General features: G+C 34.4%; 2 protein-coding genes across 2 annotated transcripts; one reads left to right on the plus strand and one right to left on the minus strand.

Annotated features, from left to right (window-relative positions):
• Nucleotides 1-7,739: 7,739 nt before the first annotated feature.
• On the plus strand, nucleotides 7,740-37,659 carry LOC136988534 (cytochrome P450 3A8-like). Its single transcript, XM_067286404.1, has 15 exons — nucleotides 7,740-8,498; nucleotides 19,125-19,249; nucleotides 19,358-19,454; nucleotides 19,569-19,621; nucleotides 19,698-19,794; nucleotides 19,871-19,987; nucleotides 21,152-21,240; nucleotides 24,924-25,066; nucleotides 25,139-25,254; nucleotides 25,377-25,470; nucleotides 30,332-30,492; nucleotides 30,561-30,649; nucleotides 30,724-30,867; nucleotides 37,341-37,503; nucleotides 37,582-37,659. The coding sequence occupies exons 1-15, from the start codon at nucleotides 7,740-7,742 to the stop codon at nucleotides 37,657-37,659; spliced, it is 2,325 nt and encodes a 774-aa protein (XP_067142505.1).
• Nucleotides 37,660-45,153: 7,494 nt separating this feature from the next.
• On the minus strand, nucleotides 45,154-50,295 carry LOC136988535 (uncharacterized). The gene has a single exon (XM_067286405.1). It carries the CDS (start codon nucleotides 50,293-50,295, stop codon nucleotides 45,154-45,156), a length of 5,142 nt encoding a protein of 1,713 aa, XP_067142506.1.
• Between the last annotated feature and the right edge of the window lie 7,862 nt (nucleotides 50,296-58,157).

Below are 58,157 nucleotides of genomic sequence, written 5' to 3' on the forward strand. Positions count from 1 at the left end.
AATCCTCCAGGCTACGGATGAAAAAATACATAACATCCGTCTTCTCTTGAATGCATTAAAGAAGATTTCACCCACATCCATTGAATTGGAAAGGGCATTTTCAGTAGCGCGACTTTTCATTATTAAAATAATAACCAGATTGAGTAATCGGAGTATTGACCATCTTCGGTTTTCAAAATCTTCTAAAATTTACAATAATAATTTGTATTATATTTTATTTAAAAAACGAAAATTACCTTCTAAATTAGAAGTTTGATCTAAGTTCATTTTTTCTATAAATTTTCGACTCAATTCAAAGGCATTTTGTTGTAAGCAGTTTCCAACAAACTTTAATAAATTTTTTCTATTTGTGAAAATTTCTACGTAATTCAAAGGTAATTTTAATATATATTTTACACAGCATTATTAATATTATGATTTTGGAAGTTGCAGAACGTGTTAAATTGCTTTTAAAAATGAAAAATAATTATATCATTCGATTTCAAGATATTTTTTATATCCCAGGAAACAGTTCACTTTTTTCCCGAAATCCCGGGAGAAGCAAAAGACCGAGAAATCAGAAACCCTAGTGCATAATAAACATATGATGAAAACAAATGTTCCTATTATCGCGATTAAGTACGAAAACTAATCAAATTCACGATGACTACTTGTAATAACATGTAGTCATTATGACGTGTTATATTTAAATAAAAGTTACGAATATAACACTTGTGATTAGTACGAATTTGTCTTAAATAATAAAAAACATATTTATCTTCTTAATATCACTTTTTGTTTCCTGTGCTTTTACCAATAATAATAATAATAATAATAATAATAAATATGCTGACCAAAACGATGACGACGACGATGATGATCCAAACGGATACAATATAAGACATACTTATTTGTGATTTCAAATATTCTATGAATATTCTTAGATATTCCGTGGTACGTATTATACCATCCAAAACAAGAAAACTGGAATTCCTCCAAAAACTTTACAGTAAAATTTTATTTTATAATATCATTTTGTCTATGTTAATTTTAATACAATTCCAATAAAAACTGTTTTGTTTTACTTTGCAGAATCGATCCAAAAATCTAGCTAAAGATGAGACACCCCAGTAGATGTAATGATTCCTCCTCATAAATTTCAAGAGTGCAATCAAAGTTTTGTTGCCAAAGATATAGATTTTCTGTAGTTGTTGAAAACGTACACCAGTGAGTAAAAAATCATTGTAATTTTCAATAAAAGCTAGCTGTTACACACACACGCACATATATATATATATATGTATATATATATATATATGTGTGTGTGTGTGTTTGACGGTGTTTGTTTGTTTGTTATCCTAGGCCGTTCGACCAATTGCCACGAAACTCGGCACTTACGTTTACATATGTTTTACCTTAGATAATGCCGTACATCCCACCCCAAAATATCGATTGAAATTACTGTACAGTAATTTCTATCTACATTCGATTTGCTGATTTACACTTAGCGCCATCTGTTGCCAAAAACTTTAACGAATAAACTAAATATAATTCTTATTAAAATATATATATATATATATATATATACATATACAGTAGAGCATCGATTATCCGACTCAATTGGGGACTGGAGTTGGTCAGATAACTGAAAAAACGGATAACCGAAAAGTATGAAAAAATACATTATTAGTATAGTATATTAGTATTGGGTTAGTATATTAACCTACTTAGCATTGAATTTTCATCGATGTTAAGCCTAACAAATTTTTTTAAAAATAATAATCGTCGCTATTGTATCGTTAAAAATTATTTCTTTATTTTGCACAAAATAAATACAAAAATAAAGAAAAAATTGAAAATTAAGCCTGGTTTAAATACTGGCCTCCCTTTCATGGTCGAGTCAATGTTGCCAGCTAAAACATGCAAACATTTAACAAAAATAATATTAAAGTAGTCAAGACATAGCCAAATATTGTAGCGCCACATCACCGTCAGACACTTGAATTTGCCGACTAGAACGCGGTCGGTTAACCGATGTGACGGTTAATCGGGGTCGGATAATCGATGCTCTATTTTAGTTTTAAAATATATAATTATACTCACTTAAATTACTGCGACAATAATATAGCACAAAATAGACGCGCTATATCATTGCTGCGACAGATAGCACATAGAACTTGCTGGCATGGAATCGAAAGTGTTTAAGCCTGTGAAAAGTCTATAAGTATTTAATTTTCCACATTCAACCTACTCGGGTTTTTTCATTTCTGAAATGTACTTTCTTAATTCTAATAAGCGCCCTGCAGTAGCCGAGCGCATAAAATCACCAAACGCTGATAGTTAGTCGTGGGTTCAGACATGGCCAACGGGCTTGTCACGTGAAATTTTACGGATTTTATTTACGTTAGTAACACCTAAATAGGGTCCAGCTTTCCATAAAAGTCTTCCCGGGATGCATCCACCTCAGCAGATCGCTCACTTGTCACGTTGCCGTAACCCATAAACCAAACTAATTCTAACCAACGATTATTTATTGTGACGTCGTCATAATGCCGGGCTGCAATTTTTCCTCGCAATATTCTCAATTCTTTCAGCAGTGTCTTGCAATACACCATATTTCTCCTGATAGATAGGACAGACAGACAAAGGATGACAATCGGAATTCATAGGCTACAATTTTTTCAAATTGAAACTCAATAAATTTTCTATAAACGCGATAATATATTTCACCATGTAGTTTATACAGTCTGTTACCAAAATTTAAGCAGTTTATTATCACATAAAAGCAATTATTCTAGCATTTTTACAAGATTTTTTTTTTAATCTAAACAAGTCATACGAAGTCTTTCGGACTTTAAGGTTAGCAACTACAGTCACATGCAGGGGCCATCACAATCTATTCAGCACAAATCACTTTTCAAATATTAATAGTAGACAATATAGAACATATCTATATAAAAAGGCAAAACAATAGAATTAATAACAAGCAGATCCATCAATCATGGATCACAGGTTGAAGGGTATTTAATGGGAAAAAGTTCAACCGAGAATGTAATTGTGCATGCAATAAATGTATACAGAGTGGTAAATATGTAAGTAACGCTGATTTTACAACCTTTTTAAGCCGTTAAATTTTAAATGTGTGTTTATTTTTTAAATACAGGCATATTCATTTAAATAATAAAAACAAGATAAAAATTTTTCTAGGAGTAATTTTTATATATTTTGATGTAATAAAAATGTAAACCTGCTGAAGAGAAGCCTTGTGGCCCGAAACACAAATATTGTGTGTACAGGTTAAAAACCAGGTAAAAACTAAAGATTGCTTTTTCTGAATAAGACTTCCTCTTTTTGCAGAACGGAAACATCAGTGTAATAAGTCCTAATAATATGCTGTCCTAAGTAGACAATAATATAACAAAAATAGTATACAATAGAGACAGTTGAATTAATAAGTACAGTTCTTACTTTGGAACAGCGCGGGCCTTAGAAAAAGGGAATATTTTGATACAACGTGGCTTTGTTAATTATTGTCATAAATAGTTCACAAAGCGTTAATTTTATTCTACTGGTACATCTTAATAATGAGAAACGAACTCTTACCTATTTAGAAGTAAAATGATGATGCCACAAAGTTATCTTTCAACAATTTTGTAGATAGCAAAAACGAAAATTCTCATCTTTTTAACAGACGAGAGATAAGAACTGAGTAATAACAATTCCACAGGTTGATGACAAGATTGTGAGAAGTATTTACTCCACTAAACGCTGGTTTAAACGCTTCTTTTGCGAATTAAGCCGGGAGGTTTAACTTAGGAGTAGAGTCCTGACTTTGATACTATTTCTATCTCGAAATAGCATCAAAGTCGGAACTTATACATTAACCTCTATACTTAGGTTAATATATAAATACCGTTCCAATAGAGGTTGCGACTCTCACGTACTTCTTACACACGGCTTCTATCGTGACAAGGTTTGAACACCCCTGGTATAGATTTCAAGTGCAAGTTCTATAATTTCTTACTCAAATTTTCACACTATTCTACTCAATAAGCATTTAATTATAGAATACAGTAGAGTGCCGTGACATTTGATGACAGGGAAGCTGTGTTTCTGTAAGAAGCCGACTTCCAGGGGCAATCAGTTAATTGCGCGTCAGTGATGATCTAGGGTACATTCGTACGTGCGTGGTGGCAGAGGAGACAAAGACGACAAGTATCTGACAACAACCGTTTATTTTAACCTGAAATAAACATACACTATATAAAAAATAGTTTGATTTAGGACAAACAGCCGTTCGGACGTCCTGGGCGTCGATATGGTTCTATGATCGTCGATCGAAGATGGCCCCGGACAGTGGTGTTGACAAGACTAAGGCACGGGAAGACAGGTTGGCACAATAGATGAGAAACTGCTTTTTTTTTGCTCGTTGACACACGGCGTTTTGGGAAACGTTAACCGAGTGCCAGGTGTCCTCGATTGTCGGGGATTATATCAATCTCCGTTCTTTCTTTTGTCCATTTTGATTGGTCGTTCTCCCTCAATCACGCTTACCGAATGGCTGGTCTACGTTACTAAGCGTAACGAGACTCCTAACTGGAGCGCGAGGAAGGTCAAAATCGAAGATGAATTCGATCTTCCACCGATCATAAGACGACTTCCTTCCGTGATTTATAATTTCTGCGTCGCAGTTTGATATAAACAATGGGTTTCTGACTACAAATGATTTTTCCTATTTTTTTAAAAATTATGTTTTTTTTTTTTTTTTTTTTGTCTAACGGGTCTCGTGATGCAAACAAAAAATTTAACTCATGGCTGGGATTCCCCAATCTCTCCTAAATGATATAAGAAAACTTATTTTACTTCTATTTTATTGTACAAATTTCGAAGGTACTTTAGTTCCCTTTCATTGGATGGTATGATACGAACTACAGAGTATCTGAAAAATTTTAATTATTATATTAGTTTATTTTAAAATCAAGAATAAGAAATAAGAAAAAATAGTTATGAAGGTGAAGAAAGACATATTGAAAATATGTCTTTCTTCACCTTCTTCACTTTCTTCACCTGAAAACAGTTATGAAGGTGAAGAAAGACATATTTTCAATATGTCTTTCTTCACCTTCATAACTGTTTTCAGGTGTTGAATAATGGACATTAAACTTTTTTCATTCCTCAATACTAAATTTAAATGCAACATACAAAGAACAAGTTAAAGGTAAGAATTTACAACAGAAAGCGCTTTTCAAACACAAGGAATATTCTAGCACATGGGGGTATCGATTACAAGAATTGGGCAATGAATCTTACAGAGAATCACAGATATATTTCAATTATTTTTTCGTAATTTGAGAAACGAGAGGTGGGTATTTTACTCTTTCGACAATTATAAGGTTTTATAAGGCTCAATCCGAAAAATTTTCATTTTATAAATTAACCCCGCTCTACAACTTTAAAATGAGTTTTGTTTAGTAGTAAAAATTAAAAGCTATTAGATCTAAAGAGATACGTGAAAATACCTTTCCATATTATCTTTTACAAACAGGGAAAAAACATTGTCTAATCAATGAAGTAACATTATCAACATCCTAGAAAAAACAAAAGCAAGTGGGCCAAATTGTTTTATGAAAAAGAGATCTTATATTTTTCTGTTGTATAGTAACAAATATTGATAACACAATTCCGCTTGTATTTATTTTCTTCGTGCGTATTTTAAAGAGCATTTCTTGAATAGCTCGCCTGAAGGTAGCTTACGTCTATCAGAAGTGGCTGGATGAATACTGATCTTTACTTAGAAATCCTGAAACATATTCAGAAACACATGTGCATCTCAAAACACAATCTAGTAGTGTTATGTGATGATTATGAATCGCAAAATTAAAGTTGCAGTAATTATTGAAGAGACAATGGAATACTTTATTTCTTTCTTCCACCCCGTACTTTCCACAAACTACAACACCTGGATGTAAGAGTATGGTCTCTTTCAAAAAAAATTAAAGATCGTTTTTAAATTATTCAAAGAAATTTATAACAATTTATTGTACTTACATCTCCAATTTCCAAGATTGCATTTTTTAAAGTTTTTACTAGAAAAAAAAAACATTTGCAATTCTGAATAAACTTGCTTTGCTCCACGTATTGTTTATAGCTGTACCATATCATCAATCAGATCATTTAACCCAGCTGCTTCTTATTAATCGACTGAAACAATGTCATTAGTACATATTCAATTGCAACCAAGATCATCCTATTCACTATCTCAAATCATATGCCATAACATCACAAAGTGTAGAAATATGGAATAAAGGGAACGTGAAAAATGAAGAATTTATATAGACACGTCAGAAAAAGAACGTCTTCGAACGTCACACAACATAAAAATACAAAGGCGAGGTTTATAAGAACGGAAACAGTGTATGAAAAACTTGAAACCGCTTTTTAAAAAATCTTTAGCTTTCATTGGCAATAATAAAAACAAGATAAGATTTTTCACTCTGGTGTTTGATGGGAAATATTCTTCACAGTATAGAATGGATTCGGCTTATAAGACGCATTCTAATTTTCAGACAAGTTTTGTGCGAGAAAAAAATGCGTTTTATAAGGCGAAAAATACAGTCAATTAAAAGATTTTTATCGCTTGTTTATTTCGTAAAATATGTCTGAATTACAGAATAAAGACTATTCTGACAAAATTACATTCGAAGGTTGTAATGAAACAAAAAATTCTCAAATATCTTTATTTTTTTGTTTCGATTTAAACTTTGTTTTATTTATATTTTTTATACAATCAAATAAAAATCATAATTAATATATATTATAAAAATAAGTGTACAATGTGCGTGCCGCTAAAACTCAAAAACGAGTCCCGGTACGATATGGTGTGGTAGCCCTCTATCCCCATCCATGAAGAAGGTTCCCGTTTTTACCTGAAGGGCGTGCTGTTGAAGATATAAGGGCTGGAAGTTTCGCCCACTAGAAATTTCCCACCGACCAGTTTTCCAGTAGTCCTAAGCGTTGGGAAGCATGCCAACGCTTACGACTACTGGAAAACGACAACCACTGGAAATTAACACTACAAGAAGCCTCAGCTGAACAAATCAGAGACTTATTCGCCATAATTCTAACAACATGTAACCCATCGAATCCAAAACAGCTATGGGACTTCTTCAAGGAGAGTATGAGTGAGGACATACTGTACCAAATCCGAAAAGCTCATCCAGAACTGGACATCGAATTCAACGACGACATCTTCAATGAAACACTCATTCGCCTAGAAGATAAATGTTTAGCAATAAAAAACCAGATTTTAGTACAACTTGGGATGCCAGCACCACGAAAAGATGCTTTCAGTGTGCTAAACTTCGAAATTACAAAGGAAAAAAGCTACAACATCAACGAACTACTTCAATACATTGCTCACGACAAACCAATCTTCAATGACAATCAAAAAAAATTTACAACGTTATCATGGACCGGATCAACAACACTGGCGGAAATTGGACGCACCAGGCGGCACCGGGATAACGTTTCTAATAAATCTATTGCTGGCGGAAGTACGTGCTAAACAACACATCGCACTTGCACTAGCATCACCCGGCATTGCAGCCACACTTATGGAAGGAGGACGAACTGACCATTCGGCCCTACAACTACCGTTGAATATAGCCGAAGAACAATTCCCGGTATGTAAAATCTCAAGAGGATCTGGACGGGGTGAACTTCTAAAACAAGCTAAAATTATATTCCGTGACGAATGCACAATGGCACATAAAAACTCACTGGAAGCCATGGACAGAACATTACAAGACTTGCGAGGAAACTCTGAAGTGACAGGAGAAGCTCTACTCATACTCTCAGGAGATTTTCGACAAACACTTCCAGTTATCCCCAATTCAACACCAGCAGACGAGATCAATGCATGCTTTAAAAAATCACATCTCTGGCCACACGTACAAATACTCCGACTAACAAAAAATATGAGAGTTGAACTCTCGAAAGACGAAACAACAGCACATTTTGCTCAAAAACTTTTACAAATAGGCGAAGGCACATATCCCACTGACCAGACGACCGGCCTCATTGAACTCAACAGTGATTTTTGCAACATAGCCACTACTGAAAACGAACTCATCGACCAAATTTATCCAAACATTGTTCACAACTATACCAATCCGGAGTGGCTATTTCAAAGGGCAATTTTGGCAACTAAAATTAATATTGTCGACGATATCAACTTTAATATTCAAAAGAAAATTCCCGGTGAGGAGAGAATATACAAATCGATCGACACGATGGTAAACGTTGAAGAAAGTGTCGATTTCCCTACAGAATTTCTAAACTGTTTGCAAGTACCAGGAATGCCATTATACTGCCTTCGACTGAAAATTGGATCTCCGATCGTACTACTCAGAAATCTGAACTCACCAAAACTATGTAATGGAACAAGGATGATCGTCAAACAGCTATCGAATAACATCATCGAAGCCGAACTTATGACTGGAAAGGACAAAGGACACACAGTATTTATCCCCAGAATACCACTGATCTCTTCTGAACCGCCATGCCAATTTAAAAGACTGCAATTTCCAATCAAATTAGCCTATAGTTTTTCAATTAACAAAGCGCAAGGACACACTTTAAAACATTGCAGCATCAACCTCAAAGACTCCTCACGGTCAACTATACGTAACTTGCTCTCGAGTAGGAAATTCGAAAAATTTGTACATAACAAAATGAAAAATGTTGTTTATAAACGAGTATTGTAAATAGTTAGAATATGTTTTTAATATAATTTATTTACCTGTTATATTTTAAAGTTTATCTTTTTATTCCAACTATTACACAATCTCATATCAACTCTCTGAGCGAAGCTGGGTACCCTAGTTAGTATACAATAATGTTTACGATAATGATAATTTTAAGGGCTATGTACGATAAACGGTTTATTTTTAATCTGTTGACATTAATTAGAATATTATATCTCATATATCACTTGTCAGAAAAAAAACCTAGTTCATAGACCTTTATCTTTTCTGATATAAAAGACGAAGCATCATTCTAAACATTCGGCGTAATTTATGAAACAGCCGGTTCCAACTGTTACTAAAAGGTACTAACAGCTTTATTGCTTAAATTTAAGAAATTTAATTTTTGTCTGCAATGTTCGTAAATTATTGAATTTTAAAGCTGATCTTCTTTTTTAAAAAATAAATAATTTTTTATTTTTAAAATAATATTTAGTTTTTGTATTAAGTTCTGAGTATTTCGTATTGTTTAAACTGTTGACTTAGTAACTGTATTTAGAAGTGTTTTCATAAATATTTATTGTAATTGCGGATTTTCTTGATTTCAACTACGATAGATTTTTTTTACATTATTGAAAATTCTTCAGAATTGGTATGTCGAATGGAAACAAATAGTAATAAAATAGCTTGAAATTCTAATTTAAAGTTATCTGGTATAAAATCAAATGTATTTAAGGTTGAAAATTCTCAAGCACGTAATTAATCAACAAAACATTTCTGAACAATTAAATTGTATAATATCAGTATAATAGTATAATTTATAATGAAGATCGTTGTCATTTGAGATAAAGTATGTGGATTGCTGGCATCTTCTTCAGTAATTTTTTTATGAACTTCTTCGTATTTTTTTGTGAAAAATAGTTTATTACCGTTTTTTTCATAAACCTGCCATTTATATAGCTGAAGAAATAAAATAAATATAGACTTAACACGTTTTTAATAATGTCTATCGCCAGGACATCTAAGACTACGTGCATAATCATGAATAGAGGCATTCATGATTACGCACTCTTAATTCAGAAAAAAATCATAGTTGGTAGAACAGTTTATGCATGCTTCAGCAAATCTTTTCAAAATCTAACTAATAAAATAGCAAAAACTATTCAATATGCGAAAGTAAAAGGAAAAGGAAATAAATCAGCTATAAGATTATTAATTAATTTGTTGTAACATCAATGTTAAACAATGTAATTTCGTACATGTTAACGAGATACTAGCGTATAAATATGCCAATGAGCTGCTGTTTGATACGCGTTATCACGAAGAAGCTTCCCAAGTGAGAAGAAACGCCGTATTGTGGACCAGCTGAAGAAAAGTTTTTCTGTTGAGAAAACAGCATTAGAAGTTGGTGTTGTTCGTTCGAGTGTATCCACAATAAAAAAAATACTGAGCTACCATATACGGAAATTTAAAAGCTGGCAGAAGAAAACGTTGAGCGCTAAAACAGAAACGTTGGATAACGAATGGACGTTGCGTTACATCATCAGAAGTAAAGAGGGAATTGAAACATGGCTTAGGAATAGAAGTGAGTACGCTTCAACTATTCGTACTGTACAGTACATGCCTAAAACGCAGAGCCGTAACTAGGGTATGGCAACGTGGCCCCCGCCATAGGCGCCGATTTAATAAAGGCGCCAACGAGAAGGTTTCGGAATAATATGTATTCGAAATTAACAACACAAAACAACTTCTATATTTACATTTATATAGTATTTATGATCTGTAATTTCTACGAACATATATTTCAAAAATAAACCACCATTTTTATTTTTATTTAATAACTAGCTGACCCGGCCACGCGTTGTTGTGGCTCAAAATGTATCTATTATAAATGTGTAACACTTCCCCCGTGGGGGAATTTTCAAAAAATCTCTTTTTAGTGTATATCTGTTGACGTCACCTATTAAAACGCAAAAAACACAGCATGTAAAATAGGTATAAATTAAAAAGCCGAGTTCTTCACAGTAAGCCTTAATCCTGTCTCTTTCCCCGCTGGGGAATTATCGAAAAATCCCTTTTTAAGTGTATATTTCTGTTGACGTCACCTATTAAAATGGCAATTAAAAAACGCAAAAAACCGCATGTAAAATAGTATAAATAGAAGCCGAGTTCTTCACGGTAAGCCTTAATCCCGTCCATCTCCCCCCGTATGGGAGAATTTCGAACATGTATATTATATAAAAACACGTGCGATATTCGAATGCAACGTTGTGTCAAAATTTCAAAAAAATAGGTAGGAACAAACAAACGTATTTTATTTATATAGATAGTAGAAAATGATCTGCTTAGGTCCATTCTCACAGAAAAGCATAATGCCTCACAGAAAAGCAAACTTAGGTCGTCTGAATGTTAGCGCCATCTGTTGGACATAAAAGCCTTAATCCATATATAAATATATTATTGAAATGGTGATCTTCACATATGCCACAAACCTTCGCGGGAATGTATTAAACAACTTCCCAAAGTTTCATGGCAATCGGATAAATGGTGTGGTAATGCATGAAGGACAAACACACCACACACACACACACACACACACACAGACATACATTTCGTTTTTATATATATAGATACAAAAATTAAAAAGGCGCCATTTTTATTCTTGGCCATAGGCGTCCAAAATCCTAGTTATGGCACTGCTAAAACGTAACAATTTGAAAGCCCAAGAAGCCTAAACTTATCAAATTACAAAAACAGAAACGTCTTAATTTTGCCAAACGCTGTAAAGATTGGACCTTAGAAATTTGAAAAAGGTTTGTATGGTCGGATAAATCTAAAATTAATAGAGTTAGTTCATGTTGGCGAAAATGGGTACGGACTACATCGATGAAGTCTAACTGAGCAACATTGAAATTTGGTGGTGGTAGTCTGGGGCTGTATTACCTATTTTGGGCCTGGAATGTTATGTTCTGTAACTAATAGCGTTATTTACACTGAGATACTTGACAATTATTTGTTGCAATTTGTTGATTATTACTACATTGATAGGAGTTCTTTCATTCATTAGCAAGAAAATGATCGAAAACATACATCCTGGAAGGCAATGTCATGGTTTCGGGATCAAAATATTAGCCTGCTGGAGGGTCATCTCAATCGTCCGATCTCGACCAGATTGAACAAGTCTAGTCCGTTCTTAAACGTCGCCTGTCTTTCCATGTAGCTCCGTCTGAAAGCTTCCACCAATTATGGAAACGTTAAAGGCCAAAGGAGGCTATACTGATTATTAAAGTGTACTTTTTTCCACAAATATCTTTCCCTTGGCAAATATACGCACACCCCCATTCGACGTTGTTAGAAACGGTAAGAAAGCCGGACTCGTTTGCACTGAAGCAAAATTCGTTTAATAAATAAAATACTCTACTTGAGCTATGTTTTACAAAGAAATTGGTTCAACCACTTTAACAGGCGTCTCCATATATGCCATAAAGCATTGCTCCTTCGAAAAAGCCTATACAGTATCTAGCGTATATGTATATGTTATGGGCGGCCATTATGAATAATAACTAAAATCGCCGGTATATTTAACAATATAGTAATTTACTTTGTTACATGATTACACTGTAACTGTTCGTTCATCCATTGATTACATTTCTACTCACATTTCAAGCAGATACACCTCATGTGACACTGTGTTAAGTGGATGAGTAGTACTGGTTTAACAGCGATTCTCTTGTGGCTGAAGAGGTCCACGGAAGACCGAAATGCATTCCACCAATTAAAGTCTTTTTTCAATGTGATCTCGATTACTTGGCTAAATTGCAGTTTGATAAGCCTCATATCTCGACCAACCGGCTATTGAGATAATTATTAAATTAATGTTTCAGAGGCAGGAAGCTTACAACTGTATTTTTAATTAATTTAGTTTAAAATATATGCTCTCTATTGCAAATTAGTACTGTTGTGTCTTGCCCCTGTGCATCATGCATTTTCTGTTAGAGATAGAATCATGACGGTCATCTATCTAACTTCTTTCAGGGGAAAATTTTGCATTCAAATAACATGACTTCCAGTTGCACAGGAAGTTTGTATTTAATTGATGCCTCGTGCCCCTAAGCTTATTTTCGATTTTCGACTATATGTATTTCGACTTGTAAAACAGTGATGTATTAGAAATAAATTTCAAAAATATTTTCTAAAATTTATAAAAATAGTTTAACGTCATAAGATAAAACCTGATAAACTCAGTAATATTTTACGGTACTTATAATTAATATATAAAATGAGAAAGATTAATGTTACATCTTAGTAGTATGATTTTGCCAGTTTAACATTTAAAAACATATGTTAATCTTATGCTCGCAACAAAATATGACAAAAGGATATCAGTAAATAGTGAGAAAGCAGTAGTTAAAAATATCACTGGTTCTTAAATATTATATTAGTAAATAATTTGCAACAATAGCAATTTTGCAAAGTAAGGAAAAAAATATTTATAAAATAATAATAATAATAATAATAAATAATAACAATGCTTGATGCAGGCTGGATCGAGGAGGAGAGCACAGGAAAACTTGCACAACATACCAACTATGCCCTGTGTTGAAATAAACATACATGATTTCCAATACACTGTTAACAGAACACACAACTGGAAGACACCTGGTGTAGACAACATTCACAATTTCTGGTACAAAAAGTTTACATCACTGCACCAGGAACTAGCTAAACATCTAACACACATCATCATCAATCCACAAGACATGCCAAATTTTCTTACTCAGGGCATCACCTACATGAAACCTAAAAACAACAATACCACAGACCCCACACAATACAGACCAATTACATGTCTTCCAACACTCTACAAATTATTGACATCCTGTATTGCAAACAAAATATACAAACACGTTGAAGAACACAACATTCTAACAGAACAACAAAAAGGTTGTCGTAGAAACCACAGGGGATGCAAAGAACAGTTACTCATAGATTCAGTCATTCTACGGCAAGCACACAGACAACACAGAAACATACACATGGCATATATAGACTACAGAAAAGCATTCGACAGTGTTCCACACAGTTGGCTGCTACATATCCTACACATGTACAAAATACATCCATCACTCATTGCATTCTTTCAAAACACTATGCAGCATTGGAGAACAACACTACATCTCAGGGCCCATAACACTTCCATACAAACAAACCAAATTTTTATTAGGCGAGGAATTTTTCAAGGAGATTCCTTGAGTCCTCTCTGGTTCTGCTTAGCCCTGAACCCATTATCCAACATGTTAAACAACACGCAATATGGTTACAATATCAGACACAAAAAAACAACACAGTTTACACTGTCACATCTCATGTACATGGATGACATAAAACTTTATGCATCCACACAAAAACAACTTCATCAACTCCTACAAATCACACATTCATACACCAAGGACATACAAATGGAATTTGGCCTAGATAAATGCAAAACAGTTCACATAGAAAAAGGAATCCTGAAGAAAGAAGATTTTGCACTTGGAAATGGAGACGTTATTGAATCCATGGAAGAGGGCGAGTTCTACAAGTATTTAGGATTCCAACAGGCCAAACTAACAGAACATACACAAATAAAGCAAAGATTAATTAAAGAATACCAAAGTAGGTTAAATGCTATTCTCAGAACACAATTAAATGCAAAACACACAGTTAAAGCAATAAACACATATGTCATCCCAGTACTCACATATTCTTTTGGAGTTATACATTGGACTCACACTGATCTTGAGCAACTCCAAAGGAAAACAAGAACAACACTTACTAAGCATAAACAACATCATCCTAAATCCGCCACAGAAAGATTAACCCTTCCACGTAAAGATGGCGGACGTGGCCTGATTGACATAGTTAACCTTCACTACAAACAAATACAGTCACTGCGAGAGTTTTTCTACAAAAAACAAGAAACATCACAATTACATAAAGCAGTAACTCTAGCAGACTCGAATAACACACCATTAAACTTACACTCACATCATATGGACACAACACAACATATAAAAAGCATAGACACCATTAAGCAATCGTGGGCTCGAAAGGCACTCCATGGCAGGCATCCTTACGATCTGGCCCAGGATTTTGTTGACAAAACTGCGTCAAACAGCTGGTTAGCTCGGGGATGCCTCTTTGGGGAGACGGAAGGATTCATGATTGCCATACAGGATCAGGTCATAAATACTAAAAACTACAGAAAACACATACTCAAAGATGCAACACTCACAAATGACACATGCAGAAAATGTCACATCATGCCAGAAACTATACAACACATCACCTCTGGTTGCAAGCTCTTGGCACAGACAGATTATTTACACAGACATAACCAAGTGGCAAATATAATACACCAAGAGCTTGCAAAGAAACACAAATTAGTAGACATCCACGAACCATACTACAAATACATTCCACAGACAGTATTGGAAAACAACACGCACAAAATGTACTACGACAGAGCCATAATCACAGATAAAACAATTTACCACAACAGACCAGACATCACACTCATTGACAAACACAATAAAATCACATACGTTATAGACATATCCATTCCAAACACTCACAATATACAAAACGCATGCACTGAAAAAATTAGCAAGTACACAGAACTCGCCCAGGAAATAAGGCATCTGTGGAGGATGGATAGGGTGCTTATTGTACCTGTTGTTCTCTCCTCTACAGGTGTCATACCACACACACTACACAAAAGCCTGGGCACATTAGAATTGAATAGAAACACATATATCACACTACAGAAGGCCACTATATTGAATACATGTCATATTGTGAGAAAATTCCTGAATACAGACACACACACTGATACACTTCTTTAATTTCTGTTTTGGTTACTATGCCTTGACTTTGGTCCGGCATAGTACTTAGCCACCGGTGTTAACCGAGTATATCTAACTTAACCCAACATAATAATAATACAGACAAATCAATAACAAAGCAAACACTGTTACACAGCACAGTGGCACACCAACAGAAGAAGAACTCACAACATATTGGTCTTCTCTTTGGTCCAGTGCTGTCACGCACAATGCTGATGCAATCTGGATCGAAAAGGAGAACAGAAACTTGCACAACATACCAACTATGCCCTGTGCTGAAATAAACATACATGATTTCCAATACACTGTTAACAGAACACACAACTGGAAGACACCTGGTGTAGACAACATTCACAATTTCTGGTACAAAAAGTTTACATCACTGCACCAGGAACTAGCTAAACACCTAACACACATCATCATCAATCCACAAGACATGCCAAATTTTCTTACTCAGGGCATCACCTACATGAAACCTAAAAACAACAATACCACAGACCCCACACAATACAGACCAATTACATGTCTTCCAACACTCTACAAATTATTGACATCCTGTATTGCAAACAAAATATACAAACATGTTGAAGAACACGACATTCTAACAGAACAACAAAAAGGTTGTCGTAGAAACCACAGGGGATGCAAAGAACAGTTACTCATAGATTCAGTCATTCTACGGCAAGCACACAGACAACACAGAAACATACACATGGCATATATAGACTACAGAAAAGCATTCGACAGTGTTCCACACAGTTGGCTGCTACATATCCTACACATGTACAAAATACATCCATCACTCATTGCATTCTTTCAAAACACTATGCAGCACTGGAGAACAACACTACATCTCAGGGTTAGTAACATTTCCATACAAACAAACCAAATTTTTATTAGGCGAGGAATTTTTCAAGGAGATTCCTTGAGTCCTCTCTGGTTCTGCTTAGCCCTGAACCATTATCCAACATGTTAAACAACACGCAATATGGTTACAATATCAGACACGAAAAAAACAACACAGTTTACACTGTCACATCTCATGTACATGGATGACATAAAACTTTATGCATCCACACAAAAACAACTTCATCAACTCCTACAAATCACACATTCATACACCAAGGACATACAAATGGAATTTGGCCTAGATAAATGCAAAACAATTCACATAGAAAAAGGAATCCTGAAGAAAGAAGATTTTGCACTTGGAAATGGAGACGTTATTGAATCCATGGAAGAGGGCGAGTTCTACAAGTATTTAGGATTCCAACAGGCCAAACTAACAGAGACATACACAAATAAAGCAAAGATTAATTAAAGAATACCAAAGTAGGTTAAATGCTATTCTCAGAACACAATTAAATGCAAAACACACAGTTAAAGCAATAAACACATATGTCATCCCAGTACTCACATATTCTTTTGGAGTTATACATTGGACTCACACTGATCTTGAGCAACTCCAAAGGAAAACAAGAACAACACTTACTAAGCATAAACAACATCATCCTAAATCCGCCACAGAAAGATTAACCCTTCCACGTAAAGATGGCGGACGTGGCCTGATTGACATAGTTAACCTTCACTACAAACAAATACAGTCACTGCGAGAGTTTTTCTACAAAAAACAAGAAACATCACAATTACATAAAGCAGTAACTCTAGCAGACTCAAATAACACACCATTAAACTTACACTCACATCATATGGACACAACACAACATATAAAAAGCATAGACACCATTAAGCAATAGTGGGCTCGAAAGGCACTCCATGGCAGGCATCCTTATGATCTAGCCCAGGATTTTGTTGACAAAACTGCGTCAAACAGCTGGTTAGCTCAGGGATGCCTCTTTGGGGAGACGGAAGGATTCATGATTGCCATACAGGATCAGGTCATAAATACTAAAAACTACAGAAAACACATACTCAAAGATGCAACACTCACAAATGACACATGCAGAAAATGTCACATCATGCCAGAAACTATACAACACATCACCTCTGGTTGCAAGCTCTTGGCACAGACAGATTATTTACACAGACATAATCAAGTAGCAAATATAATACACCAAGAGCTTGCAAAGAAACACAAATTAGTAGACATCCACGAACCATACTACAAATACATTCCACAGACAGTATTGGAAAACAACACGCACAAAATGTACTACGACAGAGCCATAATCACAGATAAAACAATTTACCACAACAGACCAGACATCACACTCATTGACAAACACAATAAAATCACATACATTATAGACATATCCATTCCAAACACTCACAATATACAAAACGCATGCACTGAAAAAATTAGCAAGTACACAGAACTCGCCCAGGAAATAAGGCATCTGTGGAGGATGGATAGGGTGCTTATTGTACCTGTTGTTCTCTCCTCTACAGGTGTCATACCACACACACTACACAAAAGCCTGGGCACATTAGAATTGAATAGAAACACATACATCACACTACAGAAGGCCACTATATTGAATACATGTCATATTGTGAGAAAATTCCTGAATACAGACACACACACTGATACACTTCTTTAATTTCTGTTTTGGTTACTATGCCTTGACTTTGGTCCGGCATAGTACACAGCCACCGGTGTTAACCGAGTATATCTCACTTAACCCAACATAATAATAATAATAATAATAACTGAATATCTTTAGTCAGGAGAATGTTTGCTTCTTTGCAATACTTTAACAAAACAGATACCATCCTATCACACTAATCAGAGCAAAAGCACGTAAAAGTTTATTTGAAATACAGTAGTTAAGTTTAAAAAAACAATCATGATATTCTCATATTGGATATATGCTTTATTTTATTTATTTATTTATTTTCCATATTCATAAATTGCAGAAAAAATTTGAATAGATCTAAAAGTGTGTCACAGAAATGCGGTGTCAAATTTCTTCCTCCGGTAACATAGATTAAAGATGAAACCAGGAACCCTTGGGACAGGAGGCCCCTATTAACTGAATACAAACTTACGATACAGATCGAAAATTGTGTTATTTCAATTCAAACTTTCCCCTGAAAGCAATTAATAGAAGACCGGCACGACTCTATTGTTAAAGGAAAGCTATGATGTACAAAGACAAGATATTACAATACTTACTCGCGGTGGAGAGCATATATTTAAATTATATAAACGAAAATTATAAATAAAAATTTCAGCCCAGCATTGTAACGGTGTAATTAAAAATTTCATTGTAAAAACATTGTAATTAAAAAATTCAGCCCAGCATTGTAACAATAAAAAATTGCTCGTTTATATTCAAAAATAGTGGGGCATTAAATTTTTAAAAAAATCGTCGAAGCGGTGTTTACATTTAATCCTATGTAGACAATTTCAATATGTTTCGATTTTCGATTTTATAAATTCATAATAATAATAATTATTATTATTATAATTAATTTATTTTAAAACTATTTGATTTGCTTGTGTGGAGCGTGCCATCAAATAGGCTTGAACAATCTTGTTTATTTTATTTTCCAGGATTACATTATAATAATAGCGTGTATCGTCAATAAATTTCAAGTTCAAATGGACTACTTTCTATTTCTACTTTCTACATATTGGATTATTGGATTTTTCATCGCTTTAATATCAGTTACTTACATGTAAGGTTTTCATTTTCCTCTCTTAAGTTAGAAGAATTATTAAATATCCTAACTAACATACTAATATATTAACATGCGACTAACTAACATTTTGTTTAAATACTTTAGTTATTTCAGTATAGTGTATAGTTACTGGAAAAGAAGAGGAATTCCTTCACCAAAAACAACGTGGTTGTTAGGTTCATACGGGACAAGATGGAAGGAGGTACATTTATTATTAATACATTTACTTATAACTAAACGTACTATAAAAGATTTCAAATTTACTTTTAAATTGTTAGTTTAATACGTAATTTCATATAAATTATGTATTTTTAAGCCTCAAGGTTATATAGAATTGGAATGGTATAAGAAATATGGAAGAATATTTGGGTACGTTGTATCTTAATTTATAATTGAGTTCGTTTCTCTTTTGTATTAAATTATCGTCATTATTTACATTTTGCAGGATTTACGAAGGATTAAATCCCATTCTGATGGTTTCTGAACCGGAATTAATTAAAAATATATTGATAAGAAACTTCAATAAAATACCAAATCAAAGAGTTAGTAATTTTGTTATTTAATAATAAGTTTTAATTTTGATTTCTAATTGTTTTTTTTTAAATTAATAATAATTAGCGGTGGAAATTTGGAGATCGAATTATCGATAATATGATTCTCGCAATGGAAGATGAGGAATGGAAGAGAGTAAAATCTACTCTCGCGCCAATATTTAGCATTGCTAAAATTAAAAAGGTAGCAAATTTAAAATTGTAAATGATCTTATCGTACTGTTTAAAATGACTAAGTAAAATATTTTTTCTTTATCTTAATATTATCGAAAATATTGTTCTCGGATGTAGTAAAATAAATATTGAAATATACAATATGGAATATACAAATATGGAATATGAAATTTGCATATTCCATATTTGTTCACAGATAATAGTCTATGGCAATGGTATTCAAACATTTTAACAGTGCCACCCCAAGGTAATTTTCCGCGACCCTAAATGGGGTCGCGACCCATAGATTGAATACCACTGGTCTATGGTATATATTTATTAACGTGTTTTAAAACGTTAAATAATGTGTGTGAGTGATTAAAAATAACTGGAAATCAATCATCGAAATCTACGAAATGCTGTAACAATGATAAAAATATATCGTAGAGAATGAAAAGCACTCTAACGTTCGGCGAATTCATGTTGTCGATATTATGAAGAAAAACATCATTCAATAGAAGCAAAATGTTCCTGTTCTAAGCTGCTATTTTTTGTTGCAGCACATCACTTCATTGACAAAATGTTTTTGGGATATCAAACACACTTCGTTAATGAAGTGGCTAAAAGGAAAGGGCTAGTCCCTTTGTCACATTAACTTTTTACTTGTTGCTACTCACTAAAGATTATGAGATTTTTGCATTCTCGTGTTTTTTCCTTCACTTGGAATATATATTGAAAATTGTTCGATTTTCGACAATTTTTACGCCTTTCTCCAGTATGACTTACTCACAGATAAGTAAATTTAATGCACAGCACAGATTACAAGTTTATAAAAATTGAGTTTCCCTATCCACTTCATTTGAAATTTACGGCGAGGTTTTTCTTCTTGTGGGAGACCCTTGGACTATATTTGATTCCGTTTCCACGCCAGTAGATTTGGGCACGCTACATACATTTCTAAGCTATTTAAGTAAATAATGATTTATAAATATAATTTATACTTCGATGTAAACATTATATTTGCAGAACATTACAAGTTAAGCGAAATCCTGTTTTTAATTACACTAAAATAAAATAATTCCTGTATATTTTTTCGATAATGAACGAGGTTGCACTGCTTATGAAATTTTATATAAGCTTTATGAACTTTCCTAATTATTTATTATATTATTTTTAACTTGGAAACTATTTTTAGCTTATTCAAAAACTTAATAAATGTGTCAAAGCTCTAGAAAAAAACCTGTACGAAGTAGCTAAAGATGGTAAACCTGTCAACTGTGCTCAGTAAGTTCTTTTATTTATAACAGTAATTTATTAATAAATGTTATATTAATAACTCGCAATACTAATACTTTATCGTGTTTTTATATAACAGTCAACATTTTTGAAATTATAAACAATGAATTTGTTGTATATTTTTATATAGAATTTTATGTCTAAGAATTTGAACTTTGTAATATTTCAACACAAGCACACGCACGCACTCATACAAATAATATAAGTTACATGTATTATACTTTGTATAGCCTTTATTGTATATTATAAAAATAAATATGATTCAGGCCGAATAGCGAAATGGTTAAGGCATCAGCCTACCGCTCTGATAGATTTGGGAACGAAATTCAGGAGAATGACCTCAGAAAATTTTTGTGGGTGGCCGGGCTCCGTCTTTCCCCATCCGCCTACTTATTGTTGGCTGGTTTCTGTCAGGCCCATAATGGGATGAAAACACGATTAAAAAAAGCTTTTTCTAGTATCCGCAAGTAGAAAGGAGTTAAAAAGGAAACAGAACTGTATTTTGCCATCGTTGTAATAAACTAAGAATAACAAATAAAGAACAGAAAGAAATAATAAATAGTATTATATGATTACTATTACTTTTTATTGAAATATTGATAAATAACTTTACACGTGGACTTTACGAGTAAACGACATGGCTGACTTGCATGCGGGTTGTTTACATTAAAAAAAAGTTAACTCTGCTGCTACGCGACAGAGGGAGCCTTGTCATATTTTTTCTTTTTTTTTTTTAGAAACAAGAGACAAGTCGCTCCAAAATTTATTAGACGATCACCATTTACACTGATGTTCCAGAACAATTTTATAGACAGCCGGACCTTCCTTTTTAGGCTACTCAACTGCCTACTCTTTAAAAAGTTCCTTTAAAAAACACAGAAAAACCAATAAAGTTAAAAATCTTTAAAATTGGTATGGTAATCTTACGACATCTTTAGGTCATCCTTATCCCGTCGAGATCTCGGCTCCTTTTATCCACTGAGAATTAGCGCTGTTTAATGTAGATTACGCCGATATATCCCTCTGGTGACGAATTTAAAGTTAAATTTTTTGTTTAATTTTCGTCGGATGGATAAATTTTTAACTTTATTGGTTTTTCTGTGTTTTTTAAAGGAACTTTTAAAGCGTAGGCAGTTGAGTAGCCTAAAAAGGAAGGTCCGGCTGTCTATAAAATTGTTCTGGAACATCAGTGTAAATGGTGATCGTCTAATAAATTTTGGAGCGACTTGTCTCTTGTTTCTAAAAAAATATTTATCCATCCGACGAAAATTAAACATATTTTTTCTTTTTATTACAACAATTACAAAAGACACTTTTGCATTACAAATTTTGCATGAATACTGAATCGATGCTTTACAAAATAAATACTAAAACATGTCTGTGTTTAATCCGAGCAAACACAATTACTGTATATATATATCATTAGCAATCAGTGACTAGCAACTTTTTTTGGATGCAGTCTCAAAATTAGTGTTCCGGCAGGGCATATGCATTTTTTATGGAATTGTATACTTTCAGCCTGTCGAGTATCAGCATACTCCAAAACTGTCAGTTTACTAAGTTCAAAGTAATATAGTAGAGAACCGAAAATCGGAATCAATTGGGGACTGGGGGGTTCAGATTAGTGATTTGTTCCGATTACCGATTATGTACGAATAAATATATTAACCTGTCCGATGTTCAAATTTTTCTCCGTTGCGTGTCGCTTCGTGTTGAATTTTCGTCGATTTTAAGCCTAACGAAAATTTTTATAATAATAATCGAAACTATCATATCGTTAAAAATTATTTCTGCATTTTGTACAAACAAAATAAATATATTGAAGAATATAAAAACATGAAAATTATACTTTAGAAGTAAATTTAGTATCAAAAACGTTCGATTCAGCACGACACAGTCCGACTGAAAATCGTTCCAATTACCGGCGATTCCGATTACCGGGGTTCCGATTAACGAGTCTCTACTCTATATGCCAATGATATATTACTATAAATGATAAACTAGTATTGTATGGTTTATTCTTATGTTTTCATTGATTAACATCTTCAAAAGATGGGTGTACAGTTCGGGAGAACTCTTCTTTGATAGATAGAATTGTAAAAGTCAAAGAGCGGCATATCACGGAATTTTGTTGCCAGTGTAGTGATATACTAAAGATTAAGAAGCTCTATTTTAAATTCTGGAAGTGTACTATCAGTACTGACAACGAAAGGAATTGTAAAGACATTGAAAGCATCCTAGCATCTGCTGAATTCTTCAAAACGAAAGCGAAATTTGTGTTTCAATCTCAAAATCTCTGCATATTTTGCAGTTATCTGGATTTTCTTTTCTTTTCTTAACGTTATAAAATGAAAAAAAAAATTATTGGAACGAAGTTGCGATTCCCACAGATGCAATTTGAATTCAAACACATTGATCTGGTCAAATATGAGTATAGATGAACTCATCCTTTCTTAAAGCTTCACATTCAGTTCATTTTCAGATGCTGAATAAGATTACTAAAAATGCAAAATCGCATATCCACTCACCATCGCCATATTCTTTCGTTAGCTTTTCCTTAGTTCAATTTTTTCTTTCAAATCATAAACTCTCTTTAGCATCTGACTGCAGCTTAACCATTGTACTTCAGCAGAATAAATATTATCTCCACAATCAGATGCCACGTCACTCAACAACTGTCTAAATTTGCGATGATTTAATCCATTTGATCTGATGAACTTCACAGACTTCACAATAACAGCATTTTCTATCCCATCAGTGCTTTTGAAACAACAAACGGTGATACGAAATTAATTCACGATTAATTAGTGTCTTGGCTTTATGAGAAACGACAGTTATTAAACAGATGTTTTTTCCAACCATAGATAGAGACCCACCAGTTGCAATGTCATTCAATCATTTATTAAGCTTGCTGCACTAGGAAGGTTGGGAATCGGTTGTGACTATAACTTACAGACTTCAATACGAGTTCCGGCAGTCCCCAAATCTTTACCTAGAAATTGCAGGTTTCTTACTAACGTTCTGCATTGTGTGGCAGTTACTATCACCGGTTGAAGAATTTCTGATTGCTTCCGTTGATCTTCTATTTGACCGGTTACCGTGCCTTAGTTTTCGGTTGGTCTGGCACAATCCATATTTCAAACCTTACTGCTAGGTAACTTCTGACACAATCTATAACCTGATGTAGGGTTTGAAAATAATTTACTTTCTTTGTATATTCCTAAGCATAAAAGCATAAAACTCGAGTAACCATTCCTGTTTCAAAATCAAAGAAAGTCCTTATTTTAAAGTTTAATGCTGTTAAAATTTTGAATTTAATGTTTAGTTTATTATTATGGCATTTCGTATTGATACAGAAGATAAATATTTATTTACCATAAATACAAAAAATAAACCGTAGCATATACCTTCACTGCAAGTAACGAATCTGTACGTAAAATATATGTTTACAAATCAGTGTTCAGGTTATCGGCATTGTAGAAAACGTGGGCTCAGATTGGAATTCCTCTCATATAGTAGTAAATATATTACTCTCAGATCATTCGTTCCTTTCTATAATCGCATTTTTTAAATTTTGTGATATAGACTATAATCCATTTCTCATAAAATAAAGCTAACTGTGATATTTATGCCCAACAAATAATAATGTTTAATTTTTGTATCTTTTCTAGGTATTTTAACGCTTTCATTATGGATGCAATTTCCAGATGCTCTTTCAATATGGTTATTGATAGTCACGATTACGTTAAAAATCCTTTTGTTAATGCCGTCGAAAATGTATTTTCGTCAGTTCCATGGAGACATTTGATGATAGGTAAATCTTTAAGCATATGGATTGTATTAACATCAATATGTACTGTATAATAATGAAATACAAATTTTATAGCAATATTTCCAAAATTAAGCGAGTTACTGAAATTGTCCGTTATTGATACAAAATCCACTTCATTCTTATATAAAACAGTACTCGAAATTCTGGAAAAACGCAAAATGCATGAAAACGTAATATTTACATTATATATATATTTTTATAATTCTTTATATAATTTTTACATTATTATTATTATTATTATTATTATTTGAAATATATTTATAAATAAAAAAACTGAATTTATTTTATATAGGAAAAATATGATGATTTTCTTCAATGGATGTTAGAAAGTTCAGGTTCTGAAAACATAGATAAAAAGTCTAATTACAATACTTCTAAAAACAAATGTAAGTTCACTTTACAAAGCTTTATGAGTTGATAAAAATTAAACTGGAAGAACTTGTCGCATTTTAATATTGTAGAGTAATCCAAAAGTGTAGAAGTTTCGATATACTGTAAAACAAAAGCGTATTGGCAAACAGTAAACAAATGTCCCGACACATGGTATGGGAAGGAAAAAACCAGTTAGTCTCTGGCGTCAACACGGCGGCCATCTAAAAATTCGTCATTTTAATTCGAAGTTTTATAATGAGAAGGTGGACGTAACCATAAAAAAAATGGTGTACATTTCTCCACAAAAATAATAGTATCCTTAACTTTAACGTACCCTTATACTACGTTCGCACGCAATCCACGACTCATTTCGATCTCGGTTTACCTACAATCTGGATTGTGACTGTCGCTAGTGGAACGTCGTGCTGTTCGCACAGCCAGTCCGCTTGAGAATAACCCGGCTATTACACGCGATGATAAAACTGACATAACTACGCGGTAATTCACAAACACCAACAAACAAAATGGAAGTTTTGGTTAGAAATAAATACAGTACTTTTTCTTGCCATTTATCTAATAATAGACAGATGTCATCGTCTCTCCAAATACGGTATCTTTTTTATTTCTCTGTCGATAGCTCGACACATCTTCCGCCGCCATCTTGTATTTTCTCGCACGCGTGGGATTGTGGGATCTCTCTTATGACTGGATCTAGTTTCGAGAACTCTCTTGACTCAATTGCGATTGAACCTCGTTTCAGTCGAGATTGAAACGGTCGAGGGAGGTCGCACCAAGGCATAGTCGCCGACCTTAGTCACAATTTAGATTGAAATGCTCGGTGCGAACGAGGTATTACTCATTATCAAGGTTTAAATGATTTTATGTGCATTTGCGAAAATAGTGTTCTCATAACTGTAGACTACCGAAAATCTATTGTTTTATCAACATCAACAGTTACAATAACCACAAAGTTCACAGTATATGTTCGATGTGCTATTCATCATAATGGAGAATGGTCACCTCTCACATCGCGACGTTATACTGGAAACGAGGCAGCTGATAAGTCCTTGTGGCAGGCTGTCTGATTCCTGCAGCAATGCACTTTTCAACTCCTGGGTGGTTGTCAGAGGGGGATTGCGAGCTTCAATTGCCCTCCCAAGAGCGTCTCAGACACATTTAATAGGGTTTAGGTCTGGAGATCTAGCTGGCCAATCCATCCGGTGAATATCCTAACTTTCAAGATAATCGTCGACCAGGTAAGCCTATGTGGACAAGCGTTGCCATCCATAAAAATAAACCGAGGACTATCTGAAATTCGAACTTAGGGCTGTAAGATCTCATCCCTATACCTCTCAGCAGTCAGGAAGCTTCTGTCAAACACATTGGGAGATGTGCGGCCGTCCAACATGATGCCTGTCCATGGCATCTCCATTGCCATAGCTGTTCCTTTCTCGGATGTTGGAGGAAAAGAATCACGTGTCAGGTTCTTTCCAGATGAAGGTAAGTTGAGAATCCGAGCCCTGACTAAGTCGCGACTCATCTGTGAAGAGAACTGTACCCTCTGAAGTCTGGTCCAAGGATGATGTTGTCTACACCAGTGTTTCTCAAACTTTTTGGACCGCGACCCCCCTTCTGCACTTAAAAATTTCAAAGGACCCCCGAAGAATGAGTGTGTCGAAAAACATCCCGGAGGGAGGGGGTTAGGCTCGTATTTAAATATTTATATTCTTTTTATTATTTATATGTGCAATTTATTTAAGTAGAAATTATTTTATATAGTTTTTATTTCTATTATTTCTAAACGTGAATCCATAGTAAATTTATAAAATATTTGAAAAAAATTGATCTAGAATCAATTTTTCAGCGACCCCCCCTAATATTTTTCACGATCCCCTTGGGGGTCGCGACCCCCACTTTGAGAATCACTGGTCTACACCATGCTAAATGCACTCTTTTGTGTGCTGAAGTGAGCGGGACGCAAACAGCGGGTTTTCTGGTATAGAGCCCTCTCTTGTGAAGCCTCCGGGAAACAGTAACCTTTGAAACTCAGGTTCCAGTGGCAACATGCAGCTCACGAGATAGCTATGAAGCTATAGCAGTCATGTGACGTCTCGCTGAAAGTGCCAAATAACGATCTTCATTAGTCATCATGGCTTTTGGACGACCTTGCCAAGGCCTTCTCGATATAGATTCGGTGTCCTTAAACTAGTTCCACAAATTGCAGACATGGGGGATGTTACATTGAGTTCTGTAGCAACCTGAATTTGTGATTGCCCCTCCTCCAATCAGCTCCAATTACTCTACCTCATTCCGTTATCAAGACGTTCGTGACTACTCATTTTACCTGATTGATTGCATATGAAATTAAACTAACTTGCAAGAAAAACAGTGGATGTCGCCGAGGAGTACGAGCGAACTAACCGCGAACAAAGCGACGTGTGTTTTTTGTGTTCTCCGTTGTGAAAGTTAGTTCTGCCCACACACATAAACTTAGGTATTCAACATAAAAAGTTTGCATTCTTATTCGGCGGCATAATTTGTAGTCTCGGCTCATTACGTTTTGTTAAAATCAACAAGATGTAAAAATTCTCTTAATTTTGAAAACCAGTGTATATGTTATATTGTTGTTGCTTTTTCTGTGTTTTCAGGATGTTCATTTTTCTTAATGCGGTGATAGTAATCTCACGTGTTAATAGCATTATTCCTGTGTAGAAATAAAATTAATTAATTAATTTACCTTCAATTAAATTACCTCCAATTTATTTTTGCAAGCAAATACAAGAGAAATTTTCATATTTAATATACTTACAAAGAATTAAATACGGATTTTTAAAATTGCAATTTAAAAGTCATGAATCAATTTCTAAATGTAATAAATCCGAAATATTTTTCTTTAATTCTGTATTGTGGATTATTATAAAGCAGAGTTTATAAAATTCACAATAATAGTATATTATGCAATTAGTTTATAATATTGGCGATTATAGAATAAATGGAAGTTTGGCACACTAGCGGAGAAAGTGGGCCAATTTCCGTGAATGCCATAATTATAAACGAATTGTCATACGGTATTTTGTGGTTAGACTACATCTATAACACTATACTTATTAGAGTTTCTCGTTTCCCGGTCTTTTGCTTGTCCCGGGATTCCGGGATAAAAGTGAACTGTTCTCCGGGATCCCGGGAAATCCCGGGATAAAATTAATTATTTTTAAAATATACAAAATAGCTTGAAATCAAATGATATAATTATTTTTCCTTTTTTAAAGTAATCTAATACGTTCTACAATCTCCAAAATCACATTAATAATGCTGTGTAAGATATATATTAAAAATTACCTTTGAATTACGTAGAAATGTTCACTAATAAAAAAAATGTATTAAAGTTTGCTGGAAACTGCATACAACAACAACAACAACAACAAAAAAAAAAAAAAAAAAAAAAAAAGACTTTGAATTGAGTTGAAAATTTAAAGAAAAACTGAATTTAGATCAAGCTTTTAACTTAGAAGGTAATTTTCGTTTTTTAAATAAAACATTATAATAATTTACAATAATATTTTGTATTATAAGATTTTAAAAAGCAAAGATGGTCAATACTCCGATCACTCAATCTATTTCTTATTTTAGTAATGAAAAGTCTTGCTACCGAGAATGCCTTTCCGATTCAATTGATGTGATTGGAATCGTGTTTAATGCATTTAAGAGAAAACAGATGTTATGTGTTTTTTCACCCGTAGCCTGGAAGATTTCTAATTCGTTTTCGAGATTGTAGTACTTCTTTTGTTCTCTAGTATACCTTGGCTGCTTTAATAGCGGTATTAAGCTTGTAGCCCGATAATTCGACAGTTCGTTTGTCTTTAATAATCAGGTTTATGAAGAAAAACTTCATACTCGTTTGCATCCTTGCCAATTTGCACAATCTGGCATAATGCAGTTATTGAAGCTACTGGGCACGGTTAAAAATTAAGACAGCGTAAGCACAATTATTCCAGATATTACAGGTTCTGACAAGTAAAGAATTTTCAGAGTCCTGCCACAAATAAGCTACGCATTGATTATTGACCATTTGTAACATGCCATAACGAAGAAAAAATTTAAAAAACTAATAAGTAGGTTTAAAATTAATAAATACAAATTTATTCTGACAGTTTATGAGTTAATTATACTTTGTATTTGCAAAATTTCCTGAACTTTAACACAAAATAAGAAAAAAGTAAAATTTTAAGAAATTTGCGAGATTTCCCGGGATATTTCCCGGGTTAAAAAAACGACCGGGATTCCGGGATCCCGTTTGAGAAACCCTAATACTTATGAAAATCAAAATTCTCTATAAACACGGTGTTTTTCACATCCGTGTCATAAAACTCTGCCACAAAAAATTTTATAGCACGGGTGCCATTAACACAGTGTTTATACATGATTTTGAGTTCTGTAAGTATACTGTTATAGATGTAGTCTATCGATTATATTATACTAATTGCATAATATAGTATTATTTTCTATCTTAATTACATGGAATACAAGTCATACCTAAATAAACAATCATGAAAATGGCAGTTTATACTAACTAAAATATGTACATATTTCTACAAGCGTTTTCAATAATTATTTGAAGCTATTGCATAGTTTTTCAATTTCTCATTTCTAAAATTATTAATTAATCATTTAATTTTTGTCGTACACTAAATTCCAGAAATTTTATCAATAATCTTTAAAAATGCAGACAAGGTCAACTAGACAGACAACACAGTTTTGTTCTGGAAATTATTTTGTAGAAGTATAGAATTGTTTTTGAAACTAATATAAAATCTGCATATAAAATTTAAAATTATTAATATTTTTAATTTTATAAAACCATTGTAAAAATATTAGATCAGACCCGCGACGAAATTATCTCCCAGAGTATTGGGTTTTTTCTTGGTGGATTCTTCACAACTGCTGCCAATATTAACTTTATCGTATACAGTTTAGCATTGAATCCCGAATGCCAAGAAAAGTTAGCAAAAGAATTACAAGAAAAACTTCAAAACAAGGTTGGTTTTCCTTTTTTCTAAATATAAAACTTAACTTCAATGTGAATATTTGTAATATATTTTAATAGGAAGAACTACAATACGAAGACGTTCAGAATTTACCTTACTTAGATGCAGTCATTTCTGAAACGTTGAGATATTACTCACCAGTTTCAAAGTAAATACTTCTTATTTTTCAAAGAAATAAAAGTAAATATATTATCGTTTTCAACTTTACATTTTATTTTACAGAGTTGTTCGCATGGGACACGAAGATTATCATTTAGAAGGAACGGATATTGTTGTTCCTAAAAATACGATGATCGGAATACCGATTTATTCGATTCATCAAGATGAGGAATGGTTTCCGAATCCCAAAAAATTTGATCCCGAAAGGTACTACTTTTGACATTTCTTAAAAGTTGTACCAAGTGTTTATATTATAAGCTATATAAAACGCTGTATATTGAAATGTATAGTTTATCTAAACTTATATAAATTCTTATGTTTTATATTCAATTAAAAACACAAGTCGTTACTTAGTAACGGTTATATCAGGTAGTAAAATATTACATTTAAATATTATCTCTTTCTGTATGTATACATGCAAATGGGAATGTTAAAATCGATAATATTTACATTAAAATTACTGTATTCTCCATTCCTATATTCTTAACTAAGAAACTAAAGAAATTTTTCATATGTTGTTACGATTCTAGTGAGCAATTATTACAAATTGTGAGTTGAGTGTGGAACTGCGAACTGTACAGTTTGTAGGTAGAACGAGATGAATTGCGATGAGGAATAGTTCAACGAGCTTGAAAACTTGAATTATGTCAACACTAATTAATAATAATAATGCATAAGAATATATAAATGAAAAAACAATATAAACCGATATTAAATTTATAGCAGAATTATCAAATACAATCATTTCTTATATTGGCTAAATGGAATAAGGAAGCGAAGAATGTTTTATTAGACAGCCGGATGGTCGAGCAATTAGAATGGCAGCCTACCGTTTTGGGGTAGGAAATCCGGACGGGTCGAAAAGCCCCAAAAATTTTTTAGGTAGTGGTCCGTCAGGATACGTCGGACCTCGTCCCTCGCCTGATTGTAGGCCTGGCCGAACCCATAAATGGTATGCTACAAAAGGTCATTTTAGTGACCAACATGACGGAAAGAGTTTAAAAAACGTGTCAACAAACATAAACAAGCCGAGCTGCATTGTATTTTATTTATGTGTATTGTATTTCTAAAATATTGTTACACGAGAATAATAATTATAAAAAAAAGTGTTTTAAGAGAGACTGTACAGTAGAATTGGACCTGATATTTAGAAACCATTGCTTTAAATGATACAAATATTCGAAGAGTATATTAAATTCGAGACTAAATATATTTTTAAAAATATAGTTCATTACAGCAAATCTAATATACTGTATTTTATATCGCTACGACTTATTAGATGCTATAAGATATTTGCGAATGAAATTAGATAACAGAAGTTATTGAAAAATTAGATTTTTTTATATTAAAACTTACTTTTAACCTGAGTACTTTCATTATAAAACTGTTAAATTCTTCATTAATTTGAATTTTAGAATGCTATTTTATTCCATATTCAATACTTATATTTTAGAATAGATAAACACATAAAATTGTAAAAAGTAACTGTACAAATACATAGAATATTATGTCAGGAGAACTGGAATCTGTTTAACAGTATACGGAACTGAACAAATAATGTTAAATTAATTACCGTTTTATGTATTATGTTTTATGTTTAATGTTTTATGTAAATTTATCTATATATATAATCGAGATGGGTTGATGATGATGATAATAATAATAATAATAATGATAATAATAACTCTCCCGTGGTCACCACCTGGTCGTGGTGGGAGAGCCCAGTAATTTTACTGATCCATAGGGCAATGCAGGCTGGAGCACAAGCTCCTGGTAGGGACACCCATGCCAGTAAGGTCTATGGGGAGAAATGAAGCTAAGAGTGACCACACCCACATTCTGTGGAGATATTTATTATGGTGATAACTAGATCAAAGTGTGATACCGGCTCGGACGTCGCCCGGGTTAACAAGGTCCGCGTTCGTGGGTTAGGCAGAGGCTCACGTTCGAAAAATAGGCCACAGTCTCCCCTGGTTACCGGTGGCGAAAGCAGCACCGGCCCAAGCATGGCTACTGCAATGCCCTCAACAGATGTGAGGAACCAACCCAGCCTTGGTGTTTCTGTGGCAATGCATCCACAGACCACAAAGGCTGGAAAACCACGCCAACGGATGAAATGGACAGTAGAAATGAACGAGTTTATCATCCGTACTTACTACACGATCACAAAACTTGAAACAAACATGACAGCATACAGACAACAACTACACCATAAATTCACACAACAATATCCTCACCTCACTGTCACTGAACAAAGGGTTGTTGATCAAAAAAGAACAATTATACACAACAACCTTATTCCACAAACAACACTTGAACTTATCAAACAACAGGTTGCTGATCAAATACATCAACAGACAGAAACATCTAACATTAATGAAGATCATGTAACCTGTCAGGATAATCCAGCAACAAGCATTGATAATAACACACATACAACAATTACCACTAATGATACTACAGACACTTCCTCGTCCATCACTGATAACATAGACATGGATTTAGTTAATACGCTCTCACTTATATTTCAGGAAACACTCACTAAATATACAGGCACAGATCCCACACAAAGACCACGAATACCAAAAATCAACACGTCAAAGGAAGTAGGAAAAACACTAAATTATGTAAACACTCACTTACTACCACACTACATTCATTCAATTTCTACACTCGCAGACATTCATACATTAGTTTATGCTGGGGCAGTCACAGTAGTGACACACCATGGACTGAAAGTACAATCACAGACAAATACACAGAAAACACAATTCTATCACAAGCCTGCATGGCAGAAAAGAATAGAAACACAAATAAATGACATTAGACAGCAATTAGGCAGGCTGACACAATACACTAAAAGCAACATAACACCCAAATTAAGGAAACAGCTCAAAAACATTTTCAAGAAAATAAAAACACACACAAAACATGAACATCACAACACACACATTACAGAATACATTGATACACTAAAACAAAAACTTGCTGCCAAAGCACGTAGACTCAAACGTTACAAAACATGTACACTACGAAAACAACAAAATAAATTATTTACAAACAATGAAAAACTCTTTTACAGACAAATTAATAACAATGCAAACACTGATACACAGCACAGTGGCACACCAACAGAAGAAAACTCACAACATATTGGTCTTCTCTTTGGTCCAGTGCTGTCACGCATAATGCTGATGCAGGCTGGATCGAGGAGGAGAACAGAAACTTGCACAACATACCAACTATGCCCTGTGCTGAAATAAACATACATGATTTCCAATACACTGTTAACAGAACACACAACTGGAAGACACCTGGTGTAGACAACATTCACAATTTCTGGTACAAAAAGTTCACATCACTGCACCAGGAACTAGCTAAACACCTAACACACATCATCATCAATCCACAAGACATGCCAAATTTTCTTACTCAGGGCATCACCTACATGAAACCTAAAAACAACAATACCACAGACCCCACACAATACAGACCAATTACATGTCTCCCAACACTTTACAAATTATTGACATCCTGTATCGCAAACAAAATATACAAACATATTGAAGAACACGACATTCTAACAGAACAACAAAAAGGTTGCCGTAGAAATCACAAGGGATGCAAAGAACAGTTACTCATAGATTCAGTCATTCTACGGCAAGCACACAAACAACACAGAAACATACACATGGCATATATAGACTACAGAAAAGCATTCGACAGTGTTCCACACAGTTGGCTGCTACATATTCTACACATGTACAAAATACATCCATCACTCATTGCATTCTTTCAAAACACTATGCAGCACTGGAGAACAACACTACATCTCAGGGTTAGTAACACTTCCATACAAACAAACCAAATTTTTATTAGGCGAGGAATTTTTCAAGGAGATTCCTTGAGTCCTCTCTGGTTCTGCTTAGCCCTGAACCCATTATCCAACATGTTAAACAACACGCAATATGGTTACAATATCAGACATGAAAAAACAACACAGTTTACACTGTCACATCTCATGTACATGGATGACATAAAACTTTATGCATCCACACAAAAACAACTTCATCAACTCCTACAAATCACACATTCATACACCAAGGACATACAAATGGAATTTGGCCTAGATAAATGCAAAACACTTCACATAGAAAAAGGAATCCTGAAGAAAGAAGATTTTGCACTTGGAAATGGAGACGTTATTGAATCCATGGAAGAGGGCGAGTTCTACAAGTATTTAGGATTCCAACAGGCCAAACTAACAGAACATACACAAATAAAGCAAAGATTAATTAAAGAATACCAAAGTAGGTTAAATGCTATTCTCAGAACACAGTTAAATGCAAAACACACAGTTAAAGCAATAAACACATATGTCATCCCAGTACTCACATATTCTTTTGGAGTTATACATTGGACTCACACAGATCTTGAGCAACTCCAAAGGAAAACAAGAACAACACTAACTAAGCATAAACAACATCATCCTAAATCTGCCACAGAAAGATTAACCCTTCCACGTAAAGATGGCGGACGTGGCCTGATTGACATAGTTAACCTTCACTACAAACAAATACAGTCACTGCGAGAGTTTTTCTACAAAAAACAAGAAACATCACAATTACATAAAGCAGTAACTCTAGCAGACTCGAATAACACACCATTAAACTTACACTCACATCATATGGACACAACACAACATATAAAAAGCATAGACACCATTAAGCAATCGTGGGCTCGAAAGGCACTCCATGGCAGGCATCCTTATGATCTGGCCCAGGATTTTGTTGACAAAACTGCGTCAAACAGCTGGTTAGCTCAGGGATGCCTCTTTGGGGAGACGGAAGGATTCATGATTGCCATACAGGATCAGGTCATAAATACTAAAAACTACAGAAAACACATACTCAAAGATGCAACACTCACAAATGACACATGCAGAAAATGTCACATCATGCCAGAAACTATACAACACATCACCTCTGGTTGCAAGCTCTTGGCACAGACAGATTATTTACACAGACATAATCAAGTAGCAAATATAATACACCAAGAGCTTGCAAACAAACACAAATTATTAAACATCCACGAACCATACTACAAATACATTCCACAGGCAGTATTGGAAAACAACACGCACAAAATGTACTACGACAGAACCATAATCACAGATAAAACAATTTACCACAACAGACCAGACATCACACTCATTGACAAACACAATAAAATCACATACATTATAGACATATCCATTCCAAACACTCACAATGTACAAAACACATGCACTGAAAAAATTAGCAAGTACACAGAACTCGCCCAGGAAATAAGGCATCTGTGGAGGATGGATAGGGTGCTTATTGTACCTGTTGTTCTCTCCTCTACAGGTGTGATACCACACACACTACACAAAAGCCTGGGAGTCATTACAATTGAATAGAAATACATACATCACACTACAGAAGGCCACTATATTGAATACATGCCACATTGTTAGGAAATTCCTGAATACAGACACTGATACTGATACTGACACTGACACACTTATTTAATTTTAGTTTTGTTTTGGTTGCTATGCCTTGACTCTGGTCGGCATAGTACACAGCCACTGGTGTCAACCGAGTATAACCCACTAAACCCAACATAATAATAATAAGCGCAGAGCCCAAACGGATAGGAGTTGAAAGTTGAAATTTGGTGGTACACAGTTAGGGTGCGTCATGAGAACGTACTGTACACTAAGTAGGGATTTTTCAAAATTCTTCCCCGCAAGGGAAAGGGACAGGATTAAGGCTTACCGTGAAGAACTCGGCTTCTATTATACTATTTTAGATTCCATTTTTTGCGTTTTTGATTGCGTTTTAATAGAGTACGCTAAAAATGTACACTAAGAAGGGATTTTTCGAAATTCCTCCGCGGGAGAGAGGTTGTTAACACTTCCCCAGCAGGGGGAAGTGTTATCAATAGAAGTGTTAAATAACAATGGAAGTGTTAAGAGAAAGCAACGTGCAAGATTTACAGGCGCAGATGCGGTTTTTTGCGTTTTTTCAGGAAAATCGAACATATTTTTAAACCCATCTAAAAATTCTCTAATTAATCTGGAAACAGGGGGACCTAATTCTTGCATTCTGTGAAAACGGGTAAGATTGGCTATAATGCAATAGTCTTAATCTTCGCTATCGTTACTTTTTGCCCGAGCAACGCCGAGCTTATCTGCTAGTTTATAATATACTTGTATTTGCTTGTAGAATATTGTTAGTTGCAAGTAATATATTTCATTTAAAATATAGTATATTACTCACAAATAAATTTTAAGTGAAAATCATAAAGCTATTTTAACTATTTTATATAAAATAATATATATATACTGTATACATATATTTATTTATTATTGGGCTGTAATTTGAAAATATTGTAGATTTTTAAAAATTGTAGAACTGATAAATTCTCACTGACGTCTGTTTGCCTGTTTTTCCTTAATCTCGAGAGACCAGATATGGTAATAATAAAAATATTATATAAAATATCAAATATTTTATATAATATTTTTATTATTAGAAGTTGTCGTAATGTATGTAAAATGCAAGATATAAAAAGCAAAAGATTATAATGTTTGGAAATATTTCTCGATATTTTATAAATTCTATTATCATTTTTCATCGAATATGTTTATTTTTCAGATTTCTTCCAGAAAATAGGAATTTTGTTCGTCCTTATACATATTTTCCATTTGGATTGGGACCGAGAAATTGCTTGGGTATGAAATTTACTCAATTGGAAATGAAATTGTGTCTGGCAAATATTTTTCGTCATTTTCGCTTTTCTCTTTGTGAAGAATCGAAGGTTCGAATTTTTAAATTTGACAAAAAATATTTTTAAATTGATATTTTGATTCATTTTAGTAATTCTATCCAATTTCAGTTGGTGATGAATTTCACTTTTGGATTTGACATCCACAGTCCTAAAGAAGTTATTTTAAAAATGGAATACAGAAATTAAACGATTTATTGTTTAAGTTTTAATAATACTCTTTAATTAAATATTTTCGATAAAATAATTATATGTAATTAATAAGTATTCAGAAAAGAATAATAAAATTATGTTTGCTATATAACTTTGTAGATGGTACTATACTTTTTTCGTTTTTTCAGTCTTGTGGACACTTAGAAGTTCTTTTACCAAGTCCACCGTTGGTTCTGCCAGATCTATTAATGGAGCGGCCGGGTAGTGAGGGACGTGCCGTACTTCCAAAAACTTTCTAGAATTTTTCGACCCGTGTGGACTGGAATCCGAGTCTGGACGATACGCTAATGCATTAACGCGAGGGCTACCACGCCGGCTTCAGATGGTATTACGAGATTTTAAAATTACAATGTTAATAGTATTTTTGTTAATATAATAATAATAATCATAACACGGTCCGCGTTCGTATATTATACATGCTCACGCTCAAAAAATAGGCCACAGTCTCCCCTGGTTACCGGTGGCGAAAGCAGCGCCGGCCCAAGCTTGGCTACAGCAATGCCCTGAACACATGTGAGAAACCAACCTAGCCTTGATGTTTCTGTAACAATGCATCCACAGACCACAAAGACTGGAAAACCACGCCAACGGACGAAATGGACAATGGAAATGAACGGATTTATCATCCGTATTTATTACGCCTTCATAAGACTCGAAACAAACATGACAGCATACAGACAACAACTACGCCATAGATTCACACAACATCTTCACCTTAGTCATCGAACAAAGGGTTGTTGATAATAATTAAAAAAAAAAAAATTATACACATCAACCTTATTCCATAAACAATACTTGTACTTATCAAACAACAGGTTGTTGATCAAATACATCAACAGACAGAAACATTTAACATTAATGAAGATCACGTGACCTGCCAGGATAATCCAGCAACAGCCCTGATAATAGCACACGCACAACAACTACCACTAATGATACTATTGACAATTCCTCATCTACCACTAATAAATAACATAGACATAGATTTAGTTAATACGCTCTCACTTTTATTTCAGAAATCACTCACTAAATATATAGGTACACATCTACACAAAGACCACGAATACCAAAAATCAACACGTCTAAGGTAGTAGGAAAAACACTAAATTATGTAAACACTACACCTACTACCACACTACGTCCATTTAGTTTCTACACTCTCAGTCATTCATACATTGGTTTATGCTGGGGCAGTCACAGCAGAACACACCATTGACTAAAAATACAATTTCAAACAAATACAGAGAAAACACAATTCTATCACAAGCCTGCTTAGCAAAAAAGATTAGAAACACAAATAAATGACATTAGACAGCAATTAAGCAGGTTGACACAATACACTAAAAACAACATAACACCCTAATTAAAGAAACAACTCAAAAACATTTTCAAGAAAATTAAAACACACACAAAACATGAACATCACAGAATACATTGATTCACTAAAACAAAAACTCATAGCCAAAAATGGCGGACGTAGCCTGATTCACATTGTAAACCTTCACTACAAACAAATACAGACATCGCCGGAGTTTTTCTACACAAAACAACAAACGTCAGTTACATAGAACAGTAACTCTAGCAGATTCAAATAATCACACCATTAAATTTACACTCACATTATACGGATACGACACAACATATAAAAAGCATAGACACCATTAGGCAATCATGAGCTCGAAAGGCACTCCGTGGCAGGCATCCTTATGACCTGGCCCAGGATTTTGTTGACAAAACTGCGTCAAACAGCTTGGAGATGCCGCTTTGAGGAGACGAAAAGATTCATGATTGCCATACAGGATCGGGTCATAAATATTAAAAATTACAGAAAACACATATTCAAAGATAAAACACTCACAAATGACACATGCAGAAAATGTCACATCATGCCAGAAACTATACGTCACATCACTTCTGGTTGCTAGCTCTTGGCACAGACATATTATTTACACAGACATAATCAAGTAGCAAATATAATACATCAAAAGCTTGCAAACAAATGCAAATTATTAGATACTCACAATATTTACTAACGCGGTTTACTAACGCATATTTAGGTATCGCGAAACATTATTGTTGCGAAAATCCGATATTTATGACTGATATAATATTAAATCTTGCTTTTCTATAAATCAGTTAACAGCAAGAGTCTCAGGCTACGTCTCATTTCTTTTTACGCAAATCTTTCCGACTTTATGTGGTAACAATACTCAATAACGCACTATTATTTCCTCTAACCATATATAATCATTAATACGGTTTAACTGTTTCGATGGACATAACTTACATACTATTTGTTAATCCCGATGAAAACTGTAAGTCGGTGTTAATTAGGACTATTTGTGAGCAATTAACCTAGGACCTTTCACTCCCGAACTTATAGCCCCTGTGACTAACAAAAAGAAACATTTCCACCGATCTTTAATTAGTGTCAAACTCTGTGAAATGATATAAAGTTTCTTACATTTAATATATTAATATAAAATATGTTCATAAAATTGGAAGAAACAATAAATCTCTTCATATTTTGTCCTCTCTTCAGGAATAGGAGTCTTTGCAGTGGACTCAACATTTTATTTATTAATTAATATATTTTATAATTGTGCCCGAAATTTTTAAACGGTTTTACATTTCGAGGCGGATGACTAACCTCACATAAAAGTCGACTCTGCCGTACACACTGTTGTGTTCCTGATGTATTTACAAAAGGAAGAATTCGGATACGTTCAGGATCTATTCTGCTTCTTTTCATGTGACAAATTTAACCAGTGGTTCTGAAGACAGTTTTCAGATTGGGGGTTTCCCAAAATAGAGACTTTTTCTAGTCAACTGGGATGAGAAAAATCGGATATTAATGATATATATTAGAGATTTAATTATTAAGACATATATTAATGGGTTGTTTTATTATTAATGGTACTAATGAAGGAAATTCTATAGAAAATTTTATGTTTTCAAACTGGAAATCGGGAATATATAACTTTTACTTAACGATAACTTAGCTTATTATTGTGAGGACCGATTATTATTAAAATTAATTATTTTCGAATTTTTAGTGCATCCCACATATTATTAATTTACCTAAATGAAGAAAATTCGGATTAAACTTGTTAAAAAATCTATTGTTCTATTAGGATTTATGTCTTTAATCTCAATTCTGCTCATTTATTACTTCTATTTATTGTTTTTCATAAAGCAAAAATATTTGTAATATAAAAATTTTCAACCAAAAACAGTATTTTTTAAAATGTTTTGATATGGTTAGTATTTCAAAAACGTTAATAATTGTTTTGTTTTCTGTGATAGCGGTTATTACAATTTTTTAAAATTAAGAACTAATTTATAAATAATAATGCTGTTATTAAAGGATATTCGTGGTGTTACGCAACAATTTATAACTTACATAACATTGTTAAACGAGTTAAGCATTGCTTTAGCACAACGACGATGCGGGTAAAATTATTTGCAGCAAAAGTTCTTTATTATAATAATTTCTATTTACATTGTTCATATCACGTTTTAATTAAATCCATGGTTTATTTTTATATTGAAAAATGTTCATTAAAATATGTAGATTATAGTGAAATTTGTATTTCTCATCCACTATGTAACTCTGACCAGGGCTGGCCTTAAACGGATTGGACCGATTGCTCCCAATTGGACTCCGCGCCTAAGGGATCCCCGAACTAAAGTGTAATCTACTTGTGTAATCGGCTTGTCAAGTACACACAACACGAAATAAAAAGAAGGGCTTTGGATATATGTTGGCGAATTTCCTCGAAATTGGTGACGAAGCTGCCTGATGGAGCGGTGATTGTACCCGAAATTTGATTATAGGGAAAAAAGGGATTAAAACACGAACGAAAGAAAATAAAACCACCCAATCACATGTTTTCTTGGCTATTTATATATTTTTAGATCTACTTCAGCCTGACTTTAATAGATTGGCTGCACATGGCCTTCTATCACTTAGGCCATGGGCTGCACCGACGTAAAGGAAAACTTGCTAACACATTGCAATGGCAATTGGCGAAATTCCTCTACTTTATCCGATAGGCCTATATTCAGAATCAAGTACAGTAGAGCGTCGATAAGTGGAACGTCGGTAAGTAGAATGGCCGGAAAGTGGAACGATTTTCAGTCGGACTGTGTCGTGCTGAATCGAATGTTTTTGATACTAAATTTACTTCTAAAGTATAATTTTCATGTTTTTTATATTCTTTAATATATTTATTTTGTTTGTACAAAATGAAGAAATAATTTTTAACGATACGATAGCCTCGATGATTATTATAAAAATTTTCGTTAGGCTTAAAATCGACGAAAATTCAACACGAAGCGACACGCAACGGAGAAAAATTTGAACATCGGACAGGTTAATGTATTTTTTCGTACAAAGTCGGAAATTGGAACAAATCACTAACTGGAAGGACCCCAGTCCCCAATTGGTTCCACTTATCGACGCTCTACTGTATTTAAATTTTACAAAAGGAGTGAAGGTATGGCTTCAATTTCCTCGAGTTTACTCAAACTTGTTACAAAACGTTTTCTTTCACATGGTGACTGACCACATTTTCTAAATGTCGTCAGATATACGTTTGTTTCCATCGCATTGTCTGAGTTTCCCTTCTGTCGAGTGTGAACACAGTTGACTGGATCTTATAGATATTGGTGATCTTGCTACAAGTTGATTAATTTTGTGTCACGAACCCATAAATGAAGTAAGTTAGTGTCCAACATATAAACCATATATCTGAAATATCTGATTTTCGGAAGATTACTGTAAAGAGCAGTACAAAAATAAATTAATATTTTTAACGAGAAATTATTTATTGTGACTTCGTCTCAATGCCGGGCTGCAACTTTTAATTATATTTTAAATTTATTTAACTTAAAATATACGCCTTCCATGTGAAAAAAAGTGCCTCACAAATGCTTCTTGAGTGACTCTTACGAAGCTCTTGTGAGCTTTTGTTTTGCTCATCTCCAGATCAGACAAGATCCTATGCGAAACTTTTGAAAAAATGAAAGTATTAATAAGTTTGAAATAAAGGAAACCATTTTTCTTAGAATTATTTATTGTAACGTAACTTTTCGCAATTACAGGAAGTTACAACTGCATTTGTAAACCGCATAGCCATAAAGTATTTGATATCGCTACAAAAATGTACAAAGTACAAAGGCACCATATACAATCCACATATATTATCCATATATACCACTACCCATATTTATCTACAACAGTGGCGTGCCGTGACATTTGATGACAGGGAAGCTGTGTTTCTGTAAGAAGCCGACTTCCAGGGACAATCAGTTAATTGCGCGTCAGTGATGGTCTAGGGCAGTGGTTCTTAACCTTTTTATACTCGCCGCCCACCAAATATTTCATAATTTTTTTGTGACCCCCATTTTTTAATAATAATTTATATTTGATAATTTGATAATTTATCTATAATAAATTGATTTTTTTATTATTGCCTTATTTTTTATATAATAAATGTAAATCATAATTTTATTATTTCATTATCTATTTAAACTTCACAATTAAACATGAAAACTCATTAATTTTTAACAGAAAATAAAATAAGAAACATGTCGATAAATCGATCCAATGTCGATGCTAAAACTAAACTAAAACTAAAACGCCACTTGTCGTAAGGATTTTATGTAAAATATTTAAATTTTCAAAGCCTACTGTACTATTTTTCCTAATTATTTTTAAAATTCCAAGCATTAATAGTTTCTTAAAATTGCTTTGGAATAAAAGAAGTAAAAACTGCGGTGTAAGTAGCATATTTACATTTATTTCTTCTGTACTAACAAAGTTGTATGTAGGAAGAAATACAAAATAAATAAATAAAAACTAAATAGGAAAACTTCATCTTTCTTATTTCACTTTTCAATACGATATTAGGATTATACATCAATTTTCTTTTTATTATATTCTGAAGGAAATTTTGCATAATTTGGCGGCCCCCGGCAAACTTATGGACCCCCAGGGGCCGCGGCCCGCCGTTAAGAATCACTGGTCTAGGGTCCATTCGTATTCATTTGTTCGATAAGCCAGTAAAAACTGTAGACTTCTCTAAATGTATTTTTAATATCACAATTACATTCTGAATCGCTAGCCACGATATAAGGGCTAAAATTAAAAATAAATTATAAAAACTTACTCGGTGAAATAAAATGTGCGATGGATATACATACCTGGTACAATGTATTGTTCGATTGTATTAATATACTTTTAAAGAAAATTATAATTAAAATATAGCTTTGTAAAGAAACGTACATAAAAATAACATAAAATATTCTTTACTTTTTAAATCTTAAAAGAATCCACTTAGTCAAATATCTTGATACGAGTAGCTAATGGATGGAACTAGTGACGGTCCAGGTAGGTGTGTAGTGAGTGTGTGCGTGCCAAATCCCGAGGGTGCCGATACCGGTCAATGTCAAATGCCTCTTTTGTCGCATCACTAGTATATCTCAAAGGACGCCACAGGGCTGTTGTAAATTTTAAACGTTTCTCACCGTAGCTGTAAAAATCTAACTATGTTAAACTTAATAGTCATTCGTTTTCACTAATTCGTTTTAATACCAGGTGTACACGGAAATCAGTTTTCCACTGTACTGAGCGAGTGATTGGTTCTGTTAAGCTTTTGTTGAAGTAAAATTCTGGCTCTTTCAACAGGATTTTATTTATGTCCCCATTCCCTAATCTCTTAATTATTTAGTCACTTCTTAAGTAGAAATAAGTCGAAACCAGTTACTTTGTACCTGAATATCTGTAGTCTTGGGAAAACAGTGGAAAGACAAATTTTTATGACAACGGATATATAAATCGTAAATTTAAAGAAAATAAATTCTAGAGCTTTTTTTTTGTACCATTGTATGTACTGTACGTCTCATTCATTAAATTTGGTTGTAAATGATGCTGCCAAAGTAACAGTTAATTTTTAACACTGTACTAGAATTGTACACGTTTTTTCTGCATTCCCTTACAGATGGGACATACTAAATCGTAATATCACCGGTTTAACATTGAAATCCGTAAGTAATATAAGATGGGAGAGCGGAATAAACGCGGAATAAATATATCAAATATTTTAATGGATTTTTTTTAACTCCTGTCAACTATACAGAACTATCATTGTTATGTAATAAATGATCTTTGTGTTTATGCTTCTCGTTTCTGCTAAAAAGGACACGACTAAATTTGCTTTAACTAACGGTCACCATACTAGTTCTCGTCTCGCGTTTTCTCACGAGAGTTATGAGACACATTTATTAATAATTTAACAGTGGTTACAGTTGTAGAAAATGTATAAAACTAGATAAAATTAAATTAGTGAGCATTCAAACAGTAATAAATTTACAAAACATAAATGTGAAAAAATAACAAAAAAACACAATATCCGCGGGGTGGCGACATCCATCACCGCACCATCCATCCTGCCCACCTTGAAATCCCTAGATTTCAAGATTACTTGAGTTTTCAGGCAATCTACATAGCTGATTGATGTTTCGAGTAAATATTCCGTCTTTTGTTTTTATGTCGACGACTCTGACCTGTCCGTCCTTGCCAGGGTGGGTTCTTATAATTCTGGCCAAAATCCACTTTGTAGGTGGGATATTCTTTTCTTTGACAAGAACTAAATCATTGTACTGTAGGTTTCTTCTTTTTTCTACCCATTTTGGTCTATTTTGTAGTTGGCTCAGGTACTCCAAATGCCAACGTTTCCAAATGTCTTGCACCATGCGCTGGAGTAACTGCCATCGGGATAATCGATTCAGTTTAATATGCTGAAGATTAGGTTCTGGTAAAGAAGTTAGGGCTTCCCCAAGAAGAAAGTGTGCTGGAGTTAATGCTGCTAGTTCATTTGGATCTTCACTGATTGGTGTCAGAGGTCGGGAATTCAAACAAGCTTCGATTTGGTAAAATACGGTGGTTAATTCTTCATAAGTAAGAATTTGATTGCCTATGATTCGTCTCATATGCTTCTTAGCAGATTTGATATTTGATTCCCATAATCCGCCAAAATGTGGGGAATGAGGAGGAATAAAGTGCCAACTTATACCTTGATTACAACTAGTTGAAATAACTTCCTGCTTAGTACTGTCTTTATTCAAAAATTGAAGTAACTCCCGAAGCTCATTGTTAGCACCGACAAAGTTTGTGCCATTGTCACTAAATATATCAGTGGGCTTACCTCTTCTTGAAGTAAACCTTCTTAAAGCTGCTATAAAGGCTGCAGTTGTCAAGTCACTTACGACCTCAAGATGGACTGCCTTTGTAGCCATGCAGATAAATAACGCTAAATATGATTTCCAGTGTTTTGTTGTTCTTCCATGTGACACTTTAATAGGAAATGGTCCTGCGTAATCTATTCCAACCTTCGAAAAAGGTCGCAGTTGCTGAACACGATATTGTGGAAGGACACCCATTTGTTGACTTTCTTCCGAAGCTCGATCTCGAAAACAAGCCACACAATCTTTAGTATACCTCTTTACTGAAGTTCGAGTATGCGGAATCCAGAACAGTTGTCTAATTTGAGCTATCAAGAGATTAATGCTCGGATGAAGCAGCAACCTGTGAAAATATTGCACGATGATTTTTGTGAGGTGGTGTTTCTCTGGTAACAGTAGTGGATGTCTTGCATCAAAACTAATATTTGCATTATGCAATCTGCCTCCAACTCGAAGACAGCACTGCTCATCAACAAACGGTACGAGTGCGCGTAATCTGTGTTTTGGGTTATTTGTTTTAATTGCTTCAAAAACATCTCTAAAGCAAACCTGCTGTACATGTCGAACAATGCAGATCGCAGAATGTTTTGTTTCTGTTGGAGTTAACTGTCCTATTTGTCTATATTTCTTTTCTTTCTTACAGTTGTTGATAAATCTTCTGCAATAAGCAAGGATGCGTTGAAGTTTTAACCATGAAGATGACTTTCTTATATTCAAAGGATCTTCAGTATCAGTTTCGCCTGTGAAAGCGACCGCTGTCTTTCTTTCTTCGTCAACATCACAATAATTGATTGTATTTACCTTCCAAGTTAGTTCCTCATCGTAAAGAAACCTTGGTCCATTCCACCATTGATCACATGAGTTTAACGTAGCTGGGTTAAGCCCACGTGACGCATAGTCTGCAGGGTTATCTTTGGATTTAACGTGCTTCCAGTGTTGTGGAGGAAGATAAGTCTGAATCTCACTTACTCGGTTTGCCACGAAAGTTTTCCAATTTCTAGGCTCACTTTTAATCCAAGACAAAGCTATAGTTGAATCTGACCAAGCGAAAATGTTTTCTCTATTTATTTGCAATTGTTGATTCACTCGATGCATTAGCTTAGCTAAGAGTTGTATAGCACAGAGTTCTAATCTAGGAAGAGTCACAACCTTCAATGGAGCCACTTTAGTTTTGGCACAGAGTATCTTGATTACAACTTCTCCTTGAATTTGTTGCCTGCTGTACACGACAGCAGCATAAGCTCGTTCAGATGCGTCAGCAAACCCATGCAGTTGAAGTGGATATTTTCTGTCAATAGCATGACGTGGTATTTTTATTTCTGTTAACGTTTGAAGTTCAGCCCTAAAGCCCTTCCATTGTTCTGCAATAACTGTAGGTAACAATTCGTCCCATGGTGTTCCAATTGTCCAAAGGCGTTGGAGCATCATTTTGGCTTTGACTGTGACTGGTGCTAACCAACCCAATGGATCAAATAGTCGTGCGATGTCTGAAATTACAGTACGCTTTGTAGGTGGTTGACTAGAGAATTTGCACAACACGAAGTAAAATATATCTTCCTTAGTGTTCCAATTAAGACCTAAGGCCTTCGTTAAGTCAGATACCTTAATGTGATGATTGTCAGTACTCTCAGATTGTTGTAAGGCTGATATCACTGTCCTGTCATTCGAGATCCACTTGCGAAGATAAAATTGTCCTTTATTTAGTATCTCTGTAAGCTGTTGACACAAATAAACTGCCTCCTGGACTTCGTCTCTACCTGTCATTAAATCATCCACGTAGAAGTCATGTTCAACCACTGTCGACGCTTCAGGAAAATGTTCTCTTTCATCGATTGACAGTTGTTTCAAGGTCCTTGTAGCTAAGTATGGACCAGATGTGGTACCGTACGTTACTGTATTCAGTTCATATTCTTTCACTGGTAATTCTGGTGATGATCTCCACAAAATGCGTTGCCATCTTCTATCTTCATTGTTCATAGATATCTGTCTGAACATCTTTTCTATGTCTGCCGATATAGCAATCTTCCACGTACGGAAACGAAGTAAGATTTCAAATATATCATCTTGGATTTTAGGTCCCACACAAATTTGTTCATTTAGTGATTTATTGTTCGATGACTTGGCTGAGGCATCAAAAACCACACGGAGCTTCGTGGTTTCGCTGCTTTCTCGTATGACGCAATGATGAGGTATATAGTAACACTCTTCAGTAGTTGATACAACTTCAGACATGTGGTATTTATTTTCATACTCATTCATGAAATCATTGTATTGAGTACGAATGTGCGAATCCTTTTCTAGCCTTCTTTCCAATGCCCGAAGCCGACGAAATGCCATTTGCTTGGAGTCTCCTAACGTTGGTCTTTCTTCCCTAAAGGGAAATGAGACTGAATAGCGTCCAGTTTCTTGTCTTCGATGAGTTTTTTGAAAATGTTCTTCACATTTTGTTTCTTCTGCTGACATTTTTTGTGTGGTTTCTACTTCTTCGATTTCCCAAAATTGTTTTAGTATTTTATCTGTGTTACACATAACAAAGTTGCACATCACCTTGTCTTCAAGTTGCTGGCCCACAGGACCAGAGACTACCCATCCAAACCTTGTGAGTTGTAAATAAGGACAGTTTGACTCCTTTATTATTGGAGTGGATGTTAAGACATCGTGATAATAATCTGCCCCTAACAGAATGTCTATTTCACGAGGCTTGTTGAATGCTGAGTCTGCTAGATCTATATTTTTAATATGCTTCCAGTCTGAAATGTTAACCTTTACTGCTGGGAGAATACCTGTAAGCTTCGGCAATACGAATGCGTTAATTTGTAAAGAGAACTGGTCATATCTCGACTGAAGTTGTAACTTCACTATACCCTTCGTAACTCCAGAATCTGTTTGTCCCAGACCTACAACTCTTAATTTTCCAGTTTCTCGCGGCAATCTTGTTCTTTGCACAAACGCCTCACTAACAAATGATGACTGTGATCCATTATCTAGTAGTAGTCTGGCTTGATGTTTGGTTCCAAACGAGTCAATCACATTAACTACTGCCGTCGCTAACAAGACAGTTTTTTGTTGAGTTTCAGATGCGTGGTGTGTAATAATCACTTCACTAGTGTTGCAGTTCGCTGTTATACAAGATGATGCTACGTTTGATGCTGTAACTAAAGCGGGAGATTCGTCTTCATGTAGCATGGTGTTATGTTTCTTACGACAATGCTTGCATGTAGCTGTAGATTTACAATCTTTCACGGAGTGATTACCCTTAAAACAGTTAAAACAGAGTCCAGCATTCTTGATTGTGACCTTGCGAGTTTTTACGTTCCGTTTCTGGAATGCTGGACAGTAAAAAACATGATGCGCCTCCTTGCAAACTGGGCAACTTAAAACGGTCACACTATGAGCTTTGAGTGTAGTTGACAGTTTTCCTATATTTTGTTGTGTTCTTTGTTTCAACATATTGCTCACGGAAATCTCTAAAGCACGATATCTCTGCTCCAGAAATTGCTTCAACTCATTGAATGTAGGGAATGTAGTCGTTGTAGCCTTCAATTCCCACTGTTTTCTTGTTTCATCATCGAGTTTGTTGCTTAACGTATAAACCAAAATGTGATCCCAATGATCTGTCGGCAATTTTAACACTGCTAATGCTCTGACGTGTTTTACAGTAGTGTCTAGTAGTCGTTTGATTTCACTCGCCGAATCAGTCCTTGCACGTGGCTGTTGAAAAAGAGCCTTGAGATGACTATTAATAATCTGTCGTTCATTTTCATATCTATCTTGCAGTATCTTCCATGCTTCTGTATAATTACCATCACTGACTTCAATAGAGTGTAGGAGTTGTTCAGCTTCTCCCTTTAAAACTGATTTAAGGTAATGAAGTTTCTGTGCGTTTGTTAAAGTTGCATTGTTATGCACTATTGCTGAAAATATGTCTTTGAACTTGATCCATTCTAAATAATTTCCGTCAAATGTTGGTAGTTCAATTTTTGGCAATTTTATCGACGAGGAGTTTGCCTGCCCTTCAAATGATGCATTCGACTGTCGTGGTGATGCTTGTGTTGATGTTGCTGTCTCTGTTATTGGCGCCTTTTCGTCGATTAATGATGATAATTTGGATCGTACTTGAATATATTTTTCCTCTACTTCTTCATAATCTTTTTCTTGAGCTGTTGATTGTTCATCTGTACCATACATGATTATATTGTTACTTATATTCAGATACTCTTTCCACGTATCGTCTAATAATGTGATTCTTGTGCTAAGGATATGAATAGTTGCATTTTGAGCTTCACTACTAAAAGCAAAATTATAATGTCTTGTTATGCTTTGTTTAATAACCTTACGGTTCCTTTTTTGTTGCGAGATGTCCATGATGAATACCAACTTGCTATATGCTATATTAAACTAGTACGGCTACGTTTACTTAACGAAACCTAAGACGATATAAACTTTCTACTCACTTGCTAAAGTAAACTTTCTGCTAAAACTGAACTTTGCTCGATATTCCAACCAACGCAATATCCACGAGGTTAGGCTTAACACACTGCATCAAAAAAGTTTCTTGAAAAAGACGTTCTTCACTGGAAATGATTGCGATTCTTTGTTATCGGACTTAATCCGCCTCGACGGACCAAAATTATGTTATGTAATAAATGATCTTTGTGTTTATGCTTCTCGTTTCTGCTAAAAAGGACACGACTAAATTTGCTTTAACTAACGGTCACCATACTAGTTCTCGTCTCGCGTTTTCTCACGAGAGTTATGAGACACATTTATTAATAATTTAACAGTGGTTACAGTTGTAGAAAATGTATAAAACTAGATAAAATTAAATTAGTGAGCATTCAAACAGTAATAAATTTACAAAACATAAATGTGAAAAAATAACAAAAAAAACACAATATCCGCGGGGTGGCGACATCCATCACCGCACCATCCAATCATAAAAACATGCCAAGTAAACCTTTATCGGTTGCGTTAAGTTATAAATCTAGTCTAGGGTGGGCAACCTTTTTTATAACACGGGCCAGAATAAATTTTACGTTTTTCCGCGGGCCGTAGTAGTTAATTGACGCCTTTTTCTGACTCGTAATTTTTTTAGTCTGCAAATATGAAATAAATAAATAAAAAGTTTATACTACATTTATTTCTCTTATCGTTTTCGAAAATTACAAAGAATTGGAAAATTAACTATTAATTAGTTATTTTTCCAATTTAATAATCTATTAAAGATCTCGCGGGCCGGATAGAAACTTTTCGCCAGCCGTAGCTGGCCCGCGGGCCGGGGTTGCCCGCCGTTGATCTAGTCTACTCGTGATTCACGTAATCGGGCGAGGGCGGCCGAATATCTAGCAGGCAGGCGGCTAAACAGCCCACAACCGGTCCCGGATATAAAATTAGAAGCTTTATGTGTGAAGCATCCACCAGCTAAACCGGGTGACGTTGGTGCTCTGTAAAGCGCATGCGCCAATGCCTATAATCTGGCTGCTTGGAAGTTGACAGGCAGGTGGCTAACAGCCCACAACCGCTCCGGGATATAAAGCTGTACTCTTTACGAGTGTGTCGCTTCTACCAGCTAAACCGGGTGAGGTTGGTGCACTGTAAACCACATGTGCTAATGCCTACATAATCTGGCTGATTGGAGACTGACCCGGTTTCGACATTCCTTCCGCCACCGAATTATTCGAATATACAATAGCAATTTTATCGTTTTTTTTCACATGTAGTATAGAAATTTGTAAAAGATACATAATGCAGTTATAATAAAATATTAATTTTAATTAATTCAAAGTACGTTAAAATATGGAAATTTATATTTTATAAAATTCAAGGGAAGGTCATTGGAAGGTGGAATCGGCGCTTCCATCGCTTCCAATGACGGCACGCCACTGATCTACAATAATTTTGTGTAACATAAGTCGAAGAAATACACTTATGCAGGGCCGGATCATCGCTTAGACAAATGAGACAAATGTCTAGGGCCCGGTTTTTTGAAGGGCCCTGTCAAACTGTCTATTTTGAAAAGACTTGTAAATAAGATAGTTTACTTTTCTGTTGCACAACTGTATATAATAAACAAATAAACAAAAATATATTGCTTTTTACATGGTTATTGTGAATTCTAAAATCTAAAGAAAATGTGTTTTTATATTTTTTCTTGTGGGAGAGGGAGGGGTCCGGTAAGAAGAAAATGTCTTGGGTCCCAAAGTGGGTTAATCCGACCCTGGTTATATGTATTACAATTTATATTTTTTCAGCATTTCAGCTGAAATGCAGCATCCACTTTTAGCTAAAGAAATAAGTGCCAATAAAATAAACTTCAATGTATTTTAAATGTAAAATGCAGCTGAACAATGCTGAAATCATTAAACATTGGTTGGCCATTGATCACAGGTTTGCACCTCAACAACAGAATAACCATTTGGATTTTTCCGGGATTTCAGTGTCTCACATCTAAATAGAGGCCAATTTCTCATAGAAGTTGGTCTCAATACATGAACAATCTATTGAGTTTATTCCATCAAATCTTCCAACATAAAGTTGGTAGTTGTCAAACAAGATTAAACCACTTTTAGGGAGAGATTGTTTTATTAGTTGTAAATTGCAGACGTGGAGCATTGGGTATGCCTCCCATATAAATGGTTTCAAAGTGGTTTAGTCTGGCTTGACAACTGCCAACTTATCTTGGAAGGACTACAATCTCTACTGCATAATGCTAGAATGTATTGTCGTCATTGAATCATATCGAATAAAATATTAACCTTTCACTTGTTTTATGATGGAAAACACATTGAAGTTTATTTTATTGGCACTTATTTCTTTTGCCAAAAGTCTTGTGCTACTTAACGTTAACATCGCGCTTTTTCTATGATAAAGACGGTCGTTAAGGTGGCACACTACCTCTCAGGAACCCGGGATCGATTCTGTAAGGATCGAAAAATCCCAGGAATGTATTAGAGTTGGTCACCCACCACATTGTGAGTCTGGCCGAATCCACGAGGGACTTTATAGAAAAGGCTCTGTTACTGCTCACAGGGCGGAAATTTAAATATCGCGTGAAACGTCCTTTATATTTCATACATCTAGATGTATTTAATAATGGCCTCACACAATCTAACACCTCTATCATGCAGATTATTTGAAAAACAAGTAATATAAAAAAAAAATTTTTTAAGTCAATTCCTACTAGGGAAATTTTTTTCTCTAGATACTAAACGGCGACGGGGAAATTTATTAATTTGCATAATGCGACAGATATTACGGGATACGCCCCCTAACGTTTAGATCACTCGGTATTCTACTTCGAGATTATCCATTGTTAATCTGCTTGTCATGTCCAGATTATCACTCGATAATCTGATTCGAGATTACCGGAAACGCGGCCATCTCAAACGTAGGGAAAAAATTTCCCCGTCGCCATCTTCGATACCACAGATAATATTAACCAATAATTAAATTTAATTAATGAATTAATATTTGAAAAAACTGTATTAACATCAAGTGTCATCCACTACAAGTTTTTAAAAAATGTATTTGTACTTGAGTGGATGAATAAAAAGTATTTTATTAACGATTGAAAATTTGAACAAGATGTATATATATATATAGGGAGAGTGTGAACTAATAGTAGGAATTTAATGAGTAATTGTATACAGGTTTAATCGTATTTAAATTTACTTTTAATTTTAAAATGGAAAATTCGTGACAATTTCTAATGATTTTCAAATGATTTGATGCAAAATCGAATTTTAAAAAGTCTTTATTAATTAAAAGACCAGAAATGTTTACAGAGATAATTCATTTGTTCTGATGATTCTTTGTAATTGTGTTATTCACTAAATTGTTCTTCACAAACAATTTCAGAATATTCTTCTCGTCTTTTCTGCTCTAACTCTTATTTGTCTTTTCGTGTTCATCAAACATTGAATGGACTTGGATAACGTTGTAAATTTGACGTTGCTGATTATTGAGAAATTTACTTAGATGCAATTTGCAGCCGTACTCGACACGAATTGACTGTAAACGTTGATCAACAATGGACAAAATCGGTGAATAATCGAGGATAGAGATGGCGAAGAATGGACACGATTGGGAAGAGTCTAAGTCTTCGAGAAGACACAATTGGAAGTCAAAATTTGTAGGGTCACAATTGAGAAGTCAATTCGAGGAGTCACAATTAGGAAAAAAGTCGAATTTGGAGAAGTCGCAAATAGGAAAAAATGTCCAGTTTCGAGTAGCCACATTTAGGAGAAATGTCCAATTTCGAGGAGTCACAATTAGGAAAAAAGTCGAATTTGGAGAAGTCGCAAATAGGAAAAAACGTCCAGTTTCGAGTAGCCACATTTAGGTGAAATGTCCAATTTCGAGGAGTCACAATTAGGAAAAAAGTCGAATTTGGAGAAGTCGCAAATAGGAAAAAACGTCCAGTTTCGAGTAGCCACATTAGGTGAAATGTCCAATTCGAGAGCACATTTAGGAGAAATGTCCAATTTCGAGGAGTCACAATTAGGAAAAAAGTCGAATTTGGAGAAGACGCAAATAGGAAAAAACGTCCAGTTTCGAGTAGCCACATTTAGGTGAAATGTCCAATTTCGAGGAGTCACATTTAGGAGAAATGTCCAATTCGGAAAAGTCGCAATCAGTAAATTAGTCAAACTTGGATAAGTCACAATTGGAAAGTAAAAAAAAAAACAAAGAAATACTAATAAAGGAAATAAATATTTTTAAAAAAATCTTTGTACAGAGATGAAAATCTCAAACTTTCTTCAAAAATCTGCAAAATAAAATGAAAATAATCAAGATTTTTATCCAAAATATTCAATTGTTTAAATAATTTTTAAGTCGGTAAGTTTATTTTCTTCCAAAAACAATTGCACACGAATGAAACGGAAATTATTCAGTGCATAATTATTAATTCGATACTGTTGTGTCATTTATTATTGCTAATTTGATTACTTCAGAAATCTTCGTGTACTCATATTGATATAAATTTACTGAATATTTTAACTTCTATTTTAATATTTGCTAAAACACAGGGAAGGAACTGCGTTACGAGATTAGTACACCTCTAGAATATATTCTTGTCCATACTTGGACAAGGATATATATATGTAAGCCTAATGTCCTGAAAGCCTATGCTGTCTGCGTGTAAAATTTCAATCGCACGAAGAACATAATGTATTTCCAGACTAATACATAAACATTTTCTGCTCTGTTACTTGCCATTAATATCCTATTGGCGGTTCATCGGGGAATAGAAATTGTGTTTAATTTATAAACTGGGAGTGCAAATTCTCCTAAGTGTTGATACAAAATACAAAAAATGTTACGATAAACACTTACCCAATACGAACTCGGACTAAATCAAGCAAATCGATCTTATACTTGATTCAAAGATGCAAGCAAACGGAGCCTTATTCAAACCGGAGATACTCTGTTTCTCCACTTTTAACACCTTTCCACACTTTCTTAACGGATCTGAATGTAGAAAAAACAGTATAAGTACTTACTACAATTCTATCAAAACATATTGAAAGCGCCTTATCGAGGTTCAGCTGTATTTTTATACAGCTGAACCTCGATAAAGCGCTATAGCACCACACTCGATTTAGTCAGAATTTTAGAGGCAAACGAATGATGAAGCTAAATCAATTACCTCTTGACTGGTTTCCATACAGCCTTGAAGAACGATCCGACTGTTTTGAATGCCTTTGTATCTCCACGTGGATTTTCCACGCAATCCTCATACTCCGCGAGCCCTTTATTCACTTTGGTGTTTGTTGGAGGAACCGTATTGTCATTATTGAGTTCGTGATCCTCCTCGTCTTCGACCAATCGCTCGCTAAACGTGGTAAAAAAGAATTTACAATACAACATATATACAATTTTGAAACCAAATATATAAAACTTCATTAATAAATATTTATAAAAGTTAAAGAAAAATTATAATACTTGACAAACATGTTATTAAAGTTATTACTATTTAATAAAAATGTAGGGCCTCCCCTAATTCTAACTCAAAGTTGTTTGTAGAACACATTACAATATGCAATTCTTATCGCCGAGATTCTTCGGTATAGTGCCAACTCGATTTAGTACCAATATCGAGTTTTGATTGTATATAATGATAGAATATGCCATACAAATAGATATAAACAGTAATATAGTTTACCTGTTAAAACGATGGCGCGAGTTCTCGTAAAATGGCCGAATCTTCTTCAAAGCCCGTTTATAAGCAGGATTAATACGATGTTCGAAGATGGACTTTCCAAATCCACTTTGTACGGGTTCCTCCTGCTCCAAGAAGCCTTTCTTCTTGCCACGAAATCTAAAATGATCCAAATTGTTTGGATTCACCAACCCCGTACATCCATCCACCCGCGCCCTGAATATGCAAAGAGAAAATTCATAAAACAATAAATATTTAATTAATTCCGAAACATTTCTCCTGATTTTAAAATGAAATGTACAAAAATATATCAATGAATATTTTCATAAGCTTTTATAAAATTATTATATAATCCCTGACAAAATTTCCTATCTAACTGTAAGCTAAACAAACCACCCCTTAGAGCCTCGTGCTTTTAAATTTATTTGAGAGAAGAAAAAGGCCTTTACAAATCACATCCTAAGCCCTCAAAAAGCCTTGGGATGTGATTTGTAAAGGCCTTCGGGGGAAAACATTTGAATTGAAATAACGTGAATTCCGGTTTATACCGAAAGTTCGTATATAATTCGGGCCTCCTGCTCCTAAGCATTTTACTTGCGGGCTCGACTCTCCAGAAATATCGAAGATTCGAAATCTTTACATTAAATTGAATTAATTATAATTTGCACCGAGAAATTTCTCTTTAAATCCATTAATTTTTCGAATGAATCTCTTATTTGAATAAATGTCAATAAAATGTAAAATTTCTTACCCCAAAGGTTGAGGCAAGGGTTGATAATCACCAGAATTAAAGAACATTTTGCAATAACTCTCGAAAAATCGCACTCTAACAATAGAAAGAGCAACACCAACAACGATCAATTGTTGAGATTCTTTGTTACGCGTTAATCGGAGAGGATAGAATATTTTAATATTTTATTTTTAGTCTAATTTTTCTATGTGTATGTGGATGTGTGTGGGGGGCACTATTTTGTTCACCCTGTTTGAAGCTTAATAATTCCTGTGCTTTTCGTCGAAAATTTATGAAATTTTGTTCATTACGGGGCTTTTTTTCTAAACTCTTTCCGCCCTGTGGGCACTAAGAGGGCATCTTTTAGCAAGTCCATTATGGGTTCGTCAAGGCACACAATGGGGCGACCAAGTGGTGAGGGACGGGGCCTGACATATCCAGACGGTAAAGGTGTCATTCTATCCGTCTGGGAGACGGAACTGGCAGGAGTATCTGACGCCTCAGACAGAAAATTGACGCCGTTATACATTATATACATGTTATCAGACTCATACTAGCACAAACGTTACATCCAGTGGTGATATTCAGCGGGTTCGCACAGGTTCTACAGGGACTATGTCTTGGTGCGATCTCTCTCGACCGTTTCAATCTCGACCGAAACGAGGTTTAAGCGCGATTGATTCAAGAGAGTTCTTGAAACTAGATCCAGTCATAAGAGATGGCAGAATTCCACGCACGCGAGAAAATACAAGATGGCTGCGGAACACGTGTCGGGCTACGGACAGCGAAATAAAAAGGATATTGTATTTCGAGAAATGATGGCATCTGTCTATTATCAGCAGTGCCATTCGGGGTAATAAATAAAAAAAATTTCTGCCTAAAAAAAAAGGTCGACAGCACTAATATACTATTGTTACCTGGTCTTCGCCCAGGGCTCGTTACGTTCCAAATACGCCACTGATTATTAGATATATCGGAAGAAAAGGTATTCTATTTATTTCTAGCCGAAACTTCCATTTCGTTTGTCGGTGATTGTCAGGGAAAAATTTTCTGCTAGCGAACCCTTTGTTAACTATTTCGAATATCACCACTGGTTACATCCATACACGTGAATATCTAATTAATTAAGTTAATAGTGCGTGCGAACGGAATGTAGGCAAACGGATGCGTTGGATCGTTGTTTGAACCATGTTATTACTGTGAAGAGTGTTATCTCGGTGATTGGATGTAAAGAAGGAAAAATAAAACACCCCTTGTTATCTTTTATCTAAGTTAGTAATAAATAATAATATCAATACAAAGTATCCTGCAGTTGAGGTGTAAGATTGCATACCT

This window comes from Centruroides vittatus, unplaced genomic scaffold (assembly GCF_030686945.1).
Source record: "Centruroides vittatus isolate TY-2023 unplaced genomic scaffold, ASM3068694v2 scaffold_3315, whole genome shotgun sequence".
Classification (NCBI taxonomy): Eukaryota; Metazoa; Arthropoda; class Arachnida; order Scorpiones; family Buthidae; genus Centruroides; species Centruroides vittatus.

Excerpts from the sequence above, each read along its gene's own strand:
- LOC136988534 (XM_067286404.1), top strand. The coding sequence starts at position 7,740 with ATGGCACATAAAAACTCACTGGAAGCCATGGACAGAACATTACAAGAC. Across the intron at positions 8,499-19,124 it reads GAAAGGACAAAGGACACACA|GATTACATTATAATAATAGC; the intron begins GTATTTATCCCC and ends TTTATTTTCCAG. Across the intron at positions 19,795-19,870 it reads ATAAAATACCAAATCAAAGA|CGGTGGAAATTTGGAGATCG; the intron begins GTTAGTAATTTT and ends AATAATAATTAG.
- LOC136988535 (XM_067286405.1), bottom strand. The coding sequence starts at position 50,295 with ATGGACATCTCGCAACAAAAAAGGAACCGTAAGGTTATTAAACAAAGC.